Source organism: Pleurodeles waltl, chromosome 1_2 (genome assembly GCF_031143425.1).
Source record: "Pleurodeles waltl isolate 20211129_DDA chromosome 1_2, aPleWal1.hap1.20221129, whole genome shotgun sequence".
Classification (NCBI taxonomy): Eukaryota; Metazoa; Chordata; class Amphibia; order Caudata; family Salamandridae; genus Pleurodeles; species Pleurodeles waltl.
Window position 1 is genome coordinate 1,084,806,444 of NC_090437.1, and position 72,089 is coordinate 1,084,878,532.

Here is a 72,089-nt window from a genome sequence, read left to right on the forward strand (position 1 = left end):
CGGGCGGCGGGAGCCGCCCGCCAAGCGGGGACCGCCAGAAGACCGTACCGCGGTCAAAAGACCGTACCGCGGTCAAAAGACCGCGGCGGTCATTCTGGGTTTCCCACTGGGCTGGCGGGCGACCGCCAAAAGGCCGCCCGCCAGCCCAGCGGGAAACACCCTTCCACGAGGAAGCCGGCTCCGAATGGAGCTGGCGGAGTGGAAGGGGTGCGACAGGCGCAGCAGCACCCGTCGCGAATTTCAGTGTCTGCTAAGCAGACACTGAAATTCTAAGTGGGGCCCTCTTACGGGGGCCCCTGCAGTGCCCATGCCATTGGCATGGGCACTGCAGGGGCCCCCAGGGGCCCCACGACACCCGTTCCCGCCAGCCTGGTTCTGGCGGTCAAAACCGCAAGAACCAGGCTGGCGGGAAGGGGGTCAGAATCCCCATGGCGGCGCTGCCTGCAGCGCCGCCATGGAGGATTCTGCAGCCCAGGGGAAAACCGGCGGGAAACCGCCGGTTTCCCTTTTCTGACCGCGGCTTTACCGCCGCGGTCAGAATGGGCCTGGATGCACCGCCAGCCTATTGGCGGTGCAGCCGCGGTCCCCTACCCTGGCGGTCTCGGACCGCCAGGGTAGGAATGACCCCCTAAGTCCGAACATAGGAAGTTGACCGGGACCTCCCAGCCAGCATATCAGGGGAGGCTCCAAGGACGTCAGATCAAGATCCAGGTTTGCCCCGGTCGAAGGAATTTCACCTTAAAAAAACGATTAAGTCTGAAGGTAAAAATCTCCACCGAGGGCTTCCGCAACGCGTATCCGAGGAAGAGTTCCAGGAGGTCGGATTAGACAGGCAGGTTCGTCCCGTTGAAGAAAATCTTCAGAAAAACGACTAAGTCCTAAGGTAAACTTTTGACCGAAGCCTCCTGCGGGCGGTAGCCGAGCCGGGCTCCATCGCAGTCGGCCTTAAACTTTGACTTTGCCCTGGTCGAGGTGCGACCAGATGACCAGATTGAAGCTTTTTGTTTCTATGTGCTAAAAAGCAATAATTCTTAAAAATTTCATATCTCCGGTTCCTCTTCAGATTTTATTCATTTTGGTGTCATTTTACAGCTAAACATTTTTCCTATTTTTTAGAAATTTATTTTTCGATTTTTAAACTGTTTCCTGTGTTTTATTTAATTACTGTTTTGTGATATTTGAATGCTTTACGCTTTGTCTCCTAAGTTAAGCCTTGTCGCTCATTGCCAAGCTACCAAGGGTTGAGCTGGGTTTAATTTACTGAGACCTGACTGGACCTAAGTGGAGGTTAGTGGCCTATTGCTAAGTGTGGGTACTTACCTGCCCTTACCAAGAACCCATTTTCCAACAATATATATATAATTCACTTAAAATTAACTTTAAAAACTACAGGTTTTACAGACCTTATGGTTAGGCTCACATTTTAAATGTACAAAACCATAGAAATGTACATGTTATAGTTAGAGTTATCTCAAGTAACTATGACTCATGCCCTAATGTAGCTATAACTTGCATCCCCCGCCGTGCACAGTTTTCTCTTCAAAAATCTTACTGCAGACATTACATTGCTATTATTGATGTTTTCAAAGATGCCATGAGTGATACGATTTGTGGATTAATTAGCAATGCATGGTGAGGACGGGAGTTGTAATTACCTTAAGGCATGAATTATAGTTACTTGGGATAACTCTAACTCTGACAGACGAATTTAAATGGTTTTGTACGTGTAAAATGTGAGCCTAATATAACATCCCTGTAACCTTTGTTTTTTTTCAGAGAATTGCAATTTTTTTTTTTATGTTAAGTAATTTTCATTACTACACATTAATCCAACCACTGCCACACGTGGCCTTCGGCCATGAGAAGCGGCGGTTGGCCGCAGGATCTGGCCTGCGGACAGTCCCTGTGCGTAACCCCTTCTAACCTCCTAACCTTGCGTCGAGCACGCCCTTTAGCTGTGCACAGTAGGGTTGGACACAGGGCCTAGACTGCAGTCACTCTATGTACCCAATCCCCCTAACCAACCAACCCTGAGAGAGAGTGTGAGACAGAGTGAGAAAGAAATTTAGGCTTTGATAAATGATATGCTTAGAACTAGATATTTCCAGACAAATTGAAAAGAAAAATATTTTTGTCAATTAAAGAGTGAGATCACCTTTCAGTATGCAACTTAAATACTTATAGTTGAAAAGAAACAGCCACAGATTTACCTGAACTAGAAACCTTAACCTTTAGAGAACATGTCTGGGGCCTTAACCACAAGGCCAGAGGTGATGCCTCACTGTGCAATATCCAGACTAAGCTATGACATTCAACCCACAGATGTTTATGAGAAAAAAACTTAAATGTTCCATTAATAGGAATGTTTAACAGTGAAAACACTGGAAAATAAACAAGCACACTGCCAAGTGATATAAAGATTTGAACCTTCAGCCTACTGAGTGACAGCACAAGACCTTGACCATTAGGCCTGAAGTGACCCTGTTCTGCTCTGCATCCAAACAGAACTATACCATTCTTATCAAACATCTTGTTAGTCTGACTCTTTGAAGTCATTGTATGGAGAGGCCATTGCAATGACCGTCTCTCTCCTTCTTCTCTCCCTTTATTGGATGGATGAGAGAGAGAGAGAGAGAGAGAGAGAGAGGGGCCAGCGGGACCTACGTCCTGCGGGAGCCAGCATTGCTCCCACAAGCAGGCTGCTTGTGGGAGCAATTTTTCATCTGTTTGCATGCAGGGAAACAGATGAAAACTTAACTTTTTGCAATTGAGAGCTGTTTAACAGCTCTCTCTTGCAGGAAGTGAAGTGCTTGCTCTGACTTGGTGCGAGCTGTCGAAGCTCCTGCCAAGTCACAGCAAACAGCTATGTCTAGGGGGTGGGCACCCTGGGACATAGCAGGAGCTGGACCTGGGGGACCTGATAAACAATCATCCCCACAACTCAGGCTTCCTTGCACCATGGTTCAAGGGTGCCTGCATTGGTGCATGGCAGCAGTTTGTGCACCAGCACGGGGGAGAGGATAGAAATGCACCATATCTTGTAGATACGCTGCATTTCTGCCCTTTCCCGCCCTTCGCCACGGGCCTTGTATATGAGGCACTATCACTTTCAATAAATGTCTGTCTATACAGAGATATATTCTGATGTACTAAAGTTAAATGCATTAACATTTTAAAGAAATACACTTTTTGATATTTGAATTGTCTGTATCACTTTGTATATTATGTTTGTTACACAATATACATACTAAGGGGCATGTTTATACTTTTTGATCCAAAACAGCACAACGCAGTTTTACATCAAAATGTTTAGCACTGGCTTGCACCAGTCCTGAGCACCAGCCGGGCGCCATATTTATGGAATGGCACAAGCCGGAGCAAAGGGTGGGCTAGCATAAAATGAAATGACGTTTAATTTAAAAAAGAAAAACTTACTTCTACTTACTTTACTAACCTGGAATGGGGTCCCCTGTCCTCCGGTGTCCCTCTGGTGTGAATGGGGGTGTTCCTGGGGCTTGAGGAGGGCACCTCTGGACCCATTCCATGGTGTTTAACCATGGAAATGGGTTCACAGGTCCCCTAACACCTGGTCTGACCCAGGTGTTAAATAATGGTACAAAGCAAGCTGCGCACCATTATTTAGCCCTTCCTCCCACCCATGCATAATTTTAGCAAGGGGGGATTAATATGGGGCTATGGCAGCGGTCTCCAAGCTTTTTAATACCGTGCCCCCCAGTTGAAAAAACCATTGGGCCCCCCTCAGAATTTTTCACAATTATTTTATAAAGATAGCCATGTTTAAATATGTATAGACCTATTTAAACATTGCAGTTAAGTACTGTTACCTTTTAAAAAAATGCAATAACATGCTTCTGATTAAAACAAAGGCCTGTTATCTGTATAATGCTTCTTTTGGCCAGAGTCTGGCGCCACCCCTGGAATCACTTGAGGCCCCCTTTGGGGGGTCTGCCCCCCAGTTTGAAGACCTCTGGGCTATGGGGTTAGCACCATTTTTTAGATGGGAACGCCTACCTTGCATCTCATTGATGCAAGGTGGGTTCATGTTTCCAAAAAATGGTGCAAACTCCAATATTTTGACTTTCGACGTGTCTAACGTCAAAATATAAATATGGAGTTAGGTTTGCGCTGAAGTTGCATACAAAATTATGCAAATTTGGTGCAAACTGAGTTTAAATATGCCCCTAAATGTTTTCAGGGCTTTGCGCACGCACAGACTCTTAGAGCCAAGCCAGGTTCATGGCTTACTCCCCCTATTAATTTGCACACACAGTTAGAGGGCGTGCAGGCAATCTTTTTTTCTCCTCAATATGTCCTCTTCTTATGTGTGACACATTTTGCCTCACACATAGAAAGAGGAAATGTCCCTTTGGATTATTTGTGTGGAGGAAGGTTTCATTTCCTGCACAAAAACAATCCTGCCTGTAAATCACGCACCCTTGGAACATGGTGCAAGGGTGCCTGCATTGATGCTAGGCAGACTCAAGTGCGCCAGCTCAGGGATACAGCTGAAAAGCATCATATCTTAGTAGTGGTGCTTTTCATCTCTCTCCCATTCACGCAACTCAGCACAGCAACTTGCCTTGCTGCACTGTGTTGCATGTATTCTTAATAAACCTGACCCTTATTGTATAGACCCCAAAGTCTTGCAAAATGGCACAAAAACAGTCATGCTCAACACACAAAATACTTTTATTGTACAAGCCAAATCTAATACCTTTGTCAAAAATTCTTAAATTTTTCCCTCACTTCTGCAGTGCCCGAAACCAGTAACAAAAACCCCATACAAACCATTTTTTACCATGAATATATTGTTGCTTGAATGAGAATTTACCTTGACATGAGGTGTTTGGCAAAATAGGAACAGCTTTGTTAATTAAACATTATGGCTAGGAGAACAGTTACAGAAATGGGGTCTGAGGACTCTCTCAAAGTACAAGTGATTTGAGCGGTGTTTTATACATTTCTCTGGGTACCATAAAACAATGACAGCATTCCTTTTTAAGGTAAAGAAAGTGAGCAGTTGTCTTGGAGTTGTAAATAAGGTGCCTGATAACAAATACAGGTGGGTCTCGACCTTGAGAAGACCCAGTGAGGGCCAGTAGGTAACGTGTCCAAATGCCTGGCATGAGGGGTGCATGATTGCAGCATGTTACTGTACGTGCTGTGTTCTGATTTGCTGAGTGTTCCTAACTTCTTTTAGGATCTGACTTTATGGTGTTTTGGGAATGCGTGCACCCCTCCGGCCATATGTGCTTTATTAGGGCAAATTTCCTGGGACCACTGTGGAGTTCCAGCACCTATCTGTGGGATTGACTAGAGTTTCCTGTTTGTGCGTTTGTCTGCGGCTACGTGCTGCCCCACCTGTGACCTGTCAATCAGGAACCTCAAGCTTAGGTCTCAGATCCTTCCTGACCACATATTTCTGAGTCAAGTTGATGGAGAATTCATGATGGGTGAATGTGATAATAGTGATGCGATTTTGTTTTTATATGTGAACATATCATGGCGCACATTGACATCGACTTTTTCAATATTAAGAATGTTTATACATTTTTTCTAGGAAAGAATATTTTAAAAAAAGCTATGTAAATAAGTGCATCTGTATTGAAAGTTTTATCAGGTTGTGACTTCATCAAGAGTGACTCTGTGTCAGGAAATCACATACTGTATACTTATTTACTTTTAACGATGAACAAATGAATGTATTATTTATTCTGTGTATTAAGATATCTATTAAATCACCAACCACCTTGGCAGAGGTCACATATTCTAAATTTGACTATCCATTCTCACAAATCTATAACATCCTTTCAAAGAAAGTTTGTTTATCATAGCATTGGCATCAGTGTTTTAGATCTTTGCACTAATTACTACTTTGCTAAGTACTGTTGTTTACGTTTCCTGTTTCTTTGAACTTTTATTTTTTCCAGCAACACCATTTCCTTTTTCATTACATATCTCCATATTGAAAGGCAGATGCCAGCATTTAATAATTTATGGTGTTTTGCAAAATTACTTCGTTTCCATTCTATCCAAATAAACAATTCCCGATTGTTTAAAATTATCCTTTTATGAAAACAACTCTCATCAGATCTGAATTTGCCAGTACTTTGATTCGCTCCAAGCTCCACTAATCTCAGTGATAAAATTCCACTTAATTTTTTGGCTAGTAATTAGTCTAGCAGTTACTTCTAAACCAATAATTGTAATATCAATTGGATAAACATCATGATATTCTTGCAAATGTACTGCCATTGGGTCGTCTTATTACCCACTCCGCGAGCAGTAATATATTCCCTGAAATGGCCCATTTTCAATGACCTGAAAATATTACCAATATATATTTTCCATAATCATTGTAGGCCACAGAAGGTGTAGGCTATGGAAGTAAGAGACCATTGTCTCCATGGGAACTAAGATTGAGCTCCTGCAGCACCCAACAAAATCTGTCCCACATAAGTAAACTTCTGAGTCTGCGGAATCTCTGGCTCATCTTTAGTAGGTGAGGTATTTAAAATCTAAAGAATTCAAAAGTGTATTTAAAACACAAATATTTAATAAGAATAAATGTCTGACATAGGTATCAACATTGATGAAGCAAATAAAAGCAGTTCTAAATGAAAGTAATGGAAGTAAATGCTGCTGAAAGTTGGCGTTCCCATTGAATGCTTTGCCTTACTCTGCAACACAGAAAATCTGAAAGTTGAAGCCAGCTAGAGCTCTACTGGGTTGGACGCTTTGAACAAGCAGTCCTACTGCACCCTCTAACAAATTACTATTATGCTGAAAGCAGGAAAGAGAGCAGTTAAAGATGCAGAGGATGCATGTGTTAGGAGAAGGCTTTAAAGGTTTCTCTAAGTCCTCCAGTGGAAGTTTGATAGCAATAGCCAATGTTTTTCACACATACTCTAGTACCAGTGTTGTCTTGTTGGAATGTTCTTAATTCTTCAGAAATTACTCCTTAAATTCAAATTAACTTTGTCCGTTTTATAGTCTCACGCACATCACCTTCCAGTTCATCATAAAACATCCATCTCCAACTAGTCTGCTGGAATGCTTTCAAACAGGCAACAGCTTTATCTGAGACTCAGCCTTCTGCAGCCTATATTAACAGGGCAGGGCACCATCAGCCCTGGAGTTAAATGATAGAAGCAGACATTTAGGCAAAGCCAGTGCTTAAAAGAATTGATACTGGCGCCCCACATTCTGCTAAAAAAACAGCTGCTGGTGTAAATGTGGGCATGCTAAAAGCAAGGTTGGATGGTTTTAAATGCACATCATGCCTCTTTAATTCACTACCAGACACTACCTGCTCATTCATCTCACTCTTGTAGGTTATTGCTTTCTCCTTTTGTGACTTTTTTCCGCTTTTCTCTTCCATTGTTTTCTCCTGTGTGTGTTTTTCCCTCTCTTGCTCACTGTAAATGATTGATGTGGAAAATTACATGCTGGTCCCCGAAAATGAGTGTTGGTAGCCCCCACTGACAACCAGCAGCTCATATCAAGCACTGAGCAGAGGGATTCACCTCTACAATCAAATTCCTCAGTGAAGTAGGCACTAAAGACTTGTCTCCTCATTAGCAGGCAGTACATTCTACGTAGGAATAGGTCAAGTAGGAAATTTTAAACAGAAATCTATTCGCTGATTGGTGAAAAGGACTTTTTAACCCTAATAAATGTCTATGGCTTCCCACTTCCAGTTTTCCAGGAATGTGATGTACTAGCTTCCCCACTTTGGCGATACCCTATTTGTACAGGTTGAACCGGAAAGGCAGGGATTCATACCAGACATATTATTGGGGTATTTGTATAAATGAAGGATTATGCACTGATATGGGCCCTGCCCATTTCTCCTGAACTATTGACAGGAATGGCATAACTTTTGAAATTCCTTTGCAGGTCTGCTGCAAGAGCAACATGGGGAATCATGATTTAAGCCTTTCTGTCCCTTTAAAAGCCTACATGTAAGTTTGTCGTACATTAGCTCTGTCATGCGGCTAAAGGCAGACTATATGACCCTACTAGAGGTGTACGTAGTTGTTCATACCGCATCTAAAGCTCTGATATATAGCTGCTTGTCTTATGGGTGAGTGTGAACGCGTGGCAGCATTGTGAAGTGAGAAATACCAACTAGGAATCCATGGACCCCTTGTGTTTATTTCTGCTCTGTCCTCCTAAGATAGCATTGACACCCATTTAACCCTAGTTTGTAGTGTGTTGATGAGTGCTATCTAGAGGTGGGGACAAAAGTAAGACAAAAATTATTTGCAAGTACAATTTTAAACCACATGCAGCCTTCATTAAAAGGCATCTGGGGAAGGTGGGGTGAGGCCAAGATGGTGGCTGCATTTGACGCACCCTAGAGAGCTCCTTGGCTGGCCCAAATCAAATCTTACCTACCTGTGATGACTTGTGCCAGAATTGGGTCTGCTGGGAGTCACTCCGACCTCCGAATGCTCTTTCCCAGACTCACAGCCTCCTGCCCCAACCCTGCTTCCGCAGGACGCAAGGTTATTGTCACACCGTCTTGGTGGCACCTTGGCTGATGCTGATGGCAGCGGCGCAACACAGCCTGGCTGGAGCGGCTCTGCAATACCCACGCCACTCACACATCTGTCGCCCAAAGGATCAGCAGGCCAATGGGAGGAAAGAGTGGTCACCAGCATCGCTAGTGCACATTGCTAAAGACTTTTGGGTAAGTGGATGCTGCTGGTGCCTGCTATCGTCCGGCTTCCTACCCTGGTGTGCTGAGACCTGCCCCTCCGGAGACCATATACCTGCCCTTTGGTTCCCCAATCTCCCATAGCCCAAGTGAGGGTGAAGTGACTGTTGATTTGCCATACCTGGGGTCCACAGGAACCTACATTTTGACATTCTGCAAACACAGGCAGTGTAAGGGAAATTAACTGCTGTGGCATTTTTGAATGCCAGCAATGCTTGGGGAATAGCCCCTTTCCTAACTATGACTGGGGTGGTAGCACTTGAATTTAAACCTGCAGACTACTTGCACCCGACAGTGGGGATATGCACCACATTGTGACTCTGTCAATCTAGAACACCCCCTATTGCACAGCCAGCTCACAGCACAGGAGCTCAACTTGTCCTTGTTACCTTGACCCACTCCCCAGTGCCTGGCTGGCTTGTGGCTATTAGGGCTAGGAAGTGTTTCACAAACCTTGCGCATCACATTGCCTGTCCGGGGACTCAAACAGTTTCAAACAGATATCACATGAGAGTCTTGGTGTGAAAGGAAAGGCTACCGCCTTGACCGCACCTGGTGACACAACATTCAGACAGGTGAGTTCACAAGGCGTACCATTATCTGTTCTCAACACATAGACCCACAGTCGTGTGTCATGGGCAATCCTGGTGGCTACTTTCCATTTCCACCCTCTCCACAGTACATCTGGGGTCATCCTGTATGGTCATAATGATGGGGAAACCAAAAGCCACCAAACCACTGCCTCACTGTAGCATAGAATTGACTGTGTTTTCTGCCCCCAGGGATTGGACTCTGGACACTTTGAACCACATTGAAGTCACTCTCCGAACCCATGCCGCCCAGTTTGACAAAGTGTTGAAGGCCATTGTAGACACTAAACCTCCTTGGAGGCCCGGATTAACATTGTCTCATTTAATGTGAATTTGCTGAGGGCCAACCACAGCAAGCTACCTGACTGGGTGGATTAAAAGGAGTCCGCTCTGACCACAATGAGACCCATAGTACAGAAGCTGCAAGTGCAGCCAAAGACCATGAGGTAGGAGGTGGCAAACGTACACCTCAGAGCAGAAGACACGGAGGGGCGATATACGCACAACATCTTTCTACTGGGATTCCTTGAACACTCTGAGCAACCCAGCATAGAGTTGTTCCTAGAAAACTGCCTGATGACAACTGTACTTGCTGATAAGGTGCTGACATTTTTTTCCATTGAAAGGGCACATCGGACACCTCTCCTGGGTGTCTCACCGCGTCTCATCATTGCTTGACTTCTTAATTATTGGAACCATGACTTGCTACTACAGCAGTTGTGCGCTCAGGGCCCTGGGCAATATGAAAATGCTGTGATCACAGCGTACCCTGACTTTACTAATGAACTGCAGTGACTCTGTAGCTCCTACTCAAAAGTCAAACAGCGCCTTCATGAAATGAATTTTAAATATGAGCTTCATTTTCCCACAAGACTCAGAGTGATCGTCGAGATGAACCACACCTTCGTCACTATGGAGGATTTGTGGTCCTGGCTGCATTCTAAAATACTAGTGCAGGACTCATCTGATAAGTTGAATGCTGGAGAATTGGTGGTACCTAATCTCAGTGACACAATCAGAGACCCATCAGGACAAAACCATCCTGGGATCAGGTGGTGACAGAGCAAGCATGGGCGGTGTCGAAGGCCTCACAACACAGCATGAATTCCTTTGCTCTTCTACACTCGGAGCACCCATCGATGTCTGGATCGGATTTGGGTGGCTCTGTGTCATCAGCTGCTGGCATCTACCAGGGCCCGAAAGTCACCCCACAGTCTGCAGAGGACTTGTAACAGGTATTACCTGCCTGAGCGAACCTGTGCACCTTGAATGCTGCTGTGCCTGGGCACTCCGAAGCTAAGCTGTGAGACCTGTGAGAGCTGGATGCTGATTCCTTCGTACTGAGCCTAACCCGTGGGGAAAGCCGATACTAGCACTTCCACACTGCACAGAGAGACTCCAAAGTGGACATGTTCTGCCCAATTTACACCTTCTTTGCCTCATGGTTGCTGTTATTGAAAGTTTGGCCAGGGACTCGAATGTCACCTGACCTGGGGGGGACACAATTGTTGTGTTATGTTGGTGATTTTTAATTTCTTATGTGAAGCCATTGTCTACATATATTCTTCTAAGTGGAGCGCATTTAAGGGAAGGTGTAATACATTACCTGCTTGGGAACTATTCCAAATGTGAGATTCAAACTATTCTGAGCGCATGATCTAGCACCTGGCACACACACTACAGGGATGTACCATGGAGACATACACTGACAGTCTTACCCCACAGTATAATTATGGTAATGTGGAATGTGCACAGAATGGCGACCCCACTAGTGTATCTTAAGCGCTGTAGGAAAAGCACCTTACAGTTGCGGAACTCCTGGAGGGCCATGCTAAATGGAGAGGGGAGGTCAATGGTACAGTTGAAAGAGCATTTCCAGACTTGGCTAGGGCAAAGACGCTTACACGATGTGTGATGACTGGGTCACCCGACAGAATGTGAATATTCGATTCCCCAGTTCTTGAGCTCCATTCCAGATTCGATATGATTCTCTGCACTGACCAACTCGGTCTACTGGTTACCCAATCGGACTACCTAGCCCTCACACTCTCAGATCACTGCGCATTTCAGGTGGTCTTGCAGTGGGGCAGACTGTGACAGTGGATTTCTATCAAACTGAAGCACTGTCAGACCCCCCCACTTCGCCAAAGGCCTCTCCACATGCATCGCTCAATACTTTGGTCTTAACAAGGGATCCACCCTTGCTACAGCCCCAGAATGGAACACACACAAAGTGGTGTACAGAGTCATTGTGGGGCTGCCACCCGGGGAATCAGTCAAGCACTACATGATGAATTACAAACAGTGAAAGGAGAACTGTGCTCCATGGAGAAAGAAGTGGCTGCCTGGGAAATGGGGGTCGCAGTCTCCAATGCTTAGGTGAACAGTATAGGGAAGTGGAGAAGAGACTGGGTTGACATGACTACAAACATTGACTGACTACACTCCATGTGGAGACTGACCGATAAGGCAGACTACTAGCGTGGCTGGTCAAGGAGGATCAGCAGGGATCCCCCATCAGAACTATCAGACATGATGGTGGCTCACTGGCCTCCATGCATGCTGATATTAACGACACATTCTGCGACTACTACCACACTCTGTATGGAGGTGAAGCTGGCCCCACCCCTGATTTGTTGCAAGAGTTCATGACTGGACTCCCATTACCCTACCTCTACCCACTCCAGAAAGCTGAACTGGAAGAACCCCTTTGGCTAGAAGATGTCAGAACTGCCGTAGCTCAGTTAGCCAGAAAGAAAACTCAGCACAGTTGGGCTGTCTGTTGAGTACTGTTGAGTACTGTGCCACATTCTCTATTATCCACAGATAAGGCCTTGACACAAGTTCTTCAACATGTCAAGTAGGTATCTAGGAATCCAAGATTCAGATTTTCCCAACTTAAGTACACACGTCAGGCATACCTTTCCTCCCAGAGTCCCCAACACAGATACCCTACATCCACACCCAAATGCCCGAGATGCAAGCTTACAGAGGCTGGGTTCCATCATATGGCTTGGAATGCCCACCAGTGCATTTGAAGGGGGGGAAATCACAACTACCACTGCAGACTAAGCAGGACACACACTGACTCCCACTCCTGAGTCCTGCCTCCGCTACCTTTGTTCTAAAGGCAAAGGTGATAAACACCCACACCGGTTTATTGATCTGGAATTTGTTCTTTTTAAATGGCAGATTACAATGAAGTGGAAAGCACCCACACCTCTAGACACAGATAAATGGCTGGCTACACTACTACAATGAGAACATGCAGAATCGATCGTGGTGAGACAAGACTCTCCCACGGGCCCCTCACTTTGTTGCAATGGAATGGGTGAGGGACACTGGTTGTATGCACCGGACCGTGTAACTCACAATCGTTGATGCCTGGCTTAGTACTTACAGTCTGTTTAAGTTTTATGTATCCCAGGCCCACCACATTACCCAATGGCGACTCCCTTCCCTCCCCCCGACCCCACAACAGGCACCCTTGCAATGGATATATCAAGGAAACTGCTTTTATATCATTAATTGTACTCTGAAAGTAGTTATTGATATGACTGGATACAGTTAATCTACAGATATGTGATGCATGTTATTGAACCAGTTTCACTTGTTGTTCTTATGAAACAATAAAAACATTAAAAAAGCATCTGTGGAAGGTTATAGTAGGGGAGCGAACCTCCACTTTGCATCTGTGCCCATCATCACTGACTATGGCTGTGTACCATGTTACAAAAGCAGAAGTGCTGTTAGCAGGGCATGCTGTAACGTCACAAATTAATATGGGTGCTGCAGATATTGGACACAAGTAACTTTCCTAATGCAACATATTTTTGTGCAGTTACCCCTTTAACTTTTGGGTAGTGGATCTGGGAAGTCCCACAAGACTAGCTTGGAGGGTGTGCCTGTACAGACAGTAACAGCACAGCCCCTATCGCCCTTTGAGTAGCTCTGCAGGTACGCACCTAATCAACCTTAGGAGATTGGATAGAAATCCTAATATGGGACAGAGGCTACAGAATGTGTCTTTAGTATGGGACTGTATCCTCCAGGCACCTTAGGAGGTTTGCTAAATATGCAACCCACCAAGGTTATGCACATTTAGTGCATCCTCATAGGTCCATTTTACCCAAGTATCTATATCTGTAATTTGCCACAAGCACGTAGGTAATTGCTTTCTCCCATTTGCAGGGACCACACCCCCATGCAAATGAGGAAAAAGGCACTTTACAGCCCGTAGAGAGACAACTTTTGTCCTTGCCCAAGTAACAGGTATCACAGAAGGGCCACACACGTCTGTGGCCCTTTGTTTTGTTGCCCCACGGTTCAAACCTGAAGGGGTAACATCCATATCACTACTTGAACAGTTTCTGCAAACCAACCTCAGATGACAGTTTACATTACAGATGAACTACAAGCCCCACCCTTTACCCTTACAGCTATACAGTATATATTGAATGTTCAGACTGTAGTGTTTCAGTGCCTAGACCATAAATGACTTGCATTAATTTAACTTATTTTTAACTTGACATTCTCTTGTCAGGGTCGTTAAGGGAGTATGCTCCCTGAAGACAGAACCATGTGTTTATCTGTAGGAGTGAGATGTCCTTGAAGGCCCCCACAAGAAGGAAAGAAAGACAAGACTGTCACTCCATAAAGATTAGGAATTCACTCAATCCAGGCCAGAAAATAATTAACAACCATTTTCTCTCCTTTAAGTATGAAAAGACGATTATAGCACTTAATTCTGGTCTAACACTGTGACCTTTACCAGGCAGACATCGCCAACTGAACTTCTGTAGTTTGGAACCCTTTCAAAATGAGAGGGTTTGACCAGGAGTAAGCTCTGATGGACCAGGTTACCATCTGGGTTAGGGAGACAGTTCACACACACTCTGGGAGATGAGTCTATAAGCCCTTATTAAAATTCACACTGAGTGTCTGGTCCTGTCATGTCTTTCTGCATCTAATCTACATGTTGTTTGGGGAAGGGGGTATGGGGAGCGGTTGATGGGACTAGTCCTTTGAGGCATCCTGGAGGAGAGGTGGGACCTGTAATTCAAATTTTACCCTTTTCAAGACTACAGATGCCTTCTCAATTCCGCTGTAAAATGTGGGCCCTTCACTTCAAATTATGCAGTGGGGTCTAGAGTCGTGTGTGTGTGGCAGGTGGGTTATATCTACCAGGTGGTGAGCGCAAGATGGCGCCTGACTGCAAGTTTTTCCCCACTGCTGTTATCACGACTTGTAGTGTGTCCTGAGGAAACTTGCAGCACTTTACTCCTGCTTTCCTGGGCTCTGGGGTAGGGTATTTTACTTACCTTTGGTTTTTTCTTACACTCCCAGCACCCCTCTACACACTACTCTTGCCTAGGGGAGAATTTGTGATTTGCCTTCCACTTAGTATATGGTTTGTGTCGCCCCTAGGTCTATTGCATTCTATGATATTTTCTACTGTTTGCACTATTCTATGAGTATTTAATTACCTGATTTTGGTATTTAGCGTATATATTGTGTGTAATACTTATCTCCAGAGGATTATTGTCTCTAAGATATTTTTGGCCTTGTGTCATTAAAATAAAGTACCTTTTTTTATTGGTAATACTGAGTATTGTCTTTTATTGTGTATAAGTACTGTGTAACTATAGTGGTATTGCAGGAGCTCTGCATGTCTCCTAGTAAAGCCTAAGCTGCTGTGCTACAGCTACCTCTAGACAGCCTAAGATTCTAGAACCTGCCTATATTTCACTAGTAAGGGATAACTGGACCTGGTATAAGGTGTAAGTACCTTAGGTACCCACTGCAAACCAGGCAGCCTCCTACAATGGAACATTACCAACAAGGCCTAAAAGAAACTCTGCTGAAGGCATTGCCTCTTGTAAGTTGGAGGAGCACCACTCCCGGCTCTGTTGAGCTAAGCTTCATGGAGGTTTTACTGGTTTCCTGCCACACCATGAGGACCACATAGGAACCCACAGAAGGAAGAGGCGGGACAGCCTGCAACTTACAACTACAAAGAACAACTTGGAATTGCTGTGCTTCGGTCGTGCCGCAGCAGGATCATTCGATGTATGATCCCCATGACCTTCCCAGCACATAGAAGCCAGATCTACACACACTAAGCCCCAAGACCTTTTATACCCTTAGCAGATTAGGGAATGTATGGGTTCTTTCTAAAAATGGCCTTTTCTTTTGGCTGCTCTCTGGTTTGTATAGTCTCCGTTCCTTTGTGTCAGTAGATAGAATGAGAATGTTCCTCTCTCTGACAAGAGAAGAGACATTGTAGTGTGCTTATCAATGCATTCTGACTTATATATAATGGCTTAAAAGCTGTTAATGTAATAATCAATGCATCTTATGGGTCTGATGTTTGTGACTGTGCCAGACAACTGTATTTCCCCACAAACGATCAACATAATAAGCATAAATAGCGGCTTCATCCATTGGTCTATTACTGTTACATTGTCACTCATATAGTTTTCCTGACCACATCTGCATATAGTCTGGGGCAGTAGGTCAGCCCACTTTGCCCACTGGCTCCCTTCATTGTGCGTGACTGCACAAACTCTGTGCAAACTCTGTGCATATTGTTCACATCCTTCAAAAATAGATCCTTTCTCTTTCATTACAAGGCTAGGTCATAGTGTAAAGTTTCATTGTACTTATTATATTAACTTTGAATACCAGCGATTTATTTTGCCTGCACTCATATTTTTTTTAAGTTTATGCTCTAAAGTGTTTATGTGCCATTGTACTATAGTAGTTGCTTGCGATTTGAGTTATTGACTTGGTGGTGATTTATTGTTTTCTCCTTCACAAACAATCAAAAATGCATGACACAACTGAAAGGCATGTCGTTTAAAAACATCACTGGTAAAGCAGCTGCATCAGTGAATGCATAACATAGCCACGTTTAGGTGACAACACATTTTCAGGTTTACTTTTCTTGCAGCATATGCTTGTAATCCAAAAATGTAAAAAACGAAAACACTGCAACTTCTTTCCAAGACCAGTAGTACTGGTTTTGACAATGCTTATCATTATTATTATTATTATTATTATTGTTTAGGCGCGGTGGCTTCAATGCTATTTATATATTTTTGAAGAAAAATGCATTATGATTTTCCATGTGAAGCTTCCAAAACAACTGACTGAATTGACTAATTGCTGTTAAAATCAATGCAGTGGTGGGTGGGAAACAAAGGTCGGTACATGGTGAATTGATATATGAATGGATAATTGACAAAGTTAATTTCTCTTAAGTAGGTTCCTCACGGCATTTAAAAAACATCTTAAGAGTTGACTTTTTTTTCTTATAGACTCTTCTTCGTGTTGTTGCTCTGCTTCAGGTTAAGAGACGTCTCCCCGGTACAGAGCTTTGACACCTTCAGGTTTTGTGCACTTTACAAACTCTACTTTCTTTCTTTCTCTGATCACTGGATAACTGATCAGCATGGTAATATCCACTTCAGGTATCTTTGTGTTGTCAAAGAAAGTTAGGTCAGCTGAAACTGCTCTCTATGGAAAATATTCTGGCTCATATTTATGAGGCCCTTGTGCCGCTTTTGCATCACTTTTGTGATGGAATGGTGGCAAAAGCCATTAACTCATATTTATGAGGCCATGTAAAGCTACTTTGCATTGCTTTGAATGGCCTCATAAATACGGTATAAAGCAAGGCAGCTCAAATCACTGCGCTACCTTACTCTGCACAAGGAAGGTATTCCATGGCTGTTGCAGTGCGTGTTCCCTTCGAAACACCCATGGATTTTGACACATCCACGCATTTACAACTTGTGAACCTGGGAATGCAACAAAACCTTAAGCTTAACCCAGGGGAGGCACATCGAAAGAGGAAACAGCCTCCCTGGATTATTGTTGTGTCAGAAGGTGACCCTTCCTGCACAAAAAAGAACTGCATGAAACGCAGGCACCTTTGCACCATGGTACATGGGTACTTGCATTGGTGTTAGGTTGCCGAAAAGGCGAAAGCACAGTGGGAATAGAGAGGAATGTGCCATATTGGATAAATACTGCATATTACTGCCCTTCCCCTAAGATGCAGGGCAGCACAGCAGGATGACTTGCTGCTCTGCACCACAAAGTCCATAATTATGGGCCTCTGTTTTTAGATTAAATGTGTGCCGTACCATTCAACTATTCAGTGGTTTTGAAGTGATATTGTATGCATTCATAACCCACTGATTTTTCAGTTTTGTGTCTGCTGAGTAGAGATAGGGAAATGTAGTTTCTGTTTGTATTTCAGTGATTTGTGTATTTTACTGACTTGCCACACTCCTTCTGCTTGTTGTCCTTCTTTATTATTCCCTATTTAACAAAACATATGTTTGTATCATATCAGACATATCACAAAAACATTTTTTCAGAACCCGTTCATGTCACTCGTGTGCGCAACAGGTTGCAAAGTAGCTGCTGAGATCTTGACCTCATTAGGTCTGCTCTGTTTGTGCCCTAGTCAGCCAGTGAACCCTTTGCCCTGCCAGCCCTGGTCTAACTCAATAGTGGATCTGACTTTGGTCTATTTTGTATTCCCTGGTTGCCTTGAGTCACTTTGGCCTAACATTTGTTGATAGAGCACCCAAAAATTGTTCAGTAGTATTTTTTGTTGACAATTACTTTTGCTTTAAATATAGCAAACATGCCTGGCTCTTGCATTGTTTAATGGGAGTCAAAGATTTTTTGAGGATGACGTAGATATATAAACAGGACAGGACAGATGAAGGCTTGAGCTTACATGCTCAGGTGGTATTCTGACAAAATATTATGGACATAATATTGTGATACATAAATATCATGCAAAAATATCATCCAGTCAAAGACATTGTTGGACATAATATAGAAGGGATGAATATTTTTTTTTGGTATAGATTTAAAAAAAATATATTATTGTATATATAAGTTTTAATTAATTTAATATATTAGTTAATGGTATACGATATAAGTATTCAAAAACTATTAATTCTAAAAATGTTTACAATAGTTTATAATTTTTAATGTGAGTTTTCTTAATGTAATTAAAATCTTTTAATTTAGTAGCAGGTTGTTTTGGTTTGTAAGGTATTAAGGTGGGAAGTTAATTAAAATGTAATTTAGGGCCTTTATTTTTTAATTAACTTGTATTTACATAAAATTAAAAATAATTATTTATTTGTTGATTTTTATTTAATTGTTAAATATTTGATAATGTTTTAATTATAAAATTGTGTAAGTTGATTTTAGATTGTATCAATTGTCTTAATTGTAATTGTCTTATTTATTAATTAAATTAAAATTAATAATGTTTCGTTTTCATACATTTGTATCAATTTCAATTGTTTATTGGTGTTTTTGGGTAGTTGCATATTTACATTTTTTGATTTGTTTTATATTTTTATGTGCAGTGTAACAGTTATTTTTTCCATTTATTTCCATCTAAGTTATCTTTAATGAATATATGTTTATTTTAAATATGTAATTAATGGTAAATTTAACCCCTCCAAAAGCCAACAATTTTCCTATTTTTGTTCAAATTGAAGTGGGAATAATACTTTTAACCCCTCTAACGTATAACACTTTCCCTTCTTTTGCTATTGCATGTTGGAGTGGGAATAGCAAATTTGAACCCTCCAGGTCCATTACTTTTCCAATTGTTGCTAGACTAGAGTGGGGATAGTACATCAAACCCCTCCAAAGTCCAATAATTTTCCTACTTTTGCTAAGACTGGAGTGAGACTAGCAAACCTAATCCTTTAAAAGTCCATCATGTTCTCTAGTGTTGCTCAGACTGGAGTAGGAATAGTAAACTTGACACCTCCAAAGTGTAACAGTTTCCAACTGTTGCTTATGTTGGAATTAAATAGTAAATATGGCTCCTTCAAAATCCAGCACTTTCCCTACTAGTCATTTTATGTTTTTGTTTTATTTTTTAACATTTTTTAAAAAGTCTAAATTATCTATAAAATAAATAACGCATTTTTATTATTTACATTTTACTTTTGTTGGTTTTGTATTACTTTTGCTTTTAATTAAATGTCATATATATTTTAGTTATATATGTTTGTTAATTTTCTATTATGAATATTTTATTGTAATATTTCAAATTGTTTACATATGGTTTTAATATTTTAAAGTATATATCTTTGATTTTTATTTTACATTAATCATTTAAAGCATTATTTTTTTTATTTCTTTTTCTTTTTATTTCAAACTTTAATATTTAAATAAATGACAGATAAACATATATGTACAGTTTTTTTCGATATACTTACCATTTATTTTATTAACTGCTGGTCAACAGTGTTATTTAAAAAAAAATTATAGTTCCCATACAAAGTAGGTAAGCTTGATAGTTTTGTTCCCAATAGTTTTGATGCAATATTGATGCATTGCAATATTTTTCCCCTGGTATTTTGTCATACAACCACACAGGGAAGGCAAGACTGAAAGGACTAAAGTCATGTGTAATATGAAATTCAGAACTGGTGTATAACTTACAACTAAGCAAGCAAGTTAATGATGGGTCGACATTCTGCACCACACGCCAGTCAAGCCTCAAGTTCTATCTCTGCCAGTGTGGTCAAAATGATTACAAAAAAACAATAAGCATTAGCAATTGGCAATGCAAATAGATCTGGCTTTAAAGAGGTGCAGCCTACACCCACACAGGCACGCTGCCCACTCTCCACTAACAAAGACAACCCACTTTACACTCATAGACATACCCCTTACAAGCATGGGCACACTATTCACTCTCAACTCACATGACGACACTAGCCACCCTCTGAGAAAGTACTGTTATTCATTAAGATTATTGCTTGTGTACTGTATCCCATAAGTTCAATTTCATACTGTAACTTGTTACTGCTGTATATTATTATACCCTGTTGCTGGTATGTTATCTTGCTCATGATAAGCTTTGTAATTGGAAATCCCTGTCTCTCATAGTAATAGTAATACGTTTATTGTTTGGTTGCTTAAAACCATTGCAAACAATAATAACGTAAAAAATATTATAATTCCCAGTAAGATGCTTCCAAATCATTATTACACTAAAAATGTACCATCACAACCAACGGTCATGTGGCCAGTCAAAAATACAGGATAGGTGTCTTTCAAACAATCTAGATTTGTCAATACTGCTGGCTCAGGCAACTGCTCTAGCAGCTAATAAAAATAAAAAACAGAGTGCAATATATACAGTAGCGGCTGATTTTTGTCAGCAAAAGTTAGGTGCAATGTCCTAATATTCACACCTGGAACCTGTCTCTGACATTTTTATGTGAAGCTTCAGTGAAGCTCTACACTAGCATTCGTGGAATTAAGCTGTATCCATGCTTAGCATTGATTTGCTGATTCAGACACCCACCACAAGCAAACAGGAGTGCTATACAAGCCTTATTTTGGTAGAAAATCCCATCTTCTGTAGATACAAATCAAATCTACGTTGGGAAAGCAAAAGTAATTTCTTCTTAGTACTTCTTAAAATTCTTTTTCTGTTGATTCCATAAGGTCTGGTGACAGCAATAGTTTCAGGCCAGACCTATGCAAGTATTTTATATCTTAATAACTCAAGTAAAAAATGAATACATTGAAAAAACAAAAGAAATCCTGCAAATGTAAACAGAAGGCAACTCTACGAGTACCTTATCCAACAGGACAACAAATATTTATCCCCTTATAAATCATGTCTCTGAAGTCTTAAAGATGTTTCTAAGGATAATAATCAGCTTTTGATGCATGTATCATTTCTCATTACTTGAATCCTTGCTTCTGGTGCGTGAGTGCATGGATGTGTATGCGGTGAAGGTGAGGAGAGAGAATGTCTTTTGCACTGAATAATGTGATTTGGCTGTACGATTCACCATTGCTCCATTGCCCCAGAGCAATTGAAAGCATTCTATGTGCAACCTGCGGACACTAGATTTGGAATTTGCATCACAAATGGTATTAGGCATATGGTTAAGAAAGTTAATTGCTGGAGACATGGAGTAATTATAACACGTATTTAGATTTGGGAATCTGTACGTTGCAAAGTTTTTATTGATTCACATCTCCTATACCTATGTTGTACCGGATCAAATTTTGAAGAAACCAATTTTGCTACATAATTATATGTTCCTCCTTTTGTGAAACACAATTTATCCTAACATAATATAGCAACAGTTTTGTGTAATTCAAATAGATTGCACATTTGAAAAGTGGGATTTTAGTGTCCTCAACACATAGAGTAACTCACATACCACTTGCTGATCATGCACTACTTCTGAGTGTTGGTTTACCTATCCCTTCCCCTTGATCCTCACTAATATTCCTTAATGGTGGTCTTTTAAATATAGGCCTGGTTGACTCCATGTGCCTTTTTCAATTTGTGATTTTTCCCATCATTTGGAGTGTTGGACCTGGCCCTTTGTTCAGGGTCATTCCCAAACCTTTTGCTTTTCTCTGCCTCTTTTTATAACCTCGTTTTTATTGGCTTTAGGACTCTGGGTACTTTACCACTGCTAACCAATGCTAAACATGATAAACATGCAGAAAGCATGATAAATTTGGCTTATCCACAATTGAAATATTGAATTCACTTACAAGACCCTAGTAAAGTGCACTACCCATGTGCAGGGCCTGTAAATTAAATGCTACTGGTAGGCCTGCAGCAATGATTGTACTACCCACTTCAATAGTACTTCAAACATTACTCAGGCCTGCCATTGCAGGGTCGGTGTGTGCCATGTCGACCTCTTGCCAGGCCCAAAACATCATTTTCAATACATATAAGCCCAAGGGTGGGATGCACTGCATTTTAAAAAAGTAGGTCACGTACTTGGAAGTTTCCCATGTTCAGGTAGTAAAAAACTCGTAACTTTGTTTTTCACTACTGCAAGGTCCATCTCTCCCATGAGACAATATTGGGATTGCCTTATTACATTTTGGCCCTCATTATGACATTGGCAATCAGTGGAGGCCGCCCGCCAATGTCATTCTGCCATCAGGCCACATGGGCGGCCTGAACCACGCCATCCCTAATTTGAGTTCCCCGCTGGTCCTGTGGGTGAAAACGGTGTTTCTGCCTGCAGGTCCAGCGGTAACAGGACCTTAACACTGCAGCCAGCTCCTAATGGAGCAGGCTTCAACGTGGCAGCGCGGCGGGTTCAGCAGTACCCGTCGCGCATTCTACTGCCCGTAATTCAGGCAGTGGTATGCGCGATGGGGCTGTGCATGGGGCGTCTCCACTGCCCATGCCAAGTCCATGGGCAGTGAAGGGGCCCCCAGGGACCCCGAGTCCCCATTCTGCCAGCCTTTCCATGGCGGTGTAAACTGCCATGAACAGGCTAGTGGATGGGAACTCGTAACCAGCACATGTAAAACATATAAGGGCATGTCCGGCCTTTTATCTACATAGCACCCTGCCCTATGGATTACCTAGGGCCTACCTTAGGGGTGACTTGTATGTAAGAAAGGGGAATGACCAGGACAGCCAGACTGCAGGCTGGCAGCAGCCTGGAGGTGTCAGCAGTTGGACTGTGCCGGTTCCGCCACGGTCATAATGTGGTGGTTGGACCACCACGACTGCAGCGGTCCGACCGCCACTGTGACCCTGGCGGTCATAATGACCCCCTTTATGTGTCATTTCCAATTGGGAAGAGGTGGGGCCACCAAGTTTGCTGTCTCTGGAATCACAATTTAAAATCACAATTAAGGTAAAGTCAGATGTTAAATTGCAGTTCTGAAAATACCACTTTTAGAAAGTTGGTATTTTCTTACTTTAACCATCTAGTGCCTTCTGCCTGTTTCTGAATAGACATCTGGGTGGGTAACAGCTGGGAGCTTGTGCATGCCCTTCGGACAACCACATGCAAAGGGAGCTTAGGTGTGACTGATGGGCCGTCCACAGCATGACGGGCCATCCTGGGAAGGATGGAAGAGAGGAGCTGACACACCAAATGGGCTGTGTCCTGATTCCACACAACGGGCTGTTTACTCCCCTGTAGTGAGTCTGGAGCCAGGGCAGGAAGGGCAGAGACTCTGTGCACGTCAAAGGCCTCCCTTTGAAGTCTTCCACTTCAAAGGCATCACTGGGTAAAAGAACTGAACCTCAGGCACCACCACCTCAGTACACTTCTGGGCCTGTGCATTCTCTGCCAGGAAAAAGGACTGATGTGCTGCTGAAAGGACTGTCACTCTGCTGGACTCTGCTGGACTCCTGGTTTGCTGACCTGACCTTCTGCCTGCTGCCCTCCTTACCTGGGAGTGAGAAGGATTGGACCTGCATCTCTACATCCCAGAACTAAAGTGTTCCCAAGGGCTTGCTGGCTTGCCTCCTGCTCTTCTGAAGTCTCAGGGACACAAAGGACTTCCAACTCACCTGCTACAGCTCCTGGACTCGTCTTCAACCAGCTCCTGACCCCCAAGAGGCACCTCTCAAGTCCTGGGCCTTTGGGAGAGTTTGTTTAGCTCTTGAAATCAAGCTTCAAGACTGCAAACTGAGCTGCTTGCCCAAAGAATTAGCATAAGAGGCTGCAAGTTTGTCTCGTCGCACAGCAAACATCGCTGCTCCAGTCCACCGCCCGCAAGGCCCGGCCGACCCTTTGTGCCCACAGACTGCTGCCAGTGATGTGCCTCTTGCTCCCAGCACACCTCGTCTCCTCGGATGGGACTCTTGGCTCAATTCTTGAGAAGGTAAAACTTCAGTGGGACTTGTCTGGGACTGTTTCTGACCTGCGCTCCATCATGGTTGGCCTAAACGTTTGGATTTAACCTGGAAATAACCCAGTCTAGTGTGACAAGGTATCTCCTGTTGTCGCTTTATGCTTCTAAGCACTAGCTAAGTTTATTCTTAAAAAATCCATATCTTGGCTTCTACTTATTGGATTTTTGTCATTTTTATCGTATTTTCATCATAACAATAAACTCTATTTTTCTAACCAGGCGTGGAATCTTTTTGTGGTGTTTTCACTGGTTTACTGTTTGAAGTATTGCACAAATACTTAACACATTGCCTCTTAAGCCTGCCTGCTCTGTACCAAGGTACCAGAGGGTAAACACATTAATTTACGGTGTGTATCCAACTTACCCTGACTAGGATTGTGATTCCTGCTTGGACAGGGTGCATACCCCTGCCAACCAGAAACCCACTTTCTAACAGTGAGAAAAGAGAAAATGAAAGTTTATCCAGTAAAGGAAGATCTTGTGCACAGGGATCACCCAGTAGATGGGATAGAGATTGTTTGTGTGGGACACTAGAAAGCAAGGAAACTACAGCTGCATTGGTATTGTGCACCTTGTGACGGCCATAATAAAAGTTGGATTTTTTAGGTAAATATCTATTGCCACAAAAAAGCCAAAGAAAGAATCAAGGAGAAGTAAGCCTACGTTTTGTTAGGTTACATGACAGTGACATTGCCATTGGTAGGCCTTACATTGCTCTTGAATGTTTAAAAATGATGTGGGATGGATTCAGTGCCAGATAAACAAGGTACTGCGTGACTATCACCCTTCTTGTCACCCTTGTTGGCATCTGGTTCTTGGTCTTTTTCTGTTTGTGTGTATGTTTCTCCCTCTGCCACAGTCTCCATGCCCGGCTCACTCAGCCAGTGTCCCACAGTTTCCGTGTTTCTCTTTGTCCCATTGAGAGTTTGCTTTTTTAAAAGAATAGGTCAAATATAGGAATATGAGGGTTTTCCAAGTTCCATTTTTCCTGAATTGCTGAGTATAGCAGAATTAATATATGTGCATAAAGCTGAGGATCAATTGGGCCAGGCTTTCAACAGAATGTTTGTTAATTCAACATAAAGTTATTTACTACTGGTATTGCTTTCTCAATATTGTTACTGTGTGAGGAACACTTTTTAGTTTTTATCTCCAAGTAAATATCTTCCCTAATAGTTAGTACAATTCCACATAGCATTTCTTTTACCAAATCAGGTCATCAAACCACCAACTAGACGTGAGATCTGTTGCAGATGGAAATGGAATTCACAACAGAATAATTTTATGGGATCGGTATCCAGCTGCTGCCATGATCCAGCACCTGAACGTAAGCAAAATAGCAACATGTCTGAGCAGTGCTTAAAATGCAGAAGACGCATTACTGAACTATGGGTTATGAACATGTAAGTATGAGTTTACTCTCTTTGTCAATGTTATAGATTTTTACCTTTTGAAACATTTTGGATTGCTTCTAGGGGTGCATAGGTTTAAAAATCAGTATATCAGGATTTGTGATGCCCGTTGCAGCAGGTAAGACATTTCATTGTCACGCATAGACGTGAATTCACCAAAATGCCTGGGGTAGCGGAAGTGACATGACACACCATTTCATCTTTACTTTCACTCACACACACATGCATACACACATACACACACATTCACTCATATACACACTCTCTCTTACATAAGCACGCACTCAACCGCAAGCATGAACATAGCATACACTTAAAAGTGTATTTTGTGTTCATGGTCATATTCTAGCCATTGTACTCAATTTGTTGTTACACTAAAAGTGAATAACATAGTATTACTCGCTGTTAGTGTAATAAAAGAAATCTGACTGCAAACAAGAAAGTGGCGCCCCAACCAAGCTGCCCCTGGGTTCCTGGCGCTGATTTTGCCACCCCTGAGGCCAGTGGTGTAGGAGACTGGACTGGCTTGTAGTGAGTACCAAGGGGTACTTGCACCTTGCACCAGGCCCAGTTATCCCTTATTAGTGTATAGGGTGTCTAGCAGCTTAGGCTGATAGATAATGGTAGCTTAGCAGAGCAGCTTAGGCTGAACTAGGAGACGTGTGAAGCTACTACAGTACCACTTAGTGTCATATGCACAATATCATAAGAAAACACAATACACAGTTATACTAAAAATAAAGGTACTTTATTTTTATGACAATATGCCAAAGTATCTTAGAGTGTACCCTCAGTGAGAGGATAGGAAATATACACAAGATATATATACACAATAGCAAAAATATGCAGTATAGTCTTAGAAAACAGTGCAAACAATGTATAGTTACAATAGGATGCAATGGGGAAACATAGGGATAGGGGCAACACAAACCATATACTCCAAAAGTGGAATGCGAACCACGAATGGACCCCAAACCTATGTGACCTTGTAGAGGGTCGCTGGGACTATTAGAAAATAGTGAGAGTTAGAAAAATAACCCTCCCCAAGACCCTGAAAAGTGAGTGCAAAGTGCACTAAAGTTCCCCTAAGGACAAAGAAGTCGTGTTAGAGGAATAATGCAGGAAAGACACAAACCAGCAATGCAACAACTGTGGATTTCCAATCTAGGGTACCTGTGGAACAAGGGGACCAAGTCCAAAAGTCACAAGCAAGTCGGAGATGGGCAGATGCCCAGGAAATGCCAGCTGTGGGTGCAAAGAAGCTTCTACTGGACAGAAGAAGCTGAGGTTTCTGCAGGAACGAAAAGGGCTAGAGACTTCCCCTTTGGTGGACGGATTCCTCTTGCCTTGGAGAGTCGTGCAGAAGTGTTTTTCCGCCGAAAGGACGCCAACAAGCCTTGCTAGTTGCAAATTGTGTGTTTGGCGTTTTTGGATGCTGCTGGGGCCCAGGAGGGACCAGGAGGTCGCAAATTGCACCTGAAGAGAGAGGGGACGTCGAGCAAGACAAGAAGCCCTCTCTGAAGCAGGTAGCACCCGGAGAAGTGCCAGAAACAGGCACTACAAGGATGCGTGAAACGGTGCTCGCCGAAGTTGCACAAAGGAGTCCCACGTCGCCGGAGACCAACTTAGAAAGTCGTGCAATGCAGGTTAGAGTGCCGTGGACCCAGGCTTGGCTGTGCACAAAGGATTTCCGCCGGAAGTGCACAGGGGCCGGAGTAGCTGCAAAGTCGCGGTTCCCAGCAATGCAGCCCAGCGAGGTGAGGCAAGGACTTACCTCCACCAAACTTGGACTGAAGAGTCACTGGACTGTGGGGGTCACTTGGACAGAGTTGCTGGATTCGAGGGACCTCGCTCGTCGTGCTGAGAGGAGACCCAAGGGACCGGTAATGCAGCTTTTTGGTGCCTGCGGTTGCAGGGGGAAGATTCCGTCGACCCACGGGAGATTTCTTCGGAGCTTCTGGTGCAGAGAGGAGGCAGACTACCCCCACAGCATGCACAAGCAGGAAAACAGTCGAGAAGGCGGCAGGATCAGCGTTACAGAGTTGCAGTAGTCGTCTTTGCTACTATGTTGCAGGTTTGCAGGCTTCCAGCGCGGTCAGCAGTCGATTCCTTATCAGAAGGTGAAGAGAGAGATGCAGAGGAACTCGGATGAGCTCTTGCATTCGTTATCTAAAGTTTCCCCAGAGACAGAGACCCTAAATAGCCAGAAAAGAGGGTTTGGCTACCTAGGAGAGAGGATAGGCTAGCAACACCTGAAGGAGCCTATCACAAGGAGTCTCTGACGTCACCTGGTGGCACTGGCCACTCAGAGCAGTCCAGTGTGCCAGCAGCACCTCTGTTTCCAAGATGGCAGAGGTCTGGAGCACACTGGAGGAGCTCTGGACACCTCACAGGGGAGGTGCAGGTCAGGGGAGTGGTCACTCCCCTTTCCTTTGTCCAGTTTCGCGCCAGAGCAGGGCTAAGGGGTCCCCTGAACCGGTGTAGACTGGCTTATGCAGAATTGGGCACCTCTGTGCCCAACAAAGCATTTCCAGAGGCTGGGGGAGGCTACTCCTCCCCTGCCTTCACACCATTTTCCAAAGGGAGAGGGTGTCACACCCTCTCTCAGAGGAAGTTCTTTGTTCTGCCATCCTGGGCCAGGCCTGGCTGGACCCCAGGAGGGCAGCTGCCTGTCTGAGGGGTTGGCAGCAGCAGCAGCTGCAGTGAAACCCCAGGAAGGGCAGTTTGGCAGTACCAGGGTCTGTGCTACAGACCACTGGGATCATGGGATTGTGCCAACTATGCCAGGATGGCATAGAGGGGGCAATTCCATGATCATAGACATGTTACATGGCCATATTCAGAGTTACCATTGTGAAGCTACATATAGGTAGTGACCTATATGTAGTGCACGCGTGTAATGGTGTCCCCGCACTCACAAAGTTCAGGGAATTGGCTCTGAACAATGTGGGGGCACCTTGGCTAGTGCCAGGGTGCCCTCACACTAAGTAACTTTGCACCTAACCTTTACCAGGTAAAGGTTAGACATATAGGTGACTTATAAGTTACTTAAGTGCAGTGTAAAATGGCTGTGAAATAACGTGGACGTTATTTCACTCAGGCTGCAGTGGCAGGCCTGTGTAAGAATTGTCAGAGCTCCCTATGGGTGGCAAAAGAAATGCTGCAGCCCATAGGGATCTCCTGGAACCCCAATACCCTGGGTACCTCAGTACCATATACTAGGGAATTATACGGGTGTTCCAGTAAGCCAATGTAAATTGGTAAAAATGGTCACTAGCCTGTCAGTGACAATTTGGAAAGAAATGAGAGAGCATAACCACTGAGGTTCTGATTAGCAGAGCCTCAGTGAGACAGTTAGTCACTACACAGGTAACACATTCAGGCACACTTATGAACACTGGGGCCCTGGGTTACCAGGGTCCCAGTGACACATACAACTAAAACAACATATATACAGTGAAAAATGGGGGTAACATGCCAGGCAAGATGGTACTTTCCTACAAGTGGTAGCAAAGGCAGTGCCAGGGGTCGCAAAGGGCAAGCCAGGGTTTGCAGCTGCGTTCCCTGGCGACCCCTAAATGACATGCATGTTGTCACTCTAGAGCAAAATAACCAAGTTACCTAACTGTCTTGCAGATGTGATGTGTTATTCTAAATTCATTCTGTCTCTCCAAGCTTTTACTCATGTTGAACGAATAAGGCAACCTCTCACAAAGGTTCTATCTTCTGACGAGACAGAAAACTGTTAGCTTCCTTTTGTATTGACACGAAAGGTGTTCAGTTCACCTATATGCTTTGAAAGTAGCTGGTAGGCTTACACTATATCCATATTTGGGATGTTACCGAAGTCTCAATTTGTTGGTAAATGTCAAGCTTCACTAAACTTGTAATCCAACGGGGGGATGCGTGCTTCCGCACCTTTCCGAACCCACTGTCAACCATACTGACATTAGACCTGGCAAAAGGAATGAGAGCAAGAAATAGAGATGCCAGACATCGTCACACTTCCTATTTACATAGCTCCGTTTGATCTGCACTGCAGTGGCATTTATATCTAAAGACAAGAGAAGACCTTTAGCATTGCTATGGTACTTACTACGGCATCTAACGTCAGATGGAATTCAATGTACCTTTGACAGCCGCTGTTTTTCTAAATCTTTATAGTTGAATGCAACTCGATGTTTTCCTAGAGATGAAATGCAACTAGATTTTAAATGAAATATGAAAATAATACTCTGAGCTAGGGTGCAATGTTTGCTAAAAAGGGCTACAGTTAAAGTTCGGTGATAGAAATCTGTTATTCTTCCTAAATGTAGTGTACTATGTATCAATGCGTAATGCCAACTAATAAAGAATTGATAATAAAAACAATCTGTGGTTCTGATTACATTAAATGTAACTCATTTGTACAATGTAACATGAAAAGCATTCATTATTATCATATAGTTCGCCTAAACAACTTACTTTCACATGTTCATTTAAAGCAATACTATAGGCCAACCAGGCTCCAAGATGGCTGTATCCTATGTGATCTCTGGATCGAGTCTCCACTCGGTGGCCGTTGCCGGGCTCTGGTGACTTGCCCTGGGTGAAGGGCAGAGGGCACAACGGGTGAGAGGCCTTTCCAGGAATTTAATCATCAGCTTACCTGCTGTGCTGCATTGTGTGACAAATTCCCTTTCCATTAGTAGTAGCACGAGATGGCTGTTACCCTGTGAGTAAGTGAGGGACACCTTGGGTGCATCGGATAACATCAATGAAGGCGGCTGTGGGAGATAACAACTGAGAACCACAGTAGACTGGACTGTGCTGGACACAGAGGAGTTTTTGAGGGACAGTGAGTGCTGTTCACTGCACTGAGCAGTCACTGAAGATTTCCCCCGCCAGTGGAGCTGGCTCGCATGCCATATGGAGTGGTCCTGTAGGTATCATCTTCTCTAGGGGGTGCAATTTCCAGCCCATAGAGAGTGAGGAGTGAGGTTCTTCAGATAGTAGAGCTCTTGCTAGACAGACACCGAGACCATAAGGGGGAACTGAACTTGAACTGTCAATCGCTTTCCTGCCTCGGAGTCCATTCAAGAGCTATAGAGGGGCTTGCGAGAGAGGACAAGCATGATTAAGAAGGTGATAGTGGTCAGGGTCCTAGAAGGGCTACACAAATGAAAACAGCACAGGAAGAAACAGGGGCCTCGTGAAAAGTCTAGAGGGTCAGCTGTCTGAGGATGTAGACGGTGTGCTGAAACTGGAGGCATTCAGGGAGAACACAGACACCTGGTAGCTCTGCAGCACAGGTATGAAATGTTAGATAATCTGAGAAGAGGAACCCATGCTAGTGTACTGGGAAATCCGGCAGATCTGTGGCATGCAGATTGCCCTACAGAAATGTATCAGAGAGGTGATAGCTGGATTGTTGGATATGTGCGAGGCAAGGAGGGTGATTGTAAGGTGGACCTACAGGCTCTCCCCGAAAGCAGCGGCACTAAAGCAAAGGCAGGCAGTACAGTATTGGTGGTTGTGTGCTCGGTCAGCTGGAAAGACAAAATTCTGTTGGCAGTGGCGCAAAGGAAAACAGTGATGCTGGGTGAGAAATATCTTTAATTTTTCGGATCTGAATCCCTTCACTTTGGCCAGAATAAAAGTAGTTCTGGCCATCAAACAGGAACTGATAGCATGAGTTTGCCAAGCTTTGGTGGAATACCCATACAACTGTCAATACTTAGATATTAGTATATGTTCTGCAAAATTGCCATTTGCTTGCTGTGGTCATTCCTCTGTCCATAAATCTACCAACACTTCTTTAATCCACTGTGTTAGTGTTAACGCGTCCCTTTATGATAATTTATTACACATCAGGACTCGTTTTAGGCCAATGAATCTTTTGACCCAGTTGAGAGACACCTTAGGACGAGATAACTAATCAATATGTCAATCAATACGTCAATAATATCATCAATATTTATCACAACAATACATTTCACTTTAGTCAAAGTCATTAATCAATTCAAGACACTACCATGACCTTGCAGTCATGAATAACCACACCAGTTTAGTAGAATTTTATGAGTTTTATTCCCTATTAGTTACAATTCTCAAAGTAGATGTGTTAATCTCAAAGCCAAAAAACATAATAGCATAGTCACGATATGACAACTTTGATAAGATTTCATTAAGGCAAGAATCACAAACATCAACACATAACACGGCGTAAACATAGATCAATTTAGCAGAGTGTCAATAACGCATCGGTTCAACAAAGCATAGATTCAGTCATTTGTCTATTTTGCGTCAGTTTAATGAACTCCTGTCCTAACCACTAATTAGCATTAGCATGTTGGGCTTCATGCAAAACAATTTAGAACACAAATTTGCAAAACATCTAGCTACGGTCTGTGTCAAAAATAACCAGTTGGTACCTAGAAAGGAAAAGCAAACAGACAAATCACAATATTATTGTCATAGTTACCCTCCAAGTTTAGGACAGCACTCAAGTTCAGTCTTCGTCTTCAGGACATCAGTCTAATTGCCATCAGTCAGAATTCAGCTCCAGGGCAAAAGGGGCACTTCCCTCATAAGGAGGTAAAGTGTAAAATGGGCAATCTAAGGACGAGGATGGTTCTAATTAAACCAATAGGTCACCAAACAGAGTGACAAAGTTTCTGGATAAAATCAATAGCATTCCCTAACCCACCGTATTGGCTCCCCGTGTCATGGGTTTTTAACCCTTTTTCGTTGTAGATTCTCCTAAAATTTTATTGGGCATTGGTTATACCCCACTATCTTTATCCAATTGGAAAATGTATTATGTCATTAATCTTTCACCCCATATTATTTTACAGACATTTCATTTATCCAAATAATTGACGTCTTCAGAGGTAGCACGTCCGGTATGATTTCATCCTTTTGTAATTCTTTGCCCATCTTTTGGTCAGTAGCTCCATTGTCTTCACCGGTTTAAACTACCTTGTACATTACATTAATCTACACTGTTGCATTTTGTCTAATATTTCTACATGAGAACGGATCTACTATGGTTACATTCAGCTTCTAGTTTGAAGAAAACAAGGGGACATGTCCTTTTGCGAGTCAGCACACTGCAAGATAGGAATAAAAATACATTTAATGTGAGAGCCAAGCAGCTAAGCTTCGGCTCATGCTAACTTAAGGCCTACAAGGATTTCAGCACAAATTCAATAACGCAATCATTAATAATTAGTACAAAACCACACTCTAATAACATATTTTATCAACATTAGTCATTTCTATTAGTTCTCGTATACATCGGCGGCCACTCCCCGTGGTCACATTTCAGGTGCACGTTTAAACAAAATACATTAATGCAATTACTTAAGCGGCATTATCACACACTAGTTCATAAGCATTTCATGTTAATATAGATTATATAAACTACGCTCTCTCATTAGCATTCATGTTGACATTCTGTAGAAAAGCATATTCAGACTTATAGCAGTGGATTTCCTTCTGCCATACAATCCACAAACCTCTGAACTGCAGAACCGGCAATGTTAGTTCTTTATTTCGTCTAGGTCTAAGGGGGAGTTTTAGAGAGACATTGCTTTTAGTTGTGTTCCTACCAAATGCATAACCCTGAACCTAAAGCAATACTGTAATAAAATAGTTGTTTTAAGAAGTATGTAAAGTCTGTGGAAGAGGAGCTTTCTATTAGCTCCTCTTGTAGGAGCAAGAGAAATGCAAAATACAGTTTTTAGTTCTAATGGGTGGTTCGCAATATAAAAGTTTACAATCCTTAATGAAGAAGTCCTGACACAATGCTCAAGTACAAAGTTTATCTCTGATTATAATTGCATCTTGTGTCGAATTACAAGAAATAACAGATTGCAAGGGTCTCAAACGTCTGGTAAAATCGTCCTGGCAACAGCAACTATGTACCATGATTGCCTTGCAAGGTCGGTATGAAGCCTGAGGAACTAATATTCTAAGGATACAAAATGGCGCCTGTATTTGTGAGTTTCCTGCAAATCCTTTGGCTCCATTGGGCATGTAGTCTTTCTTATCCCTCTCATGGGTCGTCTATCAGAGATGCAAAGCCTTTTTCCAGAGGGTGCCCATACTCTGTAAAGCCTGCCATCCTCTTCTGCACCTAAAGATGCATAGGTAAAAGAGGTTAGGAGTAATTTATCTTTGCCTAAGCCCAGAACGCAAAGGTAAGCACATCCCACGCATCCTGGCAGTAAATTGTTTGTACACTGGCACTCTGTGGACAATTACATTTTTCTCAAAGTGGATGCTGATCTGGTAAAAAGAAACTTTTGTGACAAGTCAAAAGGCAACCTCCAATAGACTGCACTCCAGTTGTGTTACTGATATATGTTTTTCTTTCTATGTGTTAATCTTTTGGCATATCATGTTGGTTTGCTCTCCATCCATAAGAACTTTGATACAACCAGCAAGCTTTTCTCAAACAATAGGTCAAGTCATCAAGTGCAGCACTTGGATGGCCAAAAAATTCACTTTTTTGTTTACAATTTCTTCAACTTATAAACTCCTTCACAACTGATAGTGAACTAGTTAACTTTTTATTGTTTTTTATATTTTGCTTCTTCCAGTGACAACATATAAAATTTCTGTAATTCATTTGGGATCCATTCATTCTTCTTTACATATGTCTTCACAAAAAGCATGCCTAATGTAGTAATCCCAATGCATTTTGGACCTGGTATAGTCCTTCAACAGGTGGCAATCATCATAATCTCTTGTCGCGTAGGTTCTCATTATCCATATGAGGCTACTGGAATCAGGTGGCAGAATTGCATCGATTGTGGGGTACTTAGTACAATTCCACAGCATGTGACATCTGTTGGCCTAATCTAGGTTTTATGGCTAACTAGCAGCACCTCATCTCCACCTAAGAGCAGGAATGATTGTGGCAACTGGGCGCATGGCAAGAAAGACTCCTCAGGGGAATCGTGGTTGATCAGATCTTATCCCTTTCCCTCAGTTACACTAGTCTCATACAGGCAAAGACAACAGAGGCAGAATATAGTTCAATGAGGGTTTATTGAAATAACTGTGTTGTAGAGACAATGGCATGTATTGCAATAACTAGGATGATAAAACACAATAAAAGCAAGAGTGTGACAAGGAGAGTGAACCACAAAAACAGTCCCACCATACTCTCACTAGGAATGATATATAGTTCTCCTATCTACACTGTGTTCGAGCACAGCATAATAAGCCTAATCCGCCTTTCAGGTTTTACCCCTGGGAAAACATCATCCCTCATACCGGAGTAAGAAAGCTTGTAGTCTAGAAAGACACCGTCCCCATGTAGGCCAGGGGTTCGGCACTCTAAGCAAGCAACTGTAGTGAGGCAATCAGCAATCAGCATGCAGTCATGGTCATCTGCCTGGAATCTCCCTCTAATGTGTATGGGACAAAGTAGTATTTTTATAATAAAACAGTTGACATTTTAGGAAATGGTCCCCATGTATGAGTGTGTATGTTTCTGTGAATGTTGGAGGCATAGCATACTACTTTGCCAGCAACTCTATCTGACTGCAGCCTTGAAGAAAGCACAAAGTGAAGTGAATGTCTGACTAAGAATATAGGTGGTCATTACAACCCTGGCGGTCGGTTTTAAAGCAGCGGTAAGACCGCCAACAGGCCGGCAGTAAAAAAAATCGAATTATGACTGTGGCAGAAACCGCCAACATAGACAGCCACTTTAACACTCCAACCACCACAGCGGTACAAACAAACAGCACAGCGGTCACTGCCAACAGACAGACGGAGGACGATGTACCGCCCACAGAATTACAACCCACCAATCCGCCACCTTTTCCGGGGAGGATTCACCGCAAACAAAAACACGGAGGAAACAGGACTTCGAAGGGAAAACGCTCACCTCTACACATCCCACGAGGAACCAGGACGCCATGGAACCAGAGCTCCAGATTTTTACAGCCTTTATCTTCCTGCTCCTCTACCAGGAGCACGAATGCCGGCGGCGAAGACCACGGTGAGTACTGCACCTACAACACAGGGGGGGGGAGGGAAAAAACAGTGACACACACTTGCAATACGCAACAACCCCACCCCCACCCTCACCCACGACAACACACACACCAATACATCATGATACATCACAGTTACACCCCCCACACCCCCTGGAAGAATGCAAGGATAAAAGGAAATGAGTCGAATTATTGTGATATATTCAAAAACATGATTCGAAAGTATTTACAAATATATACATTTATACTATATACAATTAAATACACCAAGAACACAAGTCCAAGGTATTCCACCATCATAGTCCGTGGATCACTGGGCCCAAAAGGCATGGGCGAGGGGCACAAGATACCAGAACAAGATAGAGAGAACACTGCAGGGGCATCAGACAGAAACAAAACAGGCACCTCAGGGGGAAGGGAAGGGGGGCACCTCAGCCGGTTGAGTGCACAACGCAAAATCCACAAGGGGGCCCCATGCCCACTGTTCCAACCTGGGGAGTGCAAAGCCACAGTCTCTTAAGTCTCTACAGTGGGTGGTTTGCCCACTGCTATATCCTGGGGAGTGCAAAGCCACAGTCTCTCAAGTCTCTACAGTGGGTGGTTTGTCCACTGTTCAATCCTGGGGAGTGCAAAGCCACAGTCTCTCAAGTCTCTACAGTGGGTGGTTTGCCCACTGCTCAATCCTGGGGAGTGCAAAGTCACAGTCTCACAAGTCTCTACAGTGGGTGGTTTTCCCACTGTTCAATCCTGGGGAGTGCAAATCCACAGTCTCTCAAGTCTCTACAGTGGGTGGTTTGCCCACTGTTCAATCCTGGGGAGTGCAAAGCCACAGTCTCTCAAGTGGATAACAGTCTCCACTGGTTCTGGAGGGGGCTTTCTGCCCAGAGTGCTTCATCCTGCCAAGGACTGAGGTAGTGGATGTGAATCTCCACTGGTTCTGGAGGGGGCTTTGTGCCCAGAGTGCTTCATCCTGCCAAGGACTGAGGTAGTGGATGCTTTTCTCCACTGGTTCTGGAGGGGCTTTGTGCCCAGAGAGCTTCATCCTGCCAAGGACTGAGGTAGTGGATGTGATACTCCACTGGTTCTGGAGGGGGTCTTGTGCCCAGAGTGCTACATCCTGCCAAGGACTGATGTAGTGGATAACAGTCTCCACTGGTTCTGGAGGGGGCTTTGTGCCCAGAGTGCTTCATCCTGCCAAGGACTGAGGTAGTGGATAACAGTCTCCACTGGTTCTGGAGGGGGCTTTGTGCCCAGAGTGCTTCATCTTGCCAAGGACTGAGGTAGTGGATAACAGTCTCCACTGGTTCTGGAGGGGGCTTTGTGCTCAGAGTGCTTTATCCTGCTCGTGCCTGCCTCAGTAGCGTCAGAGCTTTTGGTGCTCATGGTCCTGCGGTGCTTGTGGCGGCGGTGTCCTTGGCAGCGGTGCCTGTGGCGGCGGTGTCCTTGGAAGCGGTGCTTGTGGTGGCGGTGTCCTTGGCAGCGGTGCTTGTGGCGGTGGTGTCTTTGGCAGTGGTTCAACTGCTGGCGGGCCTGTCTGTGGCAGTGGGGCTGCTGGCGGTCGCCTCCTGGGCAGCGGGCTGCTGCTGGCGGTCCTGTCTGGGGCAGCGGTCCTGCTGGCAGTCGCCTCCTGGGCAGTGGGGCTGCTGCTGGCGGTCCTGTCTGGGGCAGTGGGGCTGCTGGCGGTCGCCTCCTGGGCAGCGCAGCTGATGGCGGTCTTCTCCACCGTGCCGATCTTCCCAGACTTGCCGGTTATCTTGTGCCCCTTCCCCACCTTGGAAGGTGTCGCAGCTGACTCCACAATCCCAACTGTACCCCTGGTAGCGGCTTTGGTGGCTGGTGTCTTCCCCCTCTCCCGCCGGGCACTGGCCCTACTTTTGATGCTTGACAGGTGGGGGACTGTCCTTGCTGTGGCTCCTTGCCACACTGGCTGCCCTGCTGCCTGGAGCACTCCAGAATCCGGTGACTACTGGCACCACTGGTCCCGCCGATGTTGTGGCTGAGGTGCTAGGTTGGGACCGGGAGAGTCGGGCCCTAGGAGACTGACGGGGTGGGGGAGGTGAGGGAAAGAGGTCAAGGGTGGACAGGAAAAGTTTCTTAGGAACACTGGGACGGGTAGATGGAGGGGGTTTTAGAGTGGAGGAAGAGGTAGTGGTCGTAGGAGGTGTACGTTTGGTGACTTTGGGTGAAGGTGCATGGGCTGGAGGCTGTCGTGAGGAGGATGGCTGTTGGGTGGGTGTGTGGCTGCATTTGTGTACCTTGGGCGGTGGGCTCACAGACACACTGGGAGAGGACACAGGGGATGTGTGAATGGTAGTGGGGGTGGTGACTGCATCTGAGCGGGGTGTGGTGGTGGGTGTGCGGGTGAGGTACGTAGTGGCTGAAGATGTAGTGCATGCAGGTGTGAGTGGAGACGAGACTGGGAGGGAGGAGGGAGACGAGGAGGAGGGGGACACAGTGGAGGCAGTGGATGTTGGTATGTCTGCATGTGTCTGATGCTTGCGTGAGTGCCTGTGGGATGTGTGGTGCTTATGTTTGCCTGAGCTTCCTTTGTGTGTTGAGGTGTGTGCATGCTGGTCTGGTGGTGTGCTTGGATTAGGCAGAGGTACAGGGGTGTGGGTCTGGGTGGAGGAAGTTGGAGGGGGGAGGCTAGAGACAGGGACAATGGCTGCCATCAGTGCTGAGACCAGAGTCTGAAAAGCTCGCTGAAGGGCTGCCTGACCAGAATAAATGCCCTCCAGGAATGCATTGGTTTGTTGCAACTGCCTCTCTATACCCTGGATGGCATTCAAAATAGTAGACTGCCCAACAGTGAGGGACCTGAGGAGGTCAATGGCCTCCTCACTGAGGGTAGCAGGGGTGACAGGGGCAGGGCCTGAGATGCCTGGGGCGAAGGTGATGCCCACCCTCCTGGGTGAGCGGGCAAGGGACAAAGGCTGAGGGGCTGCTGGGAGGGCGGTGCTAGAGGGGGGGTGGCGGCTGTACCTGTAGATGCGGGGGGCACAGATGGGCCCACCACTGCAAGGGAGCTCCCATCAGAGGAGGATTCTGTATCGCTGGTGTCAGCTCCTGTCCCAGCCGTGGAGCTCCCCTCGCCCTCCTTCTCACTGATAAATTCGGAGTCCGTAGTCTCGCCCTCCAGGGCCATGTGGGATGCAGCTCCCTCCTGCTCCGGTGCCACTGCTCCTCCGCCTGATGATGCGAATGCACACAAGTACAGGGAGACCATAAAAAGGGGGGGGAGACAGAAGAAAGACATGTTGAGTGCATGCAATACTGCTACCGTTGGCGGACACGACAGACACAGAAGCCCCCTGCACTAGGCCGAGCACTTGGGGTCCACTATTCAATCCCTGGGACATGGCTTACAAGGCCATGGCCGATTTCTGCATACATGGATGTCACAGGAGCCTGACTAGGTGTAGTTGGCACTGTACACAGGTGGGGTGGGGTGACACAGGGTCTGCCTGAAAAAGGGGACTTCACTAGCAAACTCGCCCTGGCCTAGGGGAACCAACACCTCCCCCACCCAGACACCTGTAATGCACGCTGAATCAGCTGAATGAGAGTGTACTCACCCCCTTGTTGTTGCTGTGCTGCCCTCAAGTGCCCATCGAACTCCGGGTACACCACCTCCAGGATCCTGAACATCAGGGGGGTCATGGTGCGATGGGCACCCCACCCACGTTGGGAGGCCATCCCCAGCTGGGTCACCGCCGTCTTCTTTCTCCAGCGGCGAATGTCCTCCCATCTTTTCCGGCAGTGGGTGCTCCGTCTGTGGTAGACCCCCAGGATACGGATGTTCTTGGCGATGGCAAGCCAAATATCCTTCTTCTGGTGGGCGTTGACCTACAGGAATTGTACAGGGGAAAAAGAGAAGTTATTACCAACTGCACCGTCACAGTCATTGGCCCGCATCCCTACCCTTGCCATGTGGCACATGCACTCACCGTCGTTTCATGCATGCCTCATTCTCCCTCCCCTATCTTTCATCCACCCCACTCCACACAGGCATTGCCCATACAGCATGCTCCCAGTGTACTTACCTGCTTGTCTGGAGGACCGTAGAGTAGCGTGTACTGGGGGAGGACCCCATCCATTAACTTCTCCAACTCCTCCGAAGTAAAGGCAGGGGCCCTGTCCCCAGACGCACGAGCCATTGTATCTTCCAAACTGTCGTCACAACAGCACTTGCAGTGTAGGTCCTCTCCTGTCGAAGATCAGGTATCGAGTGATTGAACAGATAGAAAATGGCGGTCAAATCCGCGGCGGTGCGTACCGTCACCGCCGGCGTACATCGTCATTGGCTCCTGGGACCCATAGAGTCCAATGTTAACCAATGCCGAATTGCGCCGCGGTCTTCGACCGCCGACCGCAACGGTGTACAACGCCATCGCAGTTACCTCATATCCCATTGTCCCACTTTACAGGTCAGGCAGCCGCCATTTCAGGGGCCCACATGGCTTTATTTATTACTGCGTCACACATATCTAGGCCTTGGCTCAACACTCATACAGGCAAATTTCAGATTATGTATAGTTTTCTGAGTGAGCTGTGTGTACGTACCTCAGAGTTGGTTCACTCTGTGCTGGCTGTTCTCCTCCATAGGCACCGTCCGCTGGGGCATGTGAGGAGATGGCGGCATCCTCCGGTGTACAGACTGCTGGTGGACCTGTCGACAATGGAGGAAAGACATGTGATCATCACCTACAGGCTTGATCGTGCCACAATCCTGGAACTGTGTGCCCAGTTGGAGCCAGACATGATGTCAGCCATCCGCCATCCCACAGGAATCCCCCATCAAGTGCAGGTGCTGTCAGTACTCCATTTCCTTACAAGTGGGTCATTTCAAACAACAGTGGCCATAGCATCAGGGATATCCCAGCCTATGTTTTCCAACGTGTTGTCCAGAGTGTTGTGTGCCCTGCTGAAACACATGCGGAGCTACATCGTTTTCCCTCAGGTGGAGGATTTGGCTACAGTGAAAGGTGACTTCTATGCCCTGGGACCTATCCCCAACATCATAGGTGCTATTGATGGGACCCATGAGGCCTTGGTCCCCCCCCGCAGGAGTGAACAGGTGCACAGAAACCGGAAGAGTCACCATTCGATGAATGTGCAGATGGTCTGTTTGGCAGACCAGTACATCTCCCATGTTAATGCCAAATTCCCTGGCTCAGTGCATGACGCTTACATCCTGTAGGTTGGTCTTAGCGCTGGCGGGGTCCTTGGTGAGGGAAAGTATAAGTTGAGTGTCGTCGGCGTAGGAGGTGATGATGATGTTGTGCTTGCGTACGATGTCGGCGAGGGGGCTCATGTAGACATTGAAGAGTGGCAAGATGGCATGAAGGACGTCGCAGATTGGATGAGGCACAGCCGTCTAAAACTGAACTCAGACAAAACGGAAGTGCTCATCCTCGGCAACACCCCAGCCGCATGGGACGACTCCTGGTGGCCCACGGCCCTTGGCACCGCACCGACCCCCTCAGACATTGAAGAGTGGCAAGATGGCATGAAGGACGTCGCAGATTGGATGAGGCACAGCCGTCTAAAACTGAACTCAGACAAAACGGAAGTGCTCATCCTCGGCAACACCCCAGCCGCATGGGACGACTCCTCAGACCACGCCCGCAACCTCGGCTTCATCTTGGACCCTCTTCTCACCATGACCAAACAAGTCAATGCCGTGTCCTCCTTCTGCTTCCTGCTTCCTCACCCTCCGCATGCTCCGCAAGATCTTCTGCTGGATCCCCACCGACACCAGAAAAACCGTGACCCACGCCCTAGTCACTAGCCGCCTGGACTACGGCAACACCCTTTATGCTGGGACCACCGCAAAACTCCAAAAACATCTGCAACGTATTCAAAACGCCTCCGCCCGCCTCATCCTCGACGTACCCCGCAACAGCCACATCTCCGCACACCTGAGACACCTGCATTGGCTCCCAGTCAGCAAAAGGATCACCTTCCGACTTCTCACCCACGCACACAAAGCCCTCCACGACAAGGGACCTGAATACCTCAACGACGCCTCAGCTTCTACCCCCCCACCCGTGTCCTCCGTTCCACCGGCCTCGCGCTCGCTGCCGTCCCTCGCATCCACCGCTCCACGGCGGGTGGGAGGTCTTTCTCCTACCTGGCAGCCAAGACCTGGAACACCCTCCCCACCAGCCTCAGGACCACCCAGGACCACTTCGCATTCCGGAGACTCCTCAAGACCTGGCTCTTCGAGCAGCAGTAACCCCCTTCCCTCTAGCGCCTTGAGACCCGCACAGGTGAGTAGCGCGCTTTATAAATGTTAATGATTTGATTTGATTTGATTTGATCCTGCGGAATAGCAGCATCCCTTATGTGATGGGGCAACTCAAGAGGCACCGTGTGTGGCAATTAGGTGAGCACCTGGAACCAAATCAGTGGGAATAGTTGTCTGGGTCTGGGGATACCCCTAAGAGTTACTGTGTGTCTAACAGTTATTCCTCGCCATTTGCAGGTGACTCTGGTTAACCCAACCTGTCATGGCTACTGAACTCAGTGAGGAATCCCAGGACAAGGGCAGAGGAACGCTACAATGAGGCCCATGGGCGAACTAGGAGGATTATAGAGCGGACCTTCGGCCTCCTGAAGGCCAGGTTCCGGTGCCTACATATGACAGGTGGTTCCCTATTCTACTCACCAAAGAAGGTGTGCCAGATCATCGTGGCCTGCTGTATGCTTCCCAACTTGGCTTTGCGACGACAGGTGCCTTTTCTGCAGGAGGATGGTCCAGATGGAGGTGTTGTGGCAGCTGTGGAGCCTGTGGACAGGGAAGACGAGGAAGCAGAAGAAGAGGACATCGACAACAGGAACTCAGTGATCCTGCAATACTTCCAGTGAGACACAGGTAAGAAGACAAACCTGCCTGCTACATGTACTTTAACACTACTACCTCTCTACTGTCTATCCTTTTCACCCAGTGTATGGTCACTGAGTTGTCACTTTCCCTTACCATTTCACAGATGTGGGTCCCACTGTGTGACATCTGCGTTGTTTCCTCATGGACTAGAGCTGTGTGACATAGGTATGTTGACATTACATTTGAAAGAGCATTTTGTCACTGTAATTGCTAATACACCAATTCGAAATCACAGACAGACTCCAGATAGTTTTGTGCTTTAAGGGTGTTTATTTTAGTGCTCAATATTGGAGGGGGTTGTAAAATGGTGAGGGGTGATGGTGGAGGAATGTCCATGGCAGAGTCTAGTCTATTAGTCTCACAGGTGCATTGTCCAAAGGGGCATAGGAAGTGGAGCTGGGGCAGTTTCAGGATGGACAGGGTGGCAAGGTGGGACAAAAGGATGACAATCAGGGTGGTCTCATTTCTTGGCGGGGGTCTTGGCATCGTTCTCTGTCTTTGTCCTGGATCACAGGGACCGTTTACGTGGTGGTTCTCCATCTGCAGGGGGTGGGGTGCTGGTGTGGTGGTCCTGTGGCAGTGCCTCCTGTCCACTAGCGCCGGCGGAGGTGGTGGGCAGTTCATCATCCAGGCTAGTGTCAGGGGCCCCTTGTTGTACCACAGTGTCCCTCCTGGTGTTGAGGACTTCCTTCAGCACCCCTACGATGGTGCCCAGGGTGGAATTGATGGATTTGAGTTCCTACCTGAACCCCAAATACTGTTCCTCCTGCAGCCGCTGGGTCTCCTGAAACTTGGTCAGTACTGTTGCCATCGTCTCCTGGGAATAATGGTAGGCTCCCATGATGTTGGAGAGGGCCTCGTGGAGAGTGGGTTCCCTGGGCCTGTCCTCCCCCTGTCTCACAGCAGCCCTCCCAGTTCCCCTGTTTCCCTGGGCCTCTGTCCCATGAACCGTGTGCCAACTGCCACTGTCCCCAGGTCCCTGTTGTTGTTGGGGAGGTGGGTTAGCCTGGGTTCCCTGTAGTGGTGGACACACTGCTGATTGACGTGTCCTGGGGACAGAGGTATGGGCCCGCTGGGTGGGTGCTGTGCTGGTGTTTCCAGAGTGGGCAAGCTCTGTGGTGGCCTGTGCCAGGGTGAGGGGAACCGACTGTCCCGAGGTCCCAGATGGGCCGGGCTGGTCGTCTAGATCCACTTGGACAGAGCTGCTGTCATCACTGTGGGCCTCTTCTGTTGGTGGTGTGGACATGTCTGGACCCTCCTGTCCGGTGACGTTGGGTAGGGGTCCTGCAGGGGTGTAAAAGCATGATTATTGCCTCTGTGTGTGCCATGGTGTGCAATGGGTGGGTGACCGTGTACCCCAGTGCTTGCATTCCTGTGTGGGACCTTGTGTGATGATGGTTTAGGGGGTGTATGGGTATGTGCAGGGGCCATGCTTTGGTGATGGGTGTCCATACTTTGGTGTTGCATGCAGGGCTTGGTGTTGGGATGGGTGGTTTGTGATATTGGGACATTTGTGAGGAGTTGGAGTGATGGGGGTGAGGGTGAGGGTGGGGGTATGTGATAGCATGCAGGTAGGGTGGAGGATGTAATAGTTAAGATTTGACTTACCAGAGTTCATTCCTCAAGCTACTCCTGCGAGGCCCTCAGGATGCAGAATAGCCAAGACGTGCTCCTCCCATGTTGTTAGTTGTGGGGGAGGAGGTGGAGGTCCGCCGCCAGTCCTCTGACCCGCAAGGTGGTGTCTTGAGACCACAGAACGCACCTTCCCCAGTAAGTCGTTCCACCTCTTCCTGATGTCATCCCTATTTCTTGGGTGTTGTCCCACTACGTTGACCCTGTCCACTATTCTTCGCCATAGCTCCATCTTCCCAGCTATGGAGGTGTACTGCACCTGTGATCCGAATAGCTGTGGCTCTACCCGGATGATTTTCTCCACCATGACTCTGAGCTCCTACTCAACAAACCTGGGGTGTCTTTGCCGTGCCATGGGGTGGTGTGGGTGATGTGTGGGTTGGTGTGTGTTGTGATGTGTGGGGTGATATTTAGTGGTGTGTTGTGTGAGGTGCGTGGATGTTGTGTGAGTGATGGTGTTGAGTGCCTGTGGATGCTTGTTTGTAGATTGTGGTGTCTGTCTCTGGCCTTCTTTCCAATTTTTGGTAGTAGGGGTTTGTGGGTGATGTGGGTGTGTGTTTTATATTGTATTGGGTGTGTGGGAGTGGTGTGTGTATGTGTATCAGGTGTGTGTATTTCAATTTGTCCAATGTGGTAGTGTTTTGTAAATGTGTGTGTATTTTGAGCGCAGTGGTGTGTACCGCCAATGGAATACTGCGGTTGAAAGACCGCCGCGTGGATTCGTGGGTCGTGATAGTGTGGGCGTATTCCTGTTGAGGTTTTGTTTTCACCAGTTTATCACTGACCTTTGGTGTGGCGGACTTGTGTCGGTGTCTAAATTTTGGCAGATTCCAAGCTGTGGGTCATAATGACCGTGGCGGAATTCCGCGGCGGTGTGTTGGCGGTCTTCTGCACGACGGTAAGGGGCTTTTACCGCCAATGTTGTAATGACCCCCTTAATGCTTTCCTAGGCAAAAACAATTAGATAAAAAGAAATAAAACAACACTGCAAATGTGGCTATTGCTAGAAAAAATAAAGCAATGCTGAATAAAATGTAACTGGGCTAAAGTGCACAATGGGAGGCCTAGTTTGCTAAAATAACGTGTCTAAAATATGGCTAAAATAGCTATACAACACTCTGTGGTAGACATACATGATAAAACACATAAATAATTAAAGAAACCACACATAACAAGTTTAAAATATATGTAGTATATGAATATACTCTGAACAACGCTACCTTGATTGCTCCATCTGCAGGTCGGAGATCAGGGGCCCCATGTCCCTCACCTACCGCTGCTGCCTCATTGACCCTACCCCCATCATCCTCATCCTTACCTCACCTTGCCATCTGGCGTTTGGCTGTTGTGGCTTGTTTGAGGGGGCGAGCGGAGGTTTGAACCTGGGGGAAAACACGGAATCCGCAGGGAGGCGGTGAGTGTGTGCACAGAGGGATAGGGGGTGCATAGAGTCTTAATTAGCCCTGTCTACCTCAGTAGGGCTTTGCAGAGATTGGTACCATCTAACAATTTATTCAGCACTCTCCAAAGCATCCTCCAAGACATTTATTTTTTTATAATTATAATTTCAATCATAATCTACATGCTTGTGCCCGCCCCCCAACCCCTGTTGGCAGGGAGGTCAACCAGAGAGGAGAGGCGGCACAGGAGAGACTCAGAAGAGGTGGTAAATAAAGTACCTGTGGCCTCTGGGCATTATATTTGACACTGCGCGCTGATGTCAACATCTTTTGGGGGCCCTGAATCTCGACCTGGGGTTGGACTATGTCCCCCAGGCACCCTTGCAGCAGAACTCTCGCTCATAAGCACCCCTTCACTCACGCAGCGCAGGGTGCGCTGGTGGTAACATCTTTTGGGGGCCCTGAATCTCAACCTGGGTTGGGACTACGTCCCCCAGGCACCATTGCAGCAGAACTCGCGCTCAAAGGCACCCCTTCACTCACGCAGCGCGGGACGTGCTGGTGCCAACATCCTTTGGGGGCCCTGAGTCTCAACCTTGGGTGGGACTAAGTCCCCCAGGCACACTTGCAGCAGAACTCGTGCTAATAAGCACCCCTTCACTCATGCAGGGTGGGACGTGCTGGTGCCAACATCCTTTGGGGGCCCTGAATCACGACCTTGGGTGGGACTACGTCCCCCAGGCACACTTGCAGCAGAACTCGTGCTCATAAGCACCCCTTCACTCACGCAGCGCCGGACGCATGCAGGATGCACCCGGGCCCGTCTTTACCCGTTATTGCCTGACAAAGGCTGGGCTGGGCATTATTATTATCCACAAAGTAAGTTAGACATTTACTATCTCTATGACTCATTAACTTGGTTATATACTCTGCTGTTTATTATCGTACAACTTTGAGATGGGGAAACGGAAGGCTGTGCATAATCCTATGTATGCCAGCGGGCCAAAAAAATCTAGGAAACGGATTGAAAATAAAACAAGTCTTATACCTAACCAAGGAAGTAATTCTTTAGAAGACAGAGACTTTCTAATAGAAGAAGTGGGGGCTATTTGAGATAACTCAAACTCTTTGCCTTTACAGCAGGGTCCCCCTGCTACAAAAATACCAGACATATTTAAGAAAAAACAACAGCAGCCTAATTCTTCCAAGGAGACTGTACTAAAAAGGGCTACTGAAACAAATGGGTTGGAATGATCCCAAATACCCTGTAGTGGGTTGGACATAGTGTTGTATATCACAGGTGGCCCTCCAGTAGGGGATGAGGCTCCCTGTCCACCCCTGAGCCCTGAGGTTCTGGTAATACCTATGATCCAATGCTCAAATCGGTATGGGCTCTTGGGGAACGATGAAGGACCTTGTAATGCTATTACACACAAACATATTGAGACATGTATGTATGGTGGTGTTGACATCAATCCACCCTTGGGCTCGGATAGATCACTGAGATTGCATGACAACCTTGACTTGGCCTCTATCCATCATAAATTAGATGAAGTGAAGAATTTGATGCTGTCATTGACTAAACTATTGACAAGGGATTCCAGGTTGCATGTGGTTGTAGCTGCTCTCGATCAAGATTGGATGTACCCTACTCTGTTATTAGGGGCCCATCCACTATTGTAGCTGAATGTAATCCTCAGTTTCAAGAAGATAATCAATACTTACAACCCGTTTCTACCCCCACCTCCATTCCATCAGCTCCACATACTATAGGACGACAGGCTCCTCCCGAGGTCATTCAGCATAAGCGTGTGACCGATGTTAAAGATCAGAGTTCTACCAGGCTTGGTAGATCTGGTAAAATTACACCCATTGATCACAATAAGGATCAACTAGGGGCAACTGGCTCTCAGGTTCTGAGTGGAACAGCCACCCCACCAACTCACCACTCTGAGTCACCCGATGATGCTTTATATGCAGTTGGAATGAGATGGGTTGCATCTAAGAAGGAGGCCCAAGCTTCTGGGAACCAAGGAGACACACTGTTTATGGTTGAAGTACTCAAATTGTCTCAAGGGGTCGTGGAAACCTGGGATTCCTTGTTAAATAAGGTTAGATACTGGCTGAGAGTCCAGCAGAAATGCCTTTCTGTTATCCGTGCAGATATTATGGAGGTGGATTGACGCTGTCAGACCGGATCCAAATTTGTCTCTCTCTCCATTCGCTTTGTGGATAGGTTGTTAATGAACAATCTTACTGACTTTGAACTGTGTACTTGCCATCTCAGAGAGTCTAGTGGAGTTGGTATTAGACTTAAATCCTCTCCACCCTCCGTTGGCCTACCTACAAATTATGAAGATGCAAATGGCAGGAAGGCTAATATTAGCTGTAGATGTGATCTGACCTTGACAGGAAATAACTTGCACTTACCACAGGGTATTGATTGACTACCCACTGATCCCAATTTATTAACTTCTACTTGGGGCCCGGTGGGAGAGATAGGGGTGTCCAATACCTTTGTTGGTCATGGGGAAGCCCAGTGTCTTGACTCTAATTTGGAAGCTTCTAGTTGGGGTTTGGCGGGTTGGCCTGGGGTGTCTATCGAGTCTGATGATTATGGGGAAGTTCAAGGCCTTGAGCCTAGTGATATGGGAACTAAAACTGAACTTTCTATCATGTCTTGGAATCTGGCTGGGCTAGGTAGGAAATGTTTTGATCCTGACTGGGCCAATTATATAAATAAACAGGATATATGTTTATTCCAGGAAACATGGGCTACAGACCCTGTTTGCTTGGATGGGTTTCTATCTTACCAAGTGATGGTCCTACCTGCGGATGGAAATACTGGTCGTGCCAAGGGAGGCTTACTGATATTCCGTAATAAGAGGTTACAGTGCAATCATTTGATATTTAAAACTGATTCCCCTGACTTATTAGGTGTGCAGCTTGTATTTAACAGAGGTCTTAAGCTTGTGATAATTAATGTTTACGCAAGGTCTGTGTCGTGGGTACAGGAGTCCCATACCATAACCCAGCTATCCAAATACCTAGATACCCTGCCCCCTAATATTAAGGTATTAAGGTATTAGGGACCATTAACTGAACTTTTGAACCCTCCTACTTAAATAGTGATCTATTATTCCTCGTTTGGTTAATGAGCAATTTTGTAGTCACTCGTGTGTGGCCTTACAGTTGATATCATTGTGTCTTAAGTATGGTCTAAGGGCCTGGAATGGCTGAACACTTTCTGATCCAAATATTGCATTTACCTTTAAACAAGACAAATCGTCCAGTGTTATTGATTACTTTCTATTGGATGCCAGGTTATGGCCAACGCTGGAGGCTATGAAGGTGGAATTCCGTCATGATAGTGATCATAATCCTTTGCGTCTTACCTTATATAGCGTTGATTTGAGGAGGTTTTTGAATATTCATCATACTGTTGTCGCTGAGCCACAACTGAATAATAGTTTTACACGTGTCAGCTGGCCAAAAGTTTTGTCTAACCCATATACAATTAGGGAGATCTATAAATTGTTCATTGGTGTTATAGCAGATTATGAGGGACATAAGGTTGCCGACATTCCAATCATTACCATCCATTACCATTACCATACATAAGCTGCAAAATTTATTTTGTAAAAGAACTTCCACTAAGCCATTTGGTCACATATAAAAAAACAAAGAATGGTTTAATAAGGATTGTTCAAAGGCCAAACACTTATTGAAACAAGCTATTGTGTCCTGCTCTCAGGGGGCGATTAGAACAGCCAGACTAGCCTACTAGCCTATATATTATAGCACAGGCAAAGAAAAGTCAGGACGATTTAACTTGGCAGAACTTGTTGAATGCTGCCAGACTTAATAATAACATGTCCTTTTGGAAAGTACTCTCCGATAGGCAGAGAGATGGTAAGAATATAATTTTTACCCATATTCAACCCAAGAGCTGGGTTGACCATTTTTCTAATCTTTATGCCATGCCATGTGATTCTTCCTCTTGTAACCTCCACTCCCAACAGCTTGCTGTAGTGAGCTCACCATTTGGTGAGCTGGGAACGGATGCGTGTAAACAGGATGATTACATAGTTTTCACTTTGGAGGAAACATTAGCTGCAATTAATTCCTTGAAATCCTCCAAAGCCCCAGGTCCAGATAAAATACCAGGGGACCTATATAAGACTGAGCCAGTGATCTGGTCTAGGTATATAAATATGATATGTAATGCAATAGCAGCTGGGGGCTCAATGCCCAGTATGTGGAAAGGGGCTGAAATAGTTCCTATTCATAAAAAGGGAATGGTGAGTTCCCTGGCAACTATAGACCTATTAGCCTTATTGATAATTTTCAAAAAGTTTTTGCTAAACAACTTTTGGGAAGGCTTTTAGATTGGGTTGATACCTGTTACGAGATGTCTCCACTTCAGGCAGGCTTTCTCCCCAAAATTAGCACTATGGATCAGGTTTTTAGGTTGGCACTTTTACACCGGAAATATGCAACGCTTGCTAAACAAAAATTGTATGTTGCCTTCGTGGACCTTCGGTCCGCGTTTGAAATGGTCCCTAGAAGGAAATTATGGGATGTTTTATGCAAAATAGGTACTCCAACAAACATAATTTACCTCTTACAAAGATTACATGAGGGCACATACGCTCAGGTGAGGTGGGGTAATCAGGGTGAATTGACAGATCATGTTGCTATTCAATGGGGGGTTCGTCAAGGGTGTGTTTTGGCACCTACCTTATTCACCTTATATATAAATGAGGTGGTACAAGCTGTGTCTTTTTGCCAAAATGACGCCCCTTCTCTGAATAAGCAGAAGATCCCTATTCTGCTTTTTGCAGATGATTCTCTTCTTATCTCTAAGACCCCAATGGGTCTTCAGATCCTTGTGGATAAGTTTAGGACCTTTTGCACTGACCATGGGCTGGAACTAAATGGTAGTAAAAGCAAATTAATGGTACTTAGATCCCGTTCAGCCAAGAGATGTACTATTACTTTTGCTGGGGCTCCTTTGGGGGAAGTGAGCTCAAAAGATTACCTGGGTGTGAGGATCCTTAATAAACTGCTCTGGGAAGAACAGATTAACAAGAGTGTATCCCTTCTTCAACATAGATCTGGGGCTATTCTGTGCTTTTATAAGAGTATAACTACAAAAGCGGTTTCCCCGGCCATAAAGATTTATATAGCTAAAGCACAGAATGCCACTATTCATGGCGCTGAAGTGTGGGGCTCTTGCAAGACTTTTAAATTAGCAGTGGGTGAGAATAATTTTGCTAGAGCATTACTTGCGTGCACAGGAAGTACCCCCTTGATCCTTACTTTTTTATATCTTGGTTCTAATCGGATCTCTGATATGATAGCCTTGAAACCATTACTCTTTTGGGTAAGAATTTGGACGACTCCCCAGCTTGTTAGTTATTGGGATTCTCTTTTTTATCTTTTAAAAAGATCCAATGTAACATCAATTCGTTGGTTCAGGCATGTTTTTAAGTCGTTTCGTGCCTTGGGAACTATTGGGAGAATCCACAGGATTTAGAGAAGGCCCATAAACTGTCCTTGAAAAAAGCATATTGGTTCTATGTTAGGAACAATTACCTTCTTGGTTCATCACATGAAGGACTGACCAATACTTTTCTTGGTTTTAAATGGAACCCTGACTTTGATCCTTTCTTAGACCTCATCCCTAATATTCTGGGGAAGAGTTTGTATGTGCGCTTTCATTATGGGTGTTTACCGCTACTGGCTTTTGTTAACAGCCAGAGGCCATCGCCAGAAACCAGATTATGTCAATGTTGTAAAACTGCCCTGGAAACAGTTGAACATTTTATGTTCTTCTGTATAGCGTACACCCTTCTCCGTCATAAGTGGATTCGCCCAGCTTGTCAGATGTTGGGCTTTAGGCAATTCGCTACAGCCCTTAGGATATTAAAGAGTGATACTTCTGTTACTCTGATCCATACAGTTAGCACGTTTCTGGAGGCTGCATGTTATATACGAATTCATTTTTTTTAAACTGTGTAGCTTATATTTAGGCACATTCTGGGATATGTACTGACAGATTTTATTGGTTTTATCACTAATAATGAATGATGATTTTATTGCTTGTTATTTATTGCTTGTTATTTATTTTCTTCTATGGAATTTCTTTGTATATGTAATTATATGAATAATAATGTGTCTTTCTTTCTTTTTTTTTTGCTTTGATGGTTCATGACCGAATAAAGCTTGTGTTAAACTAGAAACCATGTAGTATACACCACAAAAGTAGCTTTTCTTCGCGTTTACATATCAATTTGTGTATATCTCCATGAATCAGGCAAAAGATGTGAAAAAGTATGTAAAATATACAAAAGTAAATCACACCAAGCCTCATGTTGTACTTGCCTTTATAGTAAATCACCCCAAAATGGAATCCTGCTATTCAGCTGCCACTCTAACCAAAGTGACCAAACACCGCCACCAATGTGACTGAGTTTCTGAGACCAATCTCCATCAGTAACATGACTTAGGCCCATATTACCGCTTCGGCATTTTTTTCAAAGACCGCTGAAGCCGCTGCAACCAGCATACCTCCAGTGCTGGTGGTATGCTGGCTCTCCTATTAGGAGTTTTCCGCTGGGCCAGTGGGTGAAAACAGCGTTTCGGCCTGCTGGCCCAGCAGAAAACTCACCACAACATTGATGCTGGCTCGTAATCGAGCCAGCTGAAGGTGTTGTGGTGCGTCGGCTGCGACAGCACCCATTGCGCTTTTCACTGCCAGCAATTTGGGCAGTGAAAAGCACAACGTGGCTGTCCATGGGGGTCCCAGCCTTGCCCATGTCAAGGGCATGGGCAGCGCAGGGGCTCCCATGGGGCCCCCAATGCCCTCATTCCACTAGCCTTCGAATGGCGGCGAGACCACCATGCAAAGGCTGGCGGAAAGGGGACTCGTTATCCCCAGGGCATTGCTGCTTGCAGTGCTGCCTCTGGCGGATTGAGATGGCCGAGACTGCCAGGCTGTCGACAGGCAGCAACCTGACGGTGCCGGCGGTCAGACTGTGGCCCATCTGCCACGGTCATAATAGGGCAGTCGGAAAGCCCTGTCTGCAGTGGTCCGACCCTTATCACAAGTGTGGCAGTCCTGAGACCGCCACACTCATACTTCCAAAACCCATGTTCAAAATACCTGTTGTAAGCTTGCACCAACGCCTTGCAAGACTATGATGAAGTAAAATTTTAAATTATTGACAACAGTAATAACATGTTTGCATCATACCATTTGAAAAAGTCCTTGCTGGAAACAGTAATTTTTCGGGAATGTCTTACCTACAATAAATTCAACTGCCACGTGAGCCTTGACCACTCTGTACTCAGAGATGCTGAAGCCTTGTGTGTCTCAGCAGAAGCCATGTTAGTCCTATTTCAACCACCTACAACTAAACAAAACTCAACATATTTCCCCAGATGAGATGCAACAATTGACTTGTGTGCCAAATCCACTATGCCCTTTCCCTACTTCTAGTATCTCTAATCCATGTCTACCATGATGGATGTGTATTCCAACTGAAACAAACATACACCTGTTATTCATTTAAGTGCATGACCCTTTACTTAGGAAAGTTAATTCAATCAAATGATAGTATGTCCTTAGTCCTTGTCTAAAAAATTATAATTCTGTGTGTACAAATTATTAACCTGCTCTAAAAAGTTGAAAAAACGGCTGCCTGTTGGTAAAAACATATATCATGGACTGCAGTAATTACAAAGTCATTCTTATTCAACATAGTTAAACTGTATATAACCTCCACCAAACATAATTTCCATGTTAAATGAATGCATGCATAATTTACAATTCCTGGTTATAAACAAGCTATTACATTGAACCACACACAATATCACATTGCTAAAACTCAACACCCACTGCCAATTTTATGCTTCCAATTTACAGAAAGCATGGCATATGAACGTTGTCGTCACTAATTCCTTTTAGGGGTAGCATATTTAACTCTTTTGTCCACCTGGTTTCTCTTTGTAACAGAGTTCGCAGTGCAAATATTCCTGGTGTAGTATATTTGCTTTCAATATCTATTCTTTCAGTTGACAGAAAGAATGCTTGAATTTGTAGGCATTCATAATTTGCTGTTCTTGTTTCAGATACTTATTTTATAATCATTTATACCTAATTTGCTCTTTCTTTTAATCATTCCCACAAATAACAACCCACTAAGACATTTTCGTGCCTAGATGTAACTACTGTTGTCACATGCAACATATGTTTTAAATTAGAATTTTTTGCTGCTTTGTGACTGTAATATTGAATCGCTTTTTATCACGGAATTACAACAAAAGATTTCGCAAAGAGGAAATGTACCTATTGGAGATTTACTGCAAAGTGTCTTCTTGTAGATTTCTTTCATGATATTTAATATTTCTCGAATGCTAGAATGCAAACAAAGCTTATCTGAAACTATTTCTTTAAAGTCACTCTACACATTTAGTATCTCTCATCCTTTGTTAATCGTTCTTTTTATAATCTGACTCTTTGTAGAGAACTTTGAAGCAAGGTTATTCTGCTCACTGTTCTTTATGCGTTATTTTGGTCTTAATAATTTGTTAGCTCTTTCTATTGCTTGCCCTAAGACATCTTCTGTATATCCTCTAGTCTTGAATTTATCACAAGCACACTTTTCATCCATTTAATCTTCTTTTGATCGAAGTTTAGTGGACGATGTCCACTTCTTCATCTTTTTCATCAGAAAAAAAGCTTCATGCATATTTCCTCAAACATTGTACCACTAGGGTAACAAGTGCTTATTCTCCAACAGAATTTTTAGCATTTTAAGTTGTCATAGTGACCTCTATTAAGAGCTTGCTACTGCTCCAGTTTTCCATAGCACTAGAACAATAGTTCTTGTGGGCTGATTTAGAGTTTGGCAGACAGAGTATTCCATCGCAATGCCTGTCTGATTTACAGACAGGCGGAACTTAAGTCTGGAGTATGTACCATCCAAGGTTTTGGCCATTCAACCACCCACCCAATTCAGAGTGGGCAGTCAAATGGCCAGATTTCACTTCCCCTTACTGCCAGGAAAATGCACACGGAGGGGACAGTAAAAACGTTTAAGTGACTCCTACACCATTGGAGAAAACTCCCATGGAGTGGGAGAGGGGAGGTCATTTTTGAAAGAAACATATTAAAAGTTTGACTGATGGTGCCATCATCTTGTTGGTACCATCCATCAAATCAAACATTGAATATATTGAAAGGATGTGTAATGATGGTTGTTCCTGCCAATGTTTGGAGTTGTCCACAGGGCTAGTGGACAACTCTAAATTTGACAGGTGAGGACCTTCAGTACGGCAGGAGTAAAGAACTCCACCATAACGACTGACTCCGCTGGCAAAACTCTAAATCTGCCCCTAAGTCTTGAGCCAGCTCTACATTTTTATCCAGGTACTATGGTACACTATACTCTGTTAACCTCATTGACCTCGTTTTCTTACACCTTTCTGGAGTAAGGAGGGGTGTGCCTAAGGTAGAGGAGAGATTGATCTAACCCTGGTGTATCTTCGGAAAAGACTGCAAGGCGTTTTTTTTTTTCTTAATTTCATTTTGCCCATTACTTTTTTCCTAGTGATGCCAAGAAGAAGCAGTGTGGCTTTGTCTTGTGATCACTCCTGTAAATAAAGTATCACACTTTGGCTGTTGATACTGGCTAGGAAGAGGGAGGTTCAATGTCTGGTTATCAATGATACAATGATCAACCTTGTTATTGTAATACACAGCGTGACAAGTAATGTCATGGGTGGCAGCAAAAGTACCAGAGCCATATTTTTCATCATCACACTTTGACCCTGACCCAGAGCAAGAAAGTCAGAAAAGGGTGAATCAAGCAGGAAGGGGGAGACAGGAAAACAGTAATGAAGAGAGAAGGCAAGGATGATGAGCACCTGCAAGAGGGAGACAGAGACAGGGAGTGTGGGAGGTGGAAGAAAGAGGCACAAGGTAGAGTCATGACTAGGCAGCCTTAGTATTCAGCAACACAGGCAGGCTCCCACGAAACACTTGTGGCCCCTCCGCTCATTATTTTTCAAATGAAGCATTGGTTTCCAATATGAAGACTGATATAAATTAAAAATATACTTCATAACTTGTTCCGAATGTGCAAGGGAATAATAGGGATGAAAGGCCCTGAATATCACCTGGCTCTATACATGCCCTCAGCAAGAAGCAGTCAGGAGAATACTAAAGACAACTCAACTAAGGGGAGGAACACAAACTCATATTGAGGCGGAAGGCCAAAAAGGCATTCACAAATCTTACACCAATAATGAAAAGCGTGCATACTGCGCTGAAAAAACATAGTAAGGTATCCCACATATGTATCCTTAATACTAAGGTGTAAATTGTAAAGCGCGCGCTCTGTGAATGAGAATTTATTGTGACATATTAACCTTGTGTTTCGATACAGTTTGTAGTTCAGCTATTCTTTTCAACTTGTTTTTCCTCCTGTTTTTCCTCTTTCTCCTCTTCAGCATATGTGATGTTAATTTAATTTATTATGTAAATTTTAATATCTCTGAATACTTTAAGCAGACCTCAATGTACAAATCAACGACTGTAGGTTAAGCAATCAGCAACTATTTGCCCACCAGCATTTAAAATATATACTCGTGTCTTTCTATAATAGAAACATATTAAACTGACAATAACCAGCGTCGTCCTCGCGTGCAAACAGAGTATCTTTTGCATGTTGAGTTACAATCGCCTGCTTATTGGCTACAAGCCCTTAGCTTTGTTTCTATGCCAGCTCGGCAGCCAAGATTACATTTATTTACTTATGAGTGTCCTTGCTCAGTGTTGAGGAATATATTTATATGTGTACTTTTTCAAGTCATTCCAGCATCCGTGTGACTCCGTCCACCTGTGTGACCTTCAAACATTTATCTTTCGCTAATGCAGGTCAGCACTTTGCCTCCCATTCTGGGGCCCATTAGTTAATAGGTGTCCCAGAAAGAGAGCAAACAGCACTAGGCCTTAGCAGCGGTTATTTATACGAAACTCTCCTGTGCAGTTGGAAACGCGGGTTTCTTGATAAAAGCAGGGAGTAGTTGCGTCTACTCTTTGAACATAAAGGAAATTACAGCCGCTGATTGAGAGAAAGATGTGTGCAGAAGAGAGGGGCAGCATGCGTGGGAAGAGAGCCGAGCAACAATGCTACTGTTAACGAGTGGCCAAAGGGGGAACCGCTATGAGCCATTCTATTTTTTCGGGTGTCTCTGGCCCTGAATTACTTGTTCAGCAAAGAAGGGGCGCTTCAATTCCAAGCCGAGAGACCCTGGATTCAGTCCTTTGCATGAAGCAGAGGGGACTGCGCGCATCTATTGTGCCTTCCCCAGGCCTGAGCTCTGAAAGCAGCGTTACGGGCGCAGCAAATGCTCTGCTTTCACGGGTACTGCCCTCTCTCTGACTGCCCTAGGCAGGTGGTAAATGTGTGAGGATGTGGGTCTATTATTTTGCATGTAAGGGGAAACGTGTAAGTGGCTCTATTATTCCCCGGCCCATGTGCTATTTCCCCATTTCTGGGACACACATCTTGTAATCCCTGCATTTAGGTGCACGGATACTTGCCAGAATCAGGCATTCGGTCCCTCCAATAACCCTGCACCTAAATCTCAGTAACATGTAATGAGGTTCTTAGACATAGAGAAGGAATCATTTGTTATAAAGGCCTAGGGAGAAAGAAAGGGTGAATTGGAAGAGGTGCGCTTCAGCTACTTCCGCGATATGGGACAACAGATGGAGAATCACAGGGAGGAGAGATAGGTGAAATGGAGTTGCATGTGCCAAGGAAGAACTGCTATGATGAAATGTGACTTGGAAGGCAGATCTACAGTGATCATGCGCCCTAATGAGCTCTCCAGGAGGCAACTTTATCCTCATAGAATACATCTAGGGTTAATGCCCAGGGTGAGCGATATACAGGTGATGAAATGTGTCCTGGGAAATGGATTTCCTGGGTTAAGATGTGCTTTCAGATACAAATAGAGCCGCAGACGCTATGTGCCAAGGGAGATAGAATGTGATGTGCCTTGAGTGGGGGATCTGAAAGAGGTAAGATGTGCGCTGTGAGAGAAATCTGCTAAATGTCCCTGGGAAGAGAAATTTGGATGTCAAGGAAAGGCTGCAGGCTGAGATGTTCCCATTGATAGGAGTGTGCCAGGACTGGTGGCTCAATGGACTTATACATCCACTCTAGAAATCTGTCTTTGATCACATGGTCACCAGCTCCCAGAGGTTTCCCTCGGTGTAACATTTTCCCAGGTGGATAAAATAAGTTGTGTAACAATAATCTTTCTGTTGTCTTTTATTTGCCCAAAGAGACCGCCTTAAGAGTGACAATGTCTTGATAGAAATTTACCTGGGGTTATGTGCCCAGGAAAAAGATAAGGAGGTTGAGATTTGTGAGTGAGATCTGCAGATACTGAAATGTACCATGGCAAGAGATACACAGGTATTTGGATCTGCAGTGGGGCTGCAGATGAATGTCAGCAATGAGATAGGTCCTAGGACAGAGACCTGCTAAATGTAGAATGTGTTTTGGGAGAGGGAGCCCAAAGGCCTCAGATAGCTCCCAAAACTAAAGGCTGTTGGAGCCGTATGGACACATGGAAACTGCTGGAACTACTGGGGGCAGTGGGCTACTTTAAGGGTAGATGTTTTAAGGGATCTTAAACTCATTCAATCATTCAGCCCCTGAAATCAACCTAGAAGGAATAGTTCATGTATAGGCACATCTATTATTTGCTGCTTCCTGGATTCTCTTTAGATGAGACCTTAAATGTAAAATAAGCATCAACATTTTCTGAAATGATTTGTTTGGGTTAATTTTATCACAAATAAAAACAAGTGTCTGCAAATCCCCTACATAGGTTTAACCTCGCTTGCTGCCTTTACCGCCCTTGCCTGGTTCTAAAAAATAGTTATTTTAGGCCAGACATCTGAGCTGTATTATGGGGGACAGATGTACAGGAGCAGACATGTGCCATTGAGATCACCCTGGGAAGCAAAATTATTTACTTGTAATAATGAATCTCCATCGTATGGATCTTAACTGGATGTTGAGTATTCATGCTCGTAAACAAGATCTCCAGTGTGAAGATATATGTTCTGGAGGGTGTGCCTTGTGAACAAATCTCACTTAAGACACTGCAAGTGCCTTTGTGAAGTGGCACCACAATAAATCACTGTCATGCAATGTGTTGTGACTAACATGATGGACAATTGTTTGCTGTATGACAAATGCAGGCTTACGGACTTTCAAGCAGCCTTACAATGGATGATTCTTGGAAAATCTGACACATGGTCTTTGGGGTTCAGTTTACTATGCTGCATTTATTTTTTGACGATAAAATGGAAAGAGAGTGGTGCAATGGGAATCAGGCTGTGTGGACAAGCCACAAATACAACTGTCCCGGTGAGGTTCTAGGCTGACTCTAGATATCCCAGGAAATACAGCTCTAAGAGCTCCAAAGCTCTTAATTTTGGAGCTCTCGTCGATGCCTCGAACTTATTTTTATGTTTTATCAACTGAATTACTTTCTATTGTAGAGATGTGTGGTGAATTGTTCACGTATTCTAGAAAGATTCAGAGGCAGTGCAAATAAAATAAAAGGAACAAGCATTTCATGATACAACTGCGGATCGCGTACGTATACGTATAGCTTGCTGTATAAAATTACAGTTGAAAAACATATCCTCACTTGGTAATGTCTGTAAAAACTTCATAGCAGCCCAACACTGTCTAGAATTTGCATACTTCAGCAAAGGTAGAATAAACATTTTCTTTAGTGAGGATTACAATTTACACAAAAGAATGAAGTGCAGTGTCCCTTGTCCAGAGCGACCATTGCTTTGCCAGACAGGCAAATTAGCAGCAAGCATGCACTACCTGCGGTATGCAACAAGTAAATGAACAGTGGCCAGCTGCAATCTAGTTATAAAGAACCTATAATGTAGAGCATTAGCCTATGTTAAATAAGGCTCAATGCCAAGACAGTTACGAATTTGAACATGGGTAGCAGAGGAGGTTTTCCTGCATTTTTGAACATTCTCTCTTCAGTTCATCTGGCTACAAACAGTTTGGTCAATGACGTGGAGAAACTGGCAGAGAAGGTACAAGGATTACTGAATGATTTGCTTAGATCTAACCAATTGCAGGACTTATATATATGATCCAATGTGTTTCAGGCTATTTTCCAATTTGAACCATCAGCCAAGATTTGATGACTCAATGAAGTTTCCTCCTTAATTCATATTTTCAGACATAGCAGAAGAGGTTTCAGCTTCACAATGTCATTTAAGTACCCTATCTCAAATTCAGTATGGCATATATAATTTCTGACAGACAAAGGCATGTCTAGCAACATTTTTATAATACCATTTTCACATTCTCCAACCCTGGTTTGTCGCAGAATCCTCATATGCCGGCTACATATGCGGAACCCGGGCAGCCTTAATCTTGGTGATTTCTACCAGCTCTTTGATTAGCTTGCTGCTCAATCTGTCTGCAAAGTCTAGGACTGCCTCTGTACTCCTTGCTAAAGCGGCTGCCCTGCCAACGTTTAAAGAACCCCAGGTAAGTCTATCATCAAAAAGTATTCCCAGGTAAGGATACGAAGAAACATTGTCAATTTTCATGCTGTTAACAGTAAATACCTTATTTTCCTGTCTCAGGATCCAAGGGCCATTATCTGAGTTTTTGTTTGGTTTACTGTCAGGTCCAAACGGTTCATAGATGTGCAGAACTGATCTAACAATGGCTGCAAGCGAATCTCAGTTCTGGCCAATAGAAGTGTCATCAGCATAAATCAGAGCAGGTACATTACGATTACCGACTCTGGGAATAACAACATTATAATTCAACAAGTGTTCTTCCAAACTGTTAATGTACAATGAAAAAAGATAAGGGGAAAATACACAACCATGGTGCAGGCCTCAATCAAGTTTAAGGGCTTCCGTTGTTTCCCCAGTTGAACCAAACCTCACACTGGCAGTTGCCTCTTGGTGGAACTCCCTCAGAAAATCTACAATACTTGACTCAACCCCTAGACGTATCTATCCCAGAATCCTGACCTACTGACAGATTCAAACACCAAGCTCAAATCCATAAAAGTTAGGTACCTTTACCTTCCTTTGCTACTGTGTATTTATTAATTAAGAGTTACAGTTTGGACACTGCTCACCAGCTCCAAGGCCAATGTTGAACCCAAACTGGAGATCCGAAAGCCCATTGTCATCAGTCACCCAAGTTTTCAAAACTCCACCAAAATCCTGGACATTATTTTGGCAGTTGAATTTATTAAAGAAATGAGGTTGTGCATTTAGGGTCCCCCTTGGATCCTTTCTTAAAAATAGGGACTCTTGTTGCATGTGACCAAGCCTTGGAGGGTCAAAGTTATGGAGTCCTTAAAGACATTGGACATGAAAGGGGCCCAGAGGGATAGATTTGCCCTAAAAAGATCCCCTGGTATCCCACCTGGGCCTGGAGCTTTACCAGTAGGGCATCTTTTAATGGCCCCTATTATATCATTCAGCCCAATCTCCAGGCCACAGAAGGGCTGGCTGGAAGCTATTAGGACCACCAATGTTGTTGCCTGGCTTACACTCAGAGCGTAGCCCTCCTCAGGCACAGGATCTGACTATAGTTGGGAAAAATATCTGACACAGTCTTCCGAGGGGTATCACACTATCAAGCCCAGTTTATTGAGATTTCTCCAGATAGTTACAGTTCACTGTTTGCCAGAAGAGTGTACTGTTTTTAAGTTCACTAACCATTATTAAGCTATGATAAGCTTCAACTCTTTGTCCCCTTTTCCAGGCCTTTCTGTAAGTCTTTCTAAAGATGCAGACCAATTCTGGGTCTCTTTGTACCACTTTAATGGTTGACAATAACTGGTTGTGTGCCTTGGTAGAGGACAAAATAAACCATCTCACATGTTTATTGATCTGAGTACTATTTGTAGCAGTGAGCTTTTCCCGTTCAATACTACAGATTTTATTGAAACTGGTGATTATTTCAAGTCCCCCCATATTTCCTTCAAGCATCTAAAAAAATCACAATAAAATTTGACAATTGGGTTTGACAAACAATTATTGTTATCAACTCTAGCCCAGCTTATGTTAACCCCTTTATTAGTTGAGTGTGTCAGTGGTATCGGGTGGGTCATCACCTGTCACTTTGTAAAAAACACATAACTTATCGGAACAGTTATGAGCCTGTGATCTCTCAGAGGGGAATCTAGTAACACATTCTCCAACCCATGTCCTGAGACTGTATGAAAACAAAATAAAATCAATCAAACTAAAACAGCCACACTACTGCTACAGCTATCTTGTGTGGCCTTCTACCTGGCAATGCAATGGCCGTGAAATTTTCTGACATGCAATTCGCCAGTCATAGGCTATGATCTGGTATCTCTGGATGCAGAACATAGTGCAGGGGTTTAAGCTGGCATTTGCAAGATGAACAGAGCCTTACATGTGCTTAGTGAAGTTGCACCATGTTGCCCATTGTAGGGGGATGAATAGGATCTAATGTAGGTTCTCCTGTCAGAAAAAGAGTAGCAAATTGTCATTGAACATATCATTTCTGCCAAATCTGATGTGACCCTTCACTACTCCAAGTTGATCATGAAATCCACAATGATGATGAAAGAGCCTTTAGATGAGGGCAAATATACTCTAGAAGGGGAAGCTGCAGCATGTAGGGATTATCCTGGATTTCCGAGTGGTACTGAAACAATTGGCGCATGATGATGCGTGGTTGTTTAAATATATTTGGCAAAACATTGCCCACTGAAGGGATTTGAGGCATACTTTCCCGTGTCTAAATCAGATTCCCTATTGGCTAACATGATGCATCAATTATCAATAGATACTGATAATAGATTGCTTGTCTAATGGATCCTGTAGGGAAGAAAGTGGAAAGTTCTAATAATATGTCACATGCTTCAATGAACTTTAATCGTCTCACCTCTGTGTTTGTTGCCTATACCGCCCAGTATGTACTGTAAAACGTTCAGCCACTGTTTGACATGTTTCAACAAGGAGGTGATGGCTTCCGTTTGCTGGGGTATATGAAATAAAAATGTTGCTTCCTTTCCGACTTTCACTTTTAACATGAGTTTGGTTTGACTGCAATTGGCACAATGGATAGGTATCACATCTGGTTGCAACCTGGGAAAATGGATTCAGAACAAGAGAATCAACTGCTTGAGCTCCTTTTCTTTGGCAGGCAATTACTTTAGAGACCAGTTGGAGGAGATGGTTAAGAGAACATTTGAAGATTGTGCTACCTACTTTCTACCCACTGTAAGGAGAGTGTTGTTTCTTGTCACAACTAGGGACTAGGCACTCTGCTTCTCAAGGCTGGCATCCACTTTGTGAAAGGGACCACAACCAGAACAGTCTTTGCAGACAGACTTTTTCCACCACCCACTAGGGCATGAATAAGACAATGATCAAGTAGTGCTGGTGGGTGATCATCTTCAACAGTTCCTGTAACAGTGGCAGGTCAGAGTCCAGGACAAATGAGTGCTTCAAACGCTTCAGCAATGCTATTCAATCAAATGTGCACCTGTGTCTTCAGAGAATTCCTTTCTCAGGAGTTTTTGAAATGGGTAGCTCTTTTGCCAGGCATCCAGACTCAGTTGATGAAGTGTGCTATAAGGACAATCCTTTCTGGTAAGGAGTTTAAGGCTCAGTTTTCTGCCTGTCACCTTTCTCATTCAGAAGACTTTGAGAGATTTTACACCACTGTTAAATCTCCTGGCAGTTATTAAGATCACCTTTGCATACTCATTCCAGATGCTGGCTTTGTAGTTTCCTCTGCCTCTGATTAAACCAGGCAAATTCTTGCTGGCTTTAGATCGCATGAATGCCTACAGGCACATTCCAGTTCATCCATTCAACAGATGATCCTAAAGTCTGCACTTGGGAAACTCACTGCTAGTTTTGAAGTGGTATCATCCCCAAAAGCTTTTAATAATACATTAGCAAGACTTGGTTGCCACCTTAAGGTTTGTTGATCTCCAGTGCACCAGAGACCTTGGTGATATCATCTGATGACTCACTAGTTCCCATGATTGAGTGGCTACAACCTCCTCATCCCCATCACTCCTAGCTTCAATAAGGATCCAGCTAACAAGGTGGATTCTTTTGGCTCCCAATACCTCAGTGATTCTTATAACTGATAGCAGTCATTAGGGTTGAGGAGCCACATTGTTGGATCATAAAGAACAAGGCTCAGGTAGAGGCCGCCTGCACCTCCATTTGGAGATAGCTGACAGTAACCTGATGCACCAGAAGAGGATTCTGGTATGCATCAACAGTCAGGTACCAAGGATCCATGTCAATCAGAAATGTGTTACCCATCATTGTTCACCTCTGAACAGGATAGCCAGTCACTTATGTCTCTGCAGGGAGTCACATCTGAAAGTTCTAGCCTCAGCTTAATGCTTGTGAGGTAGAATATGCATGCATTTTTCCCATCATCATTCTAACTTCATCCACATTTATTTTAGCACATTGTGTTAATGAGGGATCTTCCGCTGGTGGACCTATTTGCCAAAAAGGTCAGTTACTTCTCCCAAAGATTTCTTTGATGTTTCCATTCAATAAGATTTTGGAGATAGACTGATATCTTTCCCATAACTCCATGGCATTTAGTACACTTTTCTTCCTATGCTACCCTGGGATGTGGTAAAAATGTGGGAAAAGAGAGTGATAGTACTTCTAATTGCTCTTTGGTGGTTTGAACATTTGTAATTTCTGCTACTGGGTCATCTGCCATTGAATTCACTTTGGGTTCTCCTGTTTTGCCCATCTCTCTTTTTTCTACCAATTCTGTCAGACCTCTATCTTCACCTGATGGTTTGGAAGTACAGTGGTTAGGTTTGAATTTTGCAGCTGAAGGGATGTTCTCAAAGGATGGTCTCAGATATTAAATTATCTTACTGGCTGGCAAATGTACAGATTTACAGCAGGCACTAAGAGAATTAGTCACAGTCTCCGAGTCACTGAGTTAGTGCCTGATGTGATCATCTCCTTACAGACGACCATAGCTCTTGATCCCTTAGAGGACGTTCAGATTCGAAGATGTAGCTTTTCACTACAATGTGGATGGATTGCTCTCCATTTTGTGCTCCAAAAACTGGCTTTATTCATTTAAATTTCATGCATTGTATATGTCATAATCTCAACACAGATATTTTACACAACCACTCAGCTGAATAAGGATGTAAAACGTGCTGTAAAATATGAGGTGTTACAAAATATGCACTGCATTGATACTGGAGAGCACCTCTTGCAGAAAAAATAAACTGTGTGTAGGTGAGCACTAGCGCAAATGTAAGGTGCACAATATTCCTGTAGTTTACGTCACGGAGATGCAAGGGAAAGTAGTGTTTTTATTTAATGTTTCACTTTGCAGAGTATTGTGGGTAAGAAAACTTTAGGAGATCCACACAAGCTGTACCTCCCTGGACTCCCCTTGATGTCTATTTTTCAGAAATGTCTGTGCTTGATAGGTTTCCCTACATGGTTGTAGATTTCAGGACTAATTGATACACCCACCATAGTCATCATTATTGCCACAATAAGCTTTGGTGCCTTCCCTGTCATGAGAACTTGGCCCATCCACATGAGTGAGGTACCTTTTTTCTCAGGAGATGTAAAAAAATGCTGGGTGGTGTTATAACTGCCAGCAGTTTTCTGAAATTCTTTCACAGAAATATGAGGAAAATATGTTTTTTAGTGAAGGTTTGAGGGACTCTGCATAAACCAAATGTGATGAGAGAAATGCAAATCAGCCCCCCCGGCTGCCCCTAGGTGTCTAGTTTTCAAAAATGTACAAGTTGGCTAGGTTTCCCTAGGTGACGGCTGAGCTAGGGTCCAAAATCTCAACCTATCCACATTGGAAAAAAGGGTCTGTTTTGGGTGGAAAAATGCTCTGTGATCATGTTGTTTTTTAGGCCGTTTCCTGCTTGGGAACTATGGCCCTCATTACAACCCTGGCGGTTGGTGTTAAAGTGGTGGTAATACCTCCAACAGGCTGGTGGTAACTACCACAAAATTATGACTATGGCGGAAAGATCTCCGAAAGACAGCCAGGCGGAAGTCAATGTTCTGCCCACCATATTATGACCCTGGAAACCAACACCTCTTCCAGGGCGGTAACAACAACATCAAAAGCTGGCCAGAAACTGACCTCAGAAGGGAAAGGACTCACCATTGGAGACACAGAGAACAACCACGCCGCCATGGAGCCTGAGTTGCATGTCTTCCCCATGATCTTCTGAGTTCTGCTCCACCCTGAACACCAATTGCGGCGAAGACGACGACGGTGAGTACAGCTGCATAGCACACAAGGGAGGGAGGGAGGAAAACGACAGTGACACACATACTCGCACCACCCCCCACACACCATACACACAATCAGCTGCATTAAAAAAAAATTGTACCTCGTAACTCGGATGACTAATACAAGGACAAAACGATTTCGAAAAAGTGAATGTATTGAGATCAACACAGCATGAAAAATAAGTTAGGCAAGATAATAGATATATACATATGTACAGAAAAAGGGACACAGCACAGTCGACAATGTTCATAGGCCACATGGCCAAAGGCCAAAGTCCAAGGCCACACATGTTACCTGCTTCAACACGGAGAGAACGCTGAATGGGCATCAGTTGGTAAATAGGCAGGCACCTCAGGAGGATGGGGGGAGGGGGGACACCTCAGCCGGGAGATGTTACAAGACCACTGGTTCTGGAGGGGGCAACATGCCCTGTGCTTGGTCCTGAGGAGTGCAAGGCCACAGTCTCTCAGGTGGGTGACTTGCCCACTGGTTCTGGAGGGGGGCAACATGCTCTGTGCTTGGTCCTGGAGAGTGCAATGTCACAGTCTCTCATGTGGGTGTCTCACCCACTGGTTCTGGAGGGGGCAACATGCCCTGTGCTCTTGGTCCTGGGGAGTGATGGGCCACAGTCTCTCAAGTGGGTGTCTTACCCACTAGTTCTGAAGGGGGCCTCGTGCCCTGTGCTCTTGATCCTGGGGAGTGTTGGGCATGTGGGTGTCTTACCCACTGGTTCTGGAGGGGGCCTCGTGCCCTGTGCTCTTGATGCTGGGGAGTGTTGGGCATGTGGTTGTCTTACCCACTGGTTCTGGAGAGGGCCATCGTGCCCTGTGCTCTTGATCCTGGGGAGTGTTGTCACGATTTTCACTGGGCTTACCGTAGAAGTTGATGAGGGTTGGGGAACGACCCCGATTCCGGCAGGTTCTGCTCTGGCCGAGGTAGGGGCGACCCCTTCCGGTAGCCATGGTGCTGTTTGACAATAGCAAGCCACTACAGTCCGTGCCCTCCAGAAGGAGTCCCAGAGGAAAAACCCCAAAAGGATAAAAAACCTCCAACAGGAACTCCCTGAAACAGAAGGAGGACACCAGGACGTTAGAACTGAAGATCCGAGAGTACAAGAAAACTGGAGACGAAGACAGGTCAGGAATAACTGGATCCACAAAGGAAACCAGCCGGAGCGTGACTACCACCAAAGGAGTGTTGCAACGCAATGAGCAAGAAGCTGAATTCCCCTTATATACCCCTAGACAGGAAGTAGGAAACAGGAAGTAGAAACACCACCATCTTGGATTGGGGAAGAGAGTATAACAATGAATAAAGAACATGCGTCCAAACAAAGAGAAATAATGCATGCTGGGAAGAGAGGAAGTGAACAGCATGCTGGGAAAGGGAAAAGGCATGGATAAAAATACCACCATGTGCAGGTATCCGGCTTTTGCCTGTTGTGACCGGTAAGTGGTGAAGAAGAAGATTTCCTACATGCCAGAATGTTAAGCGCACTAAATGCGCTATGCGCGGCAGGGTCGAGACCCAACTCGGGGTCTCATCTCCTGCCGCGTCTGCTCTTGCGGCAGAAATGAAAGAAGGGGGCGCGGCGAGTGCCGTGACCCCTGGCTGGACTCGCGGCTTTCCCCGCGGCCCGCCTGCAAGCCGCGGCTTCCCCCGCGGCTTGCATGCAGGCCGCGGTGTTTACCAAATCCCGTGCCGCGGCGGCCCGTGCTTGCGTCCACGGCGGCCGCCACGGCATGACAAGTGTTGGGCATGTGGTTGTCTTACCCACTGGTTCTGGAGGGGGCATCGTGCCCTGTGCTCTTGATCCTGGGGAGTGTTGGGCATGTGGGTGTCTTACCCACTGGTTCTGGAGGGGGCAACATGCCCTGTGCTTGGTCCTGGGGAGTGCAAGGCCACAGTTTCTCAGGTGGGTGACTTGCCCACTGGTTCTGGAGGGCGCAACATGCCCTGTGCGCTTGATCCTGGGGAGTGCAAGGTCACAGTCTCTCAGGTGGGGGTCAGACTCACTGGATTTGCAGGGGGCAAGCCGCACAGCAGCCCATGGAGGCAGGATTACATACCGCCCGCCGGCAGTGATGGCTGCTCAGTGGTGGTGCTGCTGCTGGTGTGGAAGGCTCCTGCCCATCCCCTGCAACCTTGGACGGCTGCTCAGTGGAGGTGGTAGTGCTGCTGGTGGGGGGAGGCTCCTTTCCCTCCTTGCCTGCTGGGGCAGGCTCCTTGCTCTTTCTGGCAACTGGGGCAGGCTCCTTCACCTTCAGGACATGTGGCCTTGATACTTTCCACCACGAGTGGGTGTGTTGACGACTGTGCCCGTGGACCGGGTGGCTGAGGATATTGGCTAGGTTCTTCCAAACCTGCCCATACATGCAGAATGGGGGGGGAGGGGTAGGGAAGAGGTCAATGGTGGATAGGAACAGTTTTATAGGGACAATGGGGCGGGAAGAGGGAGAAGGAATGGGAGTGGAGGAAGAGGGAGTGGTTGTTGGAGGTGTCTGCTGCTTTTGGGTGCAGGTGCATGGGCTTTATGCTGTTGTGAGGTGGATGGCTGTTGGGTGTCTGAGTGCTTGCGTTTGTGTACCTTGGAAGGGGGGGCAGACACAGTGGGAGAGGACATAGGGGACATGTGCATGGCTGTTGTGGAGGTGTCTGGGAAGAGGAAGTTGGCAGGGAGGGTAGAAAGAGGGACACTGGCTGCCATCGGAGAGGAGGCCAGAGCCTGTATCGATCTCTGTTGGGCCGCTAATCCAGTGTGAATGCCCTCCAGGAATGCATTTGTCTGTTGCATCTGGGCTGCCAGCCCCTGGATGGCATTCACAATGGTTGACTGCCCTACAGAGATGGATCGCAGACGGTCAATAGCCTCCTCACTCAGGGCAGCAGGGCTCACTGGGGCAGGGCCTGAGGTGCCTGGGGCGAAGGAGATGCCCAGCTTCCTGGGCGACCTGGCACGGCAACTCGATAAGGGGCTGCTGGGAGGGCGGTGCTGGTACGGGGGTGGTGGATGTACCTGTAGCTGGGGTGCTCACAGAAGTGTCTGCCACCACCAGGAGCTACCATCGGAGAAGGTATCTGTGTCAGAACTGTCCCCCTCAAGTCTCCGCAGTGGTGGTCCCCTCGCCCTCCCTCCCACTGGAGACCTCAGCGTCTGTAGACTCTGCCTCCTGGGTCCTGTGGGATGCAGCTCCCTCCATTGCCGGTGCCACTTCTTCTCCGCCAGTTGATGCTAATGCACATAAGGACAGGATGACAAAACAAAAAGGGGGGGACGAGACAAAGGATACACTGGGTCAATGGCTGCTCCAACACCACAGTTGGCGTACGCAGCACCCTCAAAAACAGGCCTACTCAATATGCCATAGCACTAGCAGAAAAATAGCTTGCCACCAAGGTATGGGGAGGGGCACACACTGCCAAATGCAGCGCACCTGGGACCCAAGCAGCCCTGACCAGTAGTGGATGTCTACGAGCTAGGTAGCAGGATTATCCTTTCAGAACCCTAGCCACCAGGGGACCTACGCTGCAATGTCAGGCCTGACCTAGAGGCACCCACTGACACACATCTCCCACCCGGATACCACCCTACCATGCGTAAGTTGCAATGATGGGCACTGTACTCACCCACTTGTGGCTGCTGTGATGCCGTCAAGCGCCAATCCAGCTCTGGATAGGCCACCGCCAGTATGCGGGCCATCAGGAGGGTCAGGGTTTGATGGGCACCACTTCCTCGTTGGGAGGCCATCCTCAGCTGGGTCTTCGCTGTCTTCCGAGCCCAGCGTATCAGGTCCTCCCACCGTTTGCAACAGTGGGTGCTCTGCCTGCCATAGACCTGCAGGGTCTGCACCTCCTTGGCGATGGCACGCCATATACCCTTCTTTTGATGGGCACTGACCTGCAGGGGTAATACACACAGGAAAATAGAATTAGATAAACAGTCCTGCCTGTTACACTTATGGCCCACCATACCCATTCACATCACCATTTACACACACGTGGCCCAGCACACAACCTATATGCCGCCCAGATGACATCCACTCACCCTCCTTACACGAGGCCTTCACACACACCACTCCATGCATTCCTGTGACATGCATCGTACCCACAGTGTACTCACCTGTTGGTCTGGAGGCTCATACAGCAGTCCGTACTGGGGTAGGACCCCATCCACCAGTCTCCATCTCCTCCGAAGTGAAGGCTGGGGCTCTTTCCCCAGTCACACGGGCCATGGTAGGTTCCAGACACAGGTCATAGCAGCACATGAAGTGTAGGTCCTCTCTTATGGAAGATCAGGTAGCAAGTGAGGGATCAGATAGAAAATGGCAGTCACGTCCATGGAGGTGCATACCGTCACCGCCAGTTTGATCACCATTGGCCACTGTAACCCATAGGACCCAATGTTAACCATCAAAGAATTGCACGGCGGTTACCGACCGCCTCCCGCAACGGCGCACAACGTCAGTGGAATTACCTCACTTCCACCTGTCCCTCCACACAGGACAGGCGGACGCCATTTCAGGGGGGGCAGGCCCTGGAAAATAGCTGTGTCACTGGTGAAATTAGGAGATACTGGACAAACCACACTGACCCATTACAAGTTAACAGCATGCAAAGTTCTGTTGTAGCTCCATTGTTCACTTTGTGACCGGCTCCTCACTCTTTTGCCCCATATATTCCTACCACTGCAGATGAATAGGAGATGGAGACATACCCCGTGTACAGACCCCTGGTGGACTTGGCAACACTGGAGGACAGGCACATAATACTTACCTATAGACTTGATGGGGCCACAATCACAGAGCTGTGTGCCCAATTGGAGCCTGACCTGATATCTGCTATCCGTCACCCCATTGGGATCCCCCCTCTTGTGCAAGTTCTATCAGTGCTCCATTTCCTGGCAACTGGTTCTTTCCAAGTGACAGTGGGCTTGGCAGCAGGAATGTCACAGCCAATGTTCTCAATAGTGCTGAAAAGAGTGTTGTCTGCCCTGATTAAACACATGTGCAGCTACATTGTTTTCCCCAGGTTGAAGATTTGGCCACAGTGAAGGCCGAGTTCTATGCAATCGGACATATCCCCAACATAATTGGGGCGATTGATGGAACACATATTGCATTTGCCCCCCGCCCCGTCAGAATGAACAGATGTTCAGAAATCGGAAGAGTTTCCACTCTATGAATGTACAGATGGTGTGCTTGGTGGACCAGTGCATCTCCCACGTCAACGCTAAGTATCCTGGGTCAGTGCATGGTGCCTTTGACCTGAGGAATAGCACCATCCCAAATGTGATGACCCAACTACAGAGGCCCAACTAATAGGTGAGCCCTGGTTCTCATCCAGTATATGTTGGTGTATGGGTATGGTGTGGGCCATATGGGATAGTGTGTGGCTAAATGTTGTCCCTCAATAATTACAAGTGACTCTGGTTACCCAAACTGATCATGGCTGCTGACCCCTATGAGGAATGCCAGAACAAGGGCAGAAGAACGCTATAATGAGGCGAACCAGAAGGATCATTGAGAGAACCTTTGGCCTCCTGAAGGCCAGGTTCCGGTGCCTCCATCTGACAGGTGGATCCCTGTGCTACTCACCTAAGAAGGTCTGCCAGATAGTGGTGGCATGCTGCATGTTGCATAACCTGGCCCTCAGACGCCATGTCACAATCCTGCAGGAGGAGGAGGCTGGAGATGCCCTTGTGCCAGCAGTGGACCCTGTAGACAGTGAGGATGAGGAGGCAGAGGATGAGGATGAGGACAACAGAACATCAGTGATCAGACAGTACTTCCAATGCCAAACAGGTAGGACAGTGTTACTTCACATTTCAATTACATTTGTTTGAATTTCTGTGGCAATGGCATGCTGATATTACCCACTTCTATGCCCACTTACTGTTCCCCCTGCCAATTAATTTTGCAGATGTTGGTGACCGCACATGTACTCCTGATGTGATCACTGCAGCCAGCTACAGGTCATTAATCTATGCTCATTTTCTGTACAGTTGAATTGCAGTGTTTGTACCTGTTTCAATGAATACATAATTGAAAAACATGACATACTCCAAAATTCTTTTTTTCTAAGGGAGTTTATTGAAGTGCTAAAATATTGAGGGGAAGTGCAAGGGGATGGGGTGATGATGGAGAAAAGTCCAGGGTAATGCTGCAGTCTGTTTGTAGCACAGGTGCATTGTCCAAGGGGACATAGGAAGGGGAGCAATGGCAGTTCAAGGTGGACAGGGTGACTGAGTGGGACACAAGGGTGACAATCAGGAGAGTCTAATTTCCTGGCAGGGGTCTTGGCAAGTATCTCTGGCTTCTGTCCGG